At 38.2% G+C, this 72,089-nt stretch overlaps 3 protein-coding genes across 8 annotated transcripts; 2 read left to right on the top strand and 1 right to left on the bottom strand.

Annotated features, from left to right (window-relative positions):
• Positions 1–15,205: 15,205 nt before the first annotated feature.
• On the top strand, positions 15,206–17,008 carry LOC120110467. The gene has a single exon (XM_039125520.1). The coding sequence runs from the start codon at positions 15,618–15,620 to the stop codon at positions 16,569–16,571; it is 954 nt and encodes a 317-aa protein (XP_038981448.1). The 5' UTR covers positions 15,206–15,617; the 3' UTR covers positions 16,572–17,008.
• Positions 17,009–20,459: 3,451 nt separating this feature from the next.
• On the top strand, positions 20,460–23,512 carry LOC103707378 (basic leucine zipper 61-like). Its single transcript, XM_008791836.3, has 4 exons — positions 20,460–21,465; positions 21,567–21,657; positions 21,836–21,962; positions 23,224–23,512. Exons 1-4 carry the CDS (start codon positions 20,921–20,923, stop codon positions 23,349–23,351), a joined length of 891 nt encoding a protein of 296 aa, XP_008790058.2. The 5' UTR covers positions 20,460–20,920; the 3' UTR covers positions 23,352–23,512.
• A 1,971-nt stretch (positions 23,513–25,483) lies between these two features.
• On the bottom strand, positions 25,484–66,691 carry LOC103707377 (tRNA (cytosine(72)-C(5))-methyltransferase NSUN6). Of its 6 annotated transcripts, none has more exons than XR_005511465.1 (14): positions 66,551–66,691; positions 66,323–66,459; positions 63,901–64,315; positions 61,193–61,340; positions 60,039–60,176; positions 55,504–55,566; positions 42,293–42,414; positions 39,798–40,047; positions 35,664–35,875; positions 34,837–34,937; positions 31,219–31,300; positions 30,871–30,934; positions 29,404–29,525; positions 25,484–25,664 (listed from the first exon to the last, which is right to left on the bottom strand). XR_005511465.1 is itself a non-coding variant. In XM_039125519.1 (14 exons), the coding sequence occupies exons 1-13, from the start codon at positions 66,629–66,631 to the stop codon at positions 29,411–29,413; spliced, it is 1,950 nt and encodes a 649-aa protein (XP_038981447.1). In that variant the 5' UTR covers positions 66,632–66,691; the 3' UTR covers positions 27,546–27,979; positions 29,404–29,410. The 6 variants fall into 6 exon arrangements, 1 of the variants encoding a protein (XP_038981447.1); XR_005511464.1 differs by lacking the exon at positions 25,484–25,664 and adding an exon at positions 27,546–27,979; XR_005511466.1 differs by lacking the exon at positions 25,484–25,664 and adding an exon at positions 27,546–27,979 and having other exon boundaries at positions 39,807–40,047.
• Between the last annotated feature and the right edge of the window lie 5,398 nt (positions 66,692–72,089).

Raw genomic sequence — 72,089 nt, 5'->3', positions numbered from 1 at the left:
TGCCACTTACTCATTATTTTCCTTTTTTTCTTCTTTTCGTTTCTTCTTTTTCTTTCCTTTTTTCTTTTTTTTCTTTTTCTTTCCTAACCTAATTAAATATGTGCCATACTATATTACATATGTACCAAGCTTACTAACCTAACTGCCACTCACTGTTTTCTTTTTCTTCTTTTTCTTTCTTTTTCTTCCTTTTTCTTTTAAGTCTTCTCTGCACACACTTAAATATTCTCTCAACACAGTAAAGTATTCTATACATCACACAGTTAAGTTAAATATTCTCTATACACAATTAAGTCTTATATGCACACATTTAAATTTTCTCTGCATACAGTTAAGTGTTCTATGCATCACACAGTTAAATGTCTGCAGAGAAGACGTAATTGTATACAGAGAACACTTAACTGTGTGCATCACACAGTTAAGTATTCTCTGTACACAATTATGTCTTCTCTGCACATACTTAAATCTTCTTTTTCTTTTCTTTTCTTCTGTTTTTTTTCTTTTCTTTTCTCTTTTTTTCTTCTTTTCTTTTCTATTTTTCTTTCCTTTTCTTCTTTTTTCTTTTTTTTCTTTTTCTTTCCTTCTCTTCTTTTTCTTGCCTTTTTCTTCTTCTTTTTTTCTTTTCTTTTTTCCTTTTCTTTCCTTTTCTTCTCTTTCTTTCCTTTTCTTCCCTTTTCTTTTCTTTTTTTTGTTTTTTTTCCTTTTCTTCTTTTTCTTTTTCTTCTTTCCTTTTCTTTCTTTTCTTTTCTTTTCTTCTTTTTCTTTCCCTCTCTTCTTTCTCTTTCCTTTTTTCTCTTCTTTTTCTTTTTTTTTTCTCTTCTTCTTTTCTTCTTCTTTCTTCTCCTCCCGCGAGCCGACAGCGCCAGAAGGAGGCCGGGGGAGAGGGCCCGGCCGCCAAGGGGGCCGCAGGAGAGGGCCCGGCCGTGGCAGATTTATTTATTTATTTATAATTATTTTATTTTATTAGAATATATTATTTATTTATTTATTTATTTATGCATTTATTTTTCTTTTCTTTCTTCTTTTTCTTTTCTTTTCTTCTTTTTCTTTCCTTTTCTTTTTTTTTCTTTTCTTTTTCTTCTCTTCTTCCCTTCTTCTTCTTTCTTCTTTCTTCTCCTCCCACGAGCCGGCGGCGCCGGAGGGGGGCCGGGCCGTGGCGGCTGTTGGAGGGGGCCGCGGGAGGGGGTGGGGCCGCCGTCGGTGGCGGCGGAGAACACCTCTCCTCCCGCGAGGCCGGCGGTTCCAGAAAGAGGCTAGGCCGCAGCAGATGCGGGAGGAGGGTGGGCCTTGGCCGGCGACGGCCGCAGGAGGGGGCTTGTGAAGGGGCTGGATCAGGGGTGGGGGCATTCCTGGCTGCGCGATCGTGGGAGGGGGCTCGGGAGGCGGCGAGCCGAGGCCTGCGGCGGCCGCGGGAGGGAGCTCGGGTGGGGGCGGGCCGTGGGAGGAGGCTCGGGAGAGGGCGAGGCCGCGGGAGGGGCCGAGCAGGGGCCGGCGGCGGCCGCGGGAGGGAGCTCGGGCGGGGGCGAGCTGTGGTCGGCGGCGGCCGGGACTTTTTCTTCTTCTTTTTCTTCTAAGAACGGGAGATTAGGAGGGGAAGGGGCACGGGAGGGGGCGGGCCGCGGGACGGGGCTCGGGAGGGAGCGAGATGGGGCCGGTGGCGGCCGCAGGAGGGAGCTCGGGCGGGGTCGGGCGGTGGTCGGTGGCGGCTGCCCCTTTTTCTTCTTCTTCTTCTGGGAATGGGAGATCAAAAGGGGCAGGGGCATTTTAATATTTTTAGGGGGCGTTTTCGTCTCATAATAAAGTATTGAAATATGGCTGGACTGATTATTAAACAACCAGTCAACAGGAATTAAACGTTAGAGACCGGTCAATAAATGTACCGGTGATTAATTACCCCATTTTAATAGGCACAGCCTTAAGCCCAATTAAAATTGAATCAAGTTCAGGCTTAAGACCCGGCCCATAATCAGCTCGAGTCATTAGTAATAAACTAGTTAACACCTATGCAATTTATGTTTTCTGATTTTAATTATCACACCAAAGAAAATGCTGAAGGTCAAGCTTCTCGTTAGTGTAATGATCCTATATGGTAGTATATGACTGGGGTGAGGGCTCGATTCACAAATAAGGTAGGCCTAAACTGCAGTTGGCTCACATAATTATGTAGCAACTCGAGGTCTCTTTGAGAAGTAACTTGTTTAAGTAGCCACAAAAACGAAGTTTGAGCTTTAACCACATGTTTAAGCTCACCTCAGTTTTAATCTAAACATGAACAACCTGCTTATATGATTCCAAACATCAACGCGCCTTGTAACATGAGATCATCTTATATGTCAACTTGTCAAGCAGTGATCTGTGCTAACCAAATCCTAATATCGGTAGAGTTTCTTTTAATTCTAATTGGCCCAACTGAATATTTTTTTTGTTTAAAACTAACCAGCTTTGTTAGTTGTTATTACATACATCAGATATGATACATGTTGCACAGTCAATAAAAATTTACAATATTATTTTAAAATACCATAAAATTTTGCCACATATTATGATTGTATTAATTTTCTACAATCATGCGTGGAAGTTTTGCATATGGTTAGGTTGGATGCTTGGTTTCTTTTCTTAAGCAGTACCTTAAACAGCAACTTTAGTGCATCCAGGAGTCAACTAGAGGATGCACAATAAGAAAATAAAATACGTAAAAATCATAGCTGTCCACAATGTAGTTCGGATATAATTAGCCACATATATTACCGTGCAATCACCAGCGTTATTAGCTTTTGGAAAAATATACACTACCTCTGTGAGAACCCGTGCGGGCGTGTGTTTAGTCCCACATCAGTTATTCACTGGGTAGATCTTGGGTACTTATACAGGATCAAGGAACCCAAATAATAACTTTCGGCTAGCCATTTTGGGTGAGGTCCTGGGTTGTTACAAATGGTATTAGAGCGGACCCGACCTATAACCTATGTGGACTAGGGGACACTGCAGCACAGATCCATTGGGACTGACCATGGGCCAATCATGATGTTTGTGATTAGATTTGAACCTTTAGCTTGACGAGGACGTCAGGGCTTGAACGGAGGGAGTATGTGAGGACCCGTGTGGGCGTGTGTTTAGTCCCACATCGATTATTCGCTGGGTAAATCTTGGATACTTATATAAGATCAAGGAATCCAAATAATAACTTCCGGCTAGCCATTTTGGGTGAGATTCTGGGTTGTTACAAATGGTATTAGAGCGGACCCGGCCTATAACCTATGTGGACTAGGGGACACTGCAGCACGGATCCATTGGGGCTGACCACGGGCCAATCGTGATGTTTGTAATTAGATTTGAACTTTTAGCCTGACGAGGATGTCAGGGCATGAACGGGGAGAGTATGTGAGGACCCGTGTGGGCGTGTGTTTAGTCCCACATCGGTTATTCGCTGGGTAGATCTTGGGTACTTATACAGGATCAAGGAACCCAAATAATAACTTCCGGCTAGCCATTTTGGGTGAGGTCCTGAGTTGTTACAACCTCATAAGCAAGTAGAGTAAAATCCATTCTCCAATAGTCATATATAGATGGAAAGTTTCAGAATTTAGTGAATTTGATGACCACCTAATCATTATCAACGAATCCCTTGAGGAATATAATATGAAATGTCTTAACATGCCTCATCGCATATATCCGCACTTCCAAAGCAACATCCAATTTTGCCATAGATACTATTATGTCAAAATGTTTAATTTCACCTGCTGCCACGACTACAATGCTTGAATTCTTAATAACAAAATTAGTTCCTCCGCAATCACCTTTATTTAATATAGTACCATCGAAATTGATCCTGAGAAAATAGGAGGTGATGGCTTTCAAATAAAAAAAATGATAAGCAGAAAAATTAGGGTTTCTTCTTATTATTTTTTTAAAAAAAATAGTTGTGCAAAAAAATTTCTACACTAGAGACGCACTTTTTATCAAAATAAATCTAGAACTGCAATGAATATTCTGAAAATTACGCTAATTCCATGCCAGCCAAATCTTGTGACTCTGTTGTTCCTAAAAGTTCTCTCTTCAATGTTTTATCTTTTTTAATAAAAATAAGAAAATAACGGTCGCATGGGCAAGAGAAAGGAGCCGGCTTTTAAACCTGTGCGGTCATCATGCAAGTCAAAATAGTACGAGCGATAGAATCTTCAACACCCTAACAAATGTCAGGATGATGCCGAATATGAAGCACGGTCAGAGGCATTTCAAATGGGAACAGAGCGGGTTTCTCCCCTTCTTCGCCCGCCCGCCCTTCCTCCATTAAACGCCTTCACTTCCCATGCCCAAGAAAAGAACCACCACCACTAGAACAACAGCAAGAAAAAAGAAGAACCCAAACCCCCATGGACTCCTTTTCCCCTCCTTACATTCCCCTCCCTTCGCAAAAACCCTCGCCAATATGCGCAAGAATGATCCTACCTTCGTCCCACAAAGCCCCGCGACCTCCGCCCCGTCTCCTTGTCCTCCACCAAATACCTCGCCGTCCACTCCCCCTCACCGCGCCATCCTGGCCGTCCTCATGGCCCAATACGACGCCCCTCACCCGCCGCAGCCTCGCCCTTAACGCCCGCGTCGCGCTCGTCCGCGCCCTGGTTCTCCATTTAGTGAGAGAAACAGAGTTCAATGCCGATATCTTCTCCAGCCGTTGCGGCCGTCATGGATTTCTTGATCAACTGGATGGTGTTTCTATGATGATGCTTGCGTCCCGCCGGAGGAGGTCGTCGCGGCGGCTCGGCCGGTCAAGGAGGGGCGGCCGCATAAGGTGGACTAGGCTGGGTGGGTGTGGATCATAGTGGAAAGGGAGATCTTGGAGGTGTCGAGGACCGGCCGGTGCTACCCTCCCTCGCACCTTCAGTGTTCGATGAAGCGTCAGCGGCCCCGCTTTACGAAGAGGAGTGCGAGCCGGAGATAAGCACGGAGTCGGAGCCATCAATTGACGATGAAGATGATGCTGGCAATGGCGATCGGGAGTTGGGTTCGGAGAATTGTGGTCTCTCCTCGAGTTTGCGGCCCGGCAAGGACGTGGATGCTGGGGTTGGTATCAGAGAGGAGCCTTTGAATTCGGTAGGGAAGGATGTGAGCGACGATGATGTGGGCATCGAGCGTGAAAATTTGACAAGTTGGAGGAGAATTCTTAGCTATGAGGACCGTTGGTCTACGTAAGAAAGTGATCTTAGATGATGGACCAAGAGGGTTTTCTTCTTTGGAAATGACTGTAGGAGAATAGCTGAATGTGAAAATATTTCCACAAGAAAAGAAAAACAAAAAATAATAATGTTATTTTTCTATTTCATTATATTCGGCATATTTTACGAGTTATATATATTCATATACAGAGTTCATATAAGAAAAATAATATAGGCTGATATAGAATCGGATTAGTAAAAAAATATATTATGGGTGATGTATACTGTTACGTAATTCCTAAAATTATGCTAACACTGGAGAGAGTAATTATGATAATGATGTCGGTGATGATGGTGTTTGTCTTTGGTTGTATGGTTAAGCAGAAAGGATGCATAGTAATTAGTCTCGGTAAACATACAAAATCAGCTGTTGATGCTACTTCCATGGAAGAAGTGTAGAATTGGATGGCTAAGACTGAGGTGATGTATTTAGATAAGAAGCAGGAGTACATGAAGGTCCAATTGGAGGTGCAGCGTTAATTTGAATCAGATGCTGCATCAGAAGGACCGGATCATCCGGTCATTCGAGAAGAAGCGGGTAGAAGAGTTAAGGAAGAGGAACTTGGAGGCTTCCCAGTTTGAATATGAGCTCAGAGTTGTTGGCCGTTTAGTTCATGATGGTAAGAAGGCTTTGAAGGAGAAAAACAGTGCTTTTGCTGAGTATGGAAAACAGTTTCCAAAGGGTCACAAGCCTCATTAGAGGGATGCTGGCAGAACTGGATGTGTTATTGTGAGTACAAGGGAGCAGGAGATGCAGAGTACGTATGAAGAAAGAGGAGTAAATGCGTCATATGGCAACAAAGATGATCAATGATTTTCAGAAAAATTGGTGTGTAAGCTTTAGTGGATATGGTAAGTGGGCTACAAAGTTGGCCACAGAGTTGGTAAATCTTGATGGAGAAACTAAGATCAACCAAGGATTTGGAAACTAGGCCTCAGCAAGTCTTTAAGATGCTTGCACACTTGACTAGCACATATATAGGACCCTTATTTTCCTCATCCTGATAATTAGATGGAAATTTAAGCGGTGTCGCAACAGTTTGATGCTAAGAAAGAATATTTTCATGCTTCAACGTATGACAACGTTATATGGTTTGGGCCTCAGCTGTTGTATAAATTTTTCACAGATATGAACAAGATTGTTGTTTATGAGGCATGCAAAAATTTTTACTTCTTGAATATCATGTTGTGCGTATATTCTTAGGAGATCCTGTATTTAACATGCAATGCTAATTATGGTTTGCTGCATTGACCCATACCACTGGGTAATGGAGATACTGAACTATACCAGTAAAGTACAGTATCGGTACAATATTAGGATTCAATATGGCCAAGAGCGGTTCAATGTATTTGGGAGCTTAAGGCTGTTCTGTCTTAAGGCTGTTCTGTCTTTGAGGCCTTCCCTGCAGTGAATCAGCCTAAGACAAACTCACAAGAAGATTTTTTTTCTTTCGATTTTGTCTTTGACGTCTTTCTTGTGGTGGGTCTTTTTTGGATCGGGGCCTTAGACGGCCGTCTCAATCGCCTAAAAATTGGACCAATCTTGGATTTGGTATTGTGTTGATAGATGATACATCTGCTGTTGCACCTCCAACAGCATATCTTGTTTTAACAGTTGTACCATGTCATGCATATCTTATCCTACGATACTAGTGACGTACTGATATTGTACCTGATATTGGTACAGAAAATTCTGGAAATAACCATGTTTTTATGCATTTTTACAGAGAATATTATGCTGCGATATGTGGAGACATGACTGCTGTTATTAATAGAAATGACTATTATGTTCCTTTTTAATTGTGCAAGACGGTTGCTCTTTAACTTAATATGAAAGATTGTTGACTGATTCATAAAGATTTTGATAAGTTTAGTTCCAGGAAGTCTAGCAATTATGAAGCTTGGGACAGAGCATTGGAGGAATGCACGTACTGTCAGGTTGCATTTAAGAATGTGTTTGTTTGATATATATGAATCTTTTCAAGTCAGGCGCAGGCTAGGCCCATTATATATATAATTCTTATGTTACTTATCTGTACATGAAAAAGTACTAAATATCATCTTAAGAAAAACACTCAGGAAAAAGAGGATGATAAAAATTCTCAAAAACAAAATTTGAAAGAAAAATAATTTCTATTTAACTCACACTATACAAATGAATGCTTACAATTTTTTATATAGATTTTATGTGATTCTAAAAATTCCTACATATAACTTATAACTCTTGACCTTTAATATTCTTAACTCATGACTTGATATACCTATGATCCATGACTCTTAAATCTCATATAACTCATGACCCTTCACATTCTACAACTTATGACTCTTAACCTTCTATAACTCGTAATGACTCTTGTGACCCTGGACCTTTCACCTTCTTAACCTTGACTTGACTTTGACTCTCCAACTAGGATGCTAGTTAGATGCCACATCACCATAGGAATCAAGTTTATTATCCAACACACCTATTTAAACTTGATTCTTCTCCTCTATCAATTATTCCAAGCATGAATTTTAATCTCTAGAAGGTGTCAACTTTTAGAGGCTTGGTGAATATATCCGCCACTTGATCTTGAGATTTGATATGTACAAGCTCGATCTTCTTGTCCTTCACATGCTCTCTTATAAAATGATATAAAGTATCAATGTGCTTGCTTCTTTCATGATAGATGAGGTTTTTGGCTTCTTCAAAATCTATAGGCACACAATTGACAAGAAGATAAACAAGAGTTAGATTATTTTGATTCTCTGTTACCTCCTATATTTCATTTAGCCTTCTCATTTTTCTTCGCCTTGAACTTGGTTCTGCTAAGAATGAAGATAAAGATGAAGATGGTGCAAGTGCTTGTAACTCTTCATTCCTTGGTTGCTCTTCTTTAATAAATATGTCGGATTGCTTTTTCTCTTCTTGAGAACTTCAATCCCATGTGCCTTCTTCATCAAATTCAACATCTCTACTAACAACAATTTTTCCATTACATGGATTATATAATTTATACCCCTTTGAGCAAGCATCATAACCAATGAAAATATATTTAGTACTTCTTACCGGACCATGCTTCTTGTGGTGTGACATTCCACGAGCCTTTTGTGAGGCATCAATTCAAGATGTAGATGGCACAATTTACTGCTTCGGCTCAAAATTGCTTTGGCATATCTTTGCTTTTTAACATGCATCTCATCATAGAATAGTTCTATTTCTTCTCTTTACAATTTTATTTTGTTGTGGAGAGTATGGAACCGTCAAAGATCTACAAATTTCATTCTCTTCACAATAAGCTTCAAATTCTTTAGAAGTAAATTTTTTACCTCTATCGGATCTCAAGGATTTAATAGTATAACCACTTTCTTTCTCAACATATATCTTGAATCTTTTGAAAGTACTAAAAGCTTCGGATTTATTTCTTGAAAAATAAATCCATATCTTTCTACTAAAATCATCAGTAAAAGTGAAAAAATATCTGTGCTCACCGAAAGAAGTAGGAACAATTGGCCACAAACATCTGTGTGCCCAAATTTTAGTAGCTCTCGTGCTCGATATGTTGCTTCATTAAAAAGCTCTTTCTGCGATGTTTGCCGAGAAGATAACTTTCACAAAGCTGCTATGGATCTTCAATGAATGGCAATCCGTTCACCAAATCATGCTTAGATAAAAACTTTAAAGCGCCAAAGTTAAGACGGTCATATTCCAAATGCTAAAGCCATGATGAATCTTTAAAACAAGCCTTCAAACACATAGCAACTTCACTTTGAATGTTTAGAAGAAACATTCGATTCTGTCATTTTAACATTTGCAATCAATCTATTTCTTAAATTTCTTATAGCAAGAGTACGATTTTGCATTTGAATATTATAACCTTTCTCCAAAAGTTGTCCCAAGCTCAAAATATTATTCTTCAAATTTGGCACATAGTAAATATTGGAAATAAATGTATGAGTGCCATTCTTCAAATAAATCAAAATAGCGCCTTTGCCCCTTATCAAAATTTTATAAGAATCTCCAAAACTAAGTTGACCACCAACCGATTCATCAAACTCCGCAAACATACTCCTTTTGCCACACATATGATTGCTCACTCCAGTATCAAGATACCATTCTTCCTCTTTGTTGCCTTGTTCTCCTTTATATGCTAATAATAGAAATGGCTCTTTTTCTTCATTTTTCTTTTCACCATAATTAACCTTCTTATCAATTTGATTAGTACCACTCCAACAATTTGAGGAGTAGTACCCAAACTTCTTGCAATTATAATATTGAATATTAGATCTATCATATCACCTTCTTTTATATGGCCTTCCTCTACCACGTTCTTTTCCTCTTATAGGATTTGAAACTTGCTTCTTCTCTTTATTGCTTGATCGGCCACGATTGATGCTTCCTCTTCCTCGTTCTCTACCACGGCCTCGAGCTCGTCCTCGAGCTCTTTCTTGAGTTCTCCCATGATCTTCTTTTGTAGTAAGCTTCATTTGTAGAACTTGCTCCAATGGCTTTTCTTCCTTTCTTTTGTTAAGCTTTTTCTCATGAACTTGCAAAGAGCCTATGATTTCTTCAATTGTCACTTCCTCCAAATCTTTAGATTCTTCTATGGTTGTAACAACAAAATCAAATTTCGGGTCCAAAGATCGCAACACCTTTTCCACCACTCAAATATTGGTTAGAGTTTTACCATTCCTCCTTAATTGATTAACAATCACCATAACTCTGATAAAATAATCAGCAATAGATTATGAAACTTTCATTTGTAAAGACTCAAAATCACTTATAAGGCTTTGAAGACAAATCTTCTTTACCTTATCAATACCCTTGTATGCTTTTTGAAGAAATTCCCAAGCTTGTCTTGACGTTGTAGCAACTGCAACAATCTCAAAGATGGTTTCATCCAACCCTTGATAAATCAAGAAAAGAGTTTTCTTGTCTTTCTTCCTTGACTTTCTTAGCGATTGTCTTTGATTCTCCGTCAAAGTCGCCTCATCTATAGGCTCCACATAGCTTTTTTCAACTATTTTCCATGCATCTTGCGAGCCGAGCAGTGCCTTCATTTAGATGCACCAATTATCGTAGTTCTCTTTGGTGAGTTGAGGAGCCAAAAATGCCATCGTATTGTTGGCTATTGGATCAGTCTAGCTCTGATACCACTTTGTTAGAAAAAATGAGAAAGAACACTCAAGAAGAAGGTGGTAGAAACTCTCAAAAACAAAGTTTGGTAGAAGGATAATTTTCATTCAACTCACACCATACAAATGGATACTTACAACCCTTTATATAGACTTCATGTGCCTCTAGAAATTCCTACATATAACTCATGACTCTTGACCTTTAATATTTCTAACTCATGACTTGATATATTCACGGCCCATGACTCTTAAATCTCATATAACTCATGACTTTTCACATACAACAACTTATGACTCTTAACTTTCTATAACTCATGATGATTCTTGTGACCCATGGCATTTCACCTTCTTAACATTGACTTCACTTTGACTCTCCACCTAGAATGCTAGTTGGATGCCATATCACTATAGAAATCAAGTTTATTATCCAATAACATATAGGGCTGGTGCTTCGGTTCAGCTTTTTGGCCTTTAATGTTGCCTTCAGATGAATGCAGTTATTTTTCGCTGTTACCTTTTGTCTCAACTTTAATGGGCCTGGATTGTTGCTGCCTTGTTTCACAAAGTGAACTGGATGACCCTTATATGTCTTCATACTCGCCAACTGCATTTTAAGCTTCTTGGCGAGCATTTCCATGTTCAACATGGTATTGTTCATGAGTTTGGCACCTAATATAAGGATTAACATCACTTTTGAGAGTGATCGGCCAACCTATATTTGTGCATATATATGGACCTGATGAATTGAGTTTCTCCACTGCATCATTGTTTACGAATACTGTAAAGCATATTAAACATCCTCTTAGCTTGAATTCTAGTATCCTGCCGGGTGGCTTTATCAAAAAAAAAAAAAAAAGGATTTCTAGTATTCCTGGATTTACAGTGAACTGAATTATGCAACTTAGTTTCAGTTCATTTACCTTGTTATATGATTTTGAGGGACATCTTTTTCCTAACCAACTCTGTTGGGTCAGTTTCAGATAAATTGTTTGTGCAATCAATTAGATAGTTCCTTTCCTATTCTCTGATGTCCTATTGAATGCTATCTTCCTGTCTATGGACATGGAACTGCAATATTTTTCCAAATTTGCCGCACGCTCTCTCTCATTGAAGACACCCAATAAATTGCTGTACCTCCTGGACATGAAAATGGCTATCTCTCGAAATAATGTGTATTCACATAAATAGTTCTTCCATTATCCCGAGTTCTCTCTATCTCTCTCTGATCGAACCTTATTAGTAGCCTCCATGTCAAGTTCCTTTGTCACGATTTCTGTTGTCCTTGAAATATGCCAATTTCACTTGTCTCATAAAACAAGCATCCATATTCAGATATTGGTTCAGACTGATGTCAATAGTATTTTAATTTATAGTGAGAAAATTGTCACTAATTAGATTCTACTAGTTTGCTTCTAAGAAACCTTAGTGCAAGAAGCTCCTCGTCCTGCTCTATGATGATACATTGTTTTCTTTTAACAGGATAATCAAATTATAATGCTTTTGAATAGTCTGTTTGTTTGAGGTAAAAACTCCAAAGCGCCTCACATGTTCTTCAATCGATGATTTATTTCCTGTCTTCATTTGAAGTTTTGCTTAGTTTGGGACTAGGGCTCTAATGCTTGGCTCTCTTTCTTGCTCCTCCAGTGATGTGGCTGCATCTTCAGCTTATACCCATTGGTTAGTGTGAGTGCTTATCAGAGAATTGGAGAGGGTGAGAAGCAAGGAACAAGTAAAACAGAAGATATGTAGATACTACATTGTACATACACTTGTGAAGATTCAAAAGAGGTCAGTACTGAATGCAAATTAAGGGTTATGCCAAGCTTGGCTTTCTATGCAGCCTCTGGCTGAAGTTACAGGTCCTGTAGGAAGACAACAAGGTAGTGCGACATCTCTAAACCCAAGAATATCAGCATACAAGCATCTTGTTTTTGGCTCAAAAAATTTGCATTTCCTGTTGAGAAATGTCTGATATGCTGTAGGCTCCATTGCTGTCATATGGAAACTTTTATCTTTGGTTGTCCATTACTTCTCTTTCGCATGGCTTTCAATAACCATGTGCACACATCCTTTTGGCTGCCACTTGGAGATGTGTTTAGAAGTCTCCTAGCCTGACTTTGTTCACTATAATATGTAAAGTAAACGGCATACTCAACGATGCCTCGTCACATGCTATGAACTTAGCAAGACACACAGATCTGAGCCGACCTGCTTCAGAGCACCGTACCCTCGTGAAATTTTAGACTTCTGTGAACAGCTGGAGTGGCGACAATCCGTAGCATTTGCAGCTGAAACCCAGAACCCGCGTCCTAACTTTGCAAGCTGTCACTGGTGTTGTCGGCGCTGACTGCCTCTTTCACCCTTTGTTAATTAAGCACAGCATTTATAATATGACATTTGTGTGAGTTGCAGTAAATCTATGTTTATTTTGCACCCGATCCGTGGAAGCTGCTGTCCTTGTCGGATATCTTACAGAGAGAATGTCTTACCTAAAGATGATACGAATTGTGAACCCATATCGTTGACAGAAAAGGCATGTCATATTATCAAATGATGCATTTTAGCAGGGGATTAGATGCTGAACTGTGATAGCTGCAGGATATTCCATGGAATGGTAAGTCAATGTGGTTTCCTATATGGTTCTGAGTTAAGCCTCATGCACATTAAAATTAATACCATGGATATAGATCGTTTGTAAAATAATCTGTTAACGTCTGGAACTTGCACAGGTTTCAGCATCGGCCTTCCATATCCTCCTGTCGCTCTCCTAGTATTTATCGAGATTTCTCACTGTTTTCTCCCTTTCTCCTCTTTTCAGCCTGGTGGTGGTGATGGGGAGGTATGCATGTACCCATGCATGTGAAATATTACGGAGAGCCTGGTAATTGGCTCCATTCTAGCGGAGATTAGATCAAAGAAAATTATGTGATTTAAAGTCTACTGTACCATTGGGTGAAATGGAAGTGAATGGCGCGGGGGACCGCAATGGTGCGTCTGACACCATCATGTTCGTGGTGCTTGGAAGTTGGAATGCGACCAAGATCATCATGCTGCTACGACAGACTCCTGGGTTAGTAGCAGTTTGATGAATTTTTTAGCTGTTATTTGCCGAGTACAGCTTTTGACCGATTGAACTCTAGGAATGAAAGCCATTATAACAGGAAAAAGGATATAGTAAAACTGACAAATAGTCATGCTGTTTGAAATGAGAACAGTGTTCATAGGTTATAATATTATCTCTTTAACTAGAATACTTCATTATGTAAGCGGTGATAAAATCAAATAATAGCGGTCCTTTAATGCCCGTTATGCATATATAACAGTAACCGGAGCACTATGTTATAAGGGCCGTTATTTTAGAGCAAACTTAGTTTTGCCAACTGAGTTTGATTTTAATGTGGCATGAGATGTTAGAGTTTTAATTTGAAAAAAATATATTTTATAAGAAAAATAAACTAACCCTATCTCCTAAATTTTATAACACTTTTAGCTTATGCTTCTTTCTGAAGATATGGTATTTCCGAAACACCACATTTTTTGAACCATTGTGTCTCCTCGGTCTCTCGGATAGAGTCTATAAAAAAAACTCCGAGTCCAACGCTCTCGGATATATCCGAACACACCATATCCGCTCCCTTTTCTTGTGATACTCTATCTCTCATGGTGCACTGCTTTCGAAATTGAGATGCAGCATTTTTTTTAAGTACTTGTTTTCCGAGTTTCTATTTTTCTTTCTTTCTTTTCTAGGCGGTCGACGGAAGTCATTCGAGTCAAACCTCCTAGTGATAGTGTTCATTAGAGAATGATAGAACTGAGCTAGGTTGTCACATTTTGGGGATGAGATAGCCGTAGACTCAGACGTAAGGAACGAACTGCATTCTTTGACATTTGACATTCACAAGCTTTTTGAAACCTTCTACAACCATACAACAGATATTTCAGGGATTAACTATGCATTCATGACTCTTATACCTATAAAACAAGAGAGTATGAAAGTAAGTGCCTATAGACCGATTTGTTTGATTATGAAATTGTTAAGATCATCTCGAAAACACTATTCAACAGATTATCAAGGCAAATGGATCAACTGATATCACAATCACAAATGGCTTTCATAAAGGGCAGACAGATTAATGACAGCTTCCTGATGGCATCAGAAATTCTTGCTCCTTGCAAAAAGTCCAATCGTCATGGGATGATGGTAAAATTGGACTTTGAAAAAGCTTTCGACCATGTTAGCTGGAAATTTCTGCTGTCGTTGCTAAGGGAAGAGGACTACTTAGCAATAAATGGTGCTCTTGGATCGAAAGTTTGCTCAACTCCAACAAGTTACCACCACTTATCAACGGTGAACCAGCAAGGTGGATCACAACGAAAAGGGGACTTAAACAAGGAGATCCAATGTCCCCACTTCTCTTCATCCTAGCCTCCGATGTTCTCAACCGGATTCTGGAAATCACCTCAAGCAACAATGTTGTAAAAGGGATAGGTCAATCAGACATCACTGGGGAGTCCCTTTGTCTGCAGTTTGCAGGCGACACATTAATCTCTAGCAATGCATCAACACAGCATGTAAGCAACCTGAAGTTCACCATTTACTCATACGAGCTCTTAACCGGACTCAAGGTGAATTTCGAAAAAAGGTCTCTTATTGGAATCGGTCTAGATGATAGCACAAGTCAATACTTTGCAATATTACCAGGCTGCAACAACACGAACCTACCAATTAGATATTTGAAATTTCATAACAACTTAGAACCTCACTCAAAATGGCTAGCCAGAAAGTATATTTTTTGGGTTTCTTAGTTCTATATAAATACCAAAGATCTCCTTGGCGAATAATTGATGTGGGACTAAACACATGGTTGCACAGATCCTCACATACTCCCTCGTCAAGTTAAAGGTTCAAATCTATTCAAATCTAATCAGAAGCATCACGATCGACCTGTGGTCAGACTCCATGAATTTGTGCCATAGTGTCCCCTAGTCCACATAAGCTATGTGTCAAGTTTGCTCTGATACTATTTATAACAATCCAAGACCTCAACCAAAATAGCTGGCCGGAAGGTATATTTTTTGAGTTCCTTAGTCCTATATAAGTACACAAGATCTCCTCGATGAATAACTGATGAGAGACTAAATATACGTTTGTACAGGTTCTCTTAATTTCTCCTACACTTTAGAAAGCCTAGGAGAAGAGATGGGCCATTCCTTGAGGAAAAAATTGAAAAGAGATTATCATCATGGAAAGAAAAATTGCTCAACTTCACCATCCCGATCTACTTGATGACATCGTTGCAGCTGCCCGCAGGCGTTATAGATAGAATTGATAGAAAAAGAAGAAGCTCCCTTTGGAGGAGGGACAGCACATGCGGCGGAGGACACTCTTTGGCAGAATGGGATAATATCTGCCGGCAGAAAAGACTGAGAGGACTTGGAGTACTTAACCTACGACTAATGAAGCACTGCGTGCTCACAAAATGGTGGTGGAGATTTTATACTGAAACAGAACGACCTTGGAGGAAGCTCATCAACCGTTTATATTTCACCCACAAAACTCCTAGCCAAGCATCTAAAACCTCAATCAGGAAGGCATCCCCAGTATGGAAAAGTGTGGTGAACACTCAATCGTGGTTCTTCGCAAGCATCTTCTTATCACTAGGAAACGGTAATCAGATAGCTTTCTGGCACGATCCTTGGTTAACGAGAGAACCATTGAAGGTGGTCTTCCCTATCACGTTTGCTTTGACTAGAAAACCAGACGTCTCGGTGGCCTCATATCTACGACAGTCTGATGTTTGGAACTCAATGTCGCCAACGACAAATGGACGAGGAAGAGAGGAACACCCTCTTATGAGGAAGACAAAGCTGAATGGAAATGGAATGCTGACGGAATCTTCACAGTTCGAAGATGTTATCAGTTTCTCATACATGGTGGGATTTCTTCCCATTTTGCAAAAATCAACTGGAAACTCCCACAACATTCTACTGGCTAAGTTACCACAACAACATTTTGACGGCAGAGAATCTCCAAAAGAGAAATTGGACTGCACCGGCTACATGCCCATTGTGCGGAACAGAAGAAGAACCCGTCAGCCACCTATTTCTAAACTGCAGGTATGCAAATTCAATTTGGCAGAAGTTCAGCATGAAAAATTCCATGTCCCCTTTGCCACTTACGAGCAAGGAAAGGTGGACAAGGAGGAGAAATACAGATCAAAGGGAAAGGAAGGCTGCTGACATGGGATTACGCAATAACCTGCTGGTGTCTATGGAAGGAAAGAAATCTAAGGATATTCGAGTTTGAAGCTACGTCCACCGGGTTCGTCATGCAGAAGATTTTATTCCTACTTCAAGACTGGACGTCAGTTACTGATCGAGGCATTGGAAACGACATAAAGGAAGTCTGCAACAACATGTAACTGGAGATATACATAAATGCAGGACAACAAAGCACTGAACAGATGAGAGTGGGAAGGAAGAAGAGTCACTTAATAAGCACTGAGATGGAAAGCAATACACACAAAATACGCAGTAGCAGCTGATCATATTATGTTTTGAACTCCAAACTAATAGCAGACGACATTCGGTTCCCCTCTTCTGCTTCTTTTTTTCTCTCCGCACTCAATGATCATGAACCCATCTTGTAAATAACTTCACATCCAATAAAATAAAGGGTGGTAATTTCTTAGCATATTCCTCCAATATGAGAAGAGACTTGGCAGTACAATGAATGGGCTATCGATGGGGATGGTTCAAGCGCATGCAGTGAGTGTGGGCTAGGCATCTCATGTACATGTCTCGTCTCCCCTTGGCTTCTTGTGATGGCCACATGACATGCGTGTCCTTTTGCTGGAGCTATCCCCACATGTCACATGCTTTGCACTGGGACGTCCCTCCTTTTCTCAATTCACTTGGTTTTGTATGCATGGTGGCGGTACGAACTAAAGAATCGTGTGGGAAATTTCCACGTCCTCCATTAGCTCTTTTGGCGTAGGGTGGGATGGGGTCGAGGCATCTTGAGACATTTTGTTGGTCTCATGTTGTCACCTTGCTTAAGATCCAAATATTAAATCATCGCCATGTTCTCGATCCGTTGTAGTACAATCGATGGCCACTATCTTTCTTTTGTTTTTTGATGGTGAGGAATACGTACATACATGCATACGCGCTATGTATTTGTTTATGTATGCATGTATATATGTATGGGTGGGGGAGTTGGCTGGTAACAAGTAAAAATATAATAAAATTCGTGGTCGCTAGCTGAAGGCAAAATTTACACCAAATATATATGGCTGCAACATGTCTAATGCACATATATATCCATGTATGCGAGGAGAAAATATTTAATGAATATTCTGATCCCATCCAACAGAGAATGGTGGATTAAAAAGTGGGGACTATATATTCTGGCACTTCATGGTTTTGAAAAGAGATGACCACGATGTGGGGGCACAAGTTTTCTTTTTTTTTCCAACATTTGAGTGTTGTGAAAGAATTTACCTTTAAGAGCCATTGAAATCTAAAGATATAGAGGTGGCCGGACAAAAAGTCACTAATAAGGTTATTTACATGTTAATTTGTCGTCATAAAATAGTAAAATTAGGGAAGAGAGTGATTTGGAAAAATGTTAAACTAGTGAGGGTCCCTTACAAGAAACATTATTTCATGAAAGAAGGATTAACCGATGGTTATCATTTCCCACTATTATAAAATACAAATATTTCTTCGTTAATGGATAATGGAATCTGCATGAAGCTGAACCTGTACAAGGTTAGTCTTTGCCAAATACTTCTTCATGCCTATGTGTGTAGTGTTATCGTTTGATGCTTAAGCATGATTCCGCATCAACAGAATGTGTAATTTTCTATGAGAGATTAGAAAAAGAACATGGGATGTCCATGCATTATTTTTTTATATTTTGAAAAATATGGTGGAGAATGGAGATGGCATCGTTAGTGTTTGAAACTTGGCTCTTCCAAATGAAGAGGGATATATAGCAATCAGCTGACCTAAGTCTGATCGGCATAAGTTTTTGCAATTTAAGTCTGAAGAAGAGCCTCGTTTCTCTGTATCTTTCTTTCCCAAACTTTGCCATAACGGTCATGTAAGCAAGCAACAATATATGTACAAAGGAGATATATAAATAAATGATTTTTTTTTGATGTATTCGTACCCATGATGTATGAAATGCCCGTTGCAGCAAAAAAAAAAGAAAATTTTTTTTACAAAGATCTAATTCTATTTTTATCTTCCAATTAAATAGTGCTCCGAATTCTCTTCACACTTTAATGCCTCCCACGTTCCTACCACCCCCCAAGATTCTATTAAACTAGCAAGTTGCAGGCCATGACTCTTCCACTTGTAGAGCTAAACATGACTTCTCATGGCCAGCGAGATGGTCTGGAACTGTCAAGAAACCTCAAAGACGAGGTACGTAGGAAGATTATTGGTAGAAAAGAAGAGGAATATATATTAGAAAAGGAAATAGGACAAGGAAAAGAAGAGGCACAAGGTGTGCATGTGAGAGGGCATAGTTTATTTGGCGACAAAGCAAGGAGGGGGCGTGCCAACAGTGCACATGGGATGGAATGATTCATCCCATTCTTAAGCATCTCCTGCCGTTCCCCATTCTTAAAATTCCCATCACACATCTCTATCCATCTCATGATTTCCATCGACCTACAGAAGAATTACAGCAAAAGGATATATCTATTCCATGGGTGTAACAACTCAAGACCTCATCCAAAATGGCTAGCTGGAAGGTATTATTTGGGTTCTTTGATCCTGTATAAGTACCCAAGATCTATCTAGCAAATAACCGATGTGGGACTAAACACACGCCCGCATGGGTTCTCACATACTCCCCCCGTTCAAGCCCCGACATCCTCGTTAGGCTAAGGGTTCATATCTATTCAAATCTAATCACAAACACTACGATTGACCCGTGGTCAACCCCAATGGATCCATGCCTAGTCCACATAGGTTATGGGCCGGGTCCGCTCTGATATCATTTGTAACAACCTAGGACCTCACCCAAAATGGCTAGCCGGAAGTTATTATTTGGGTTCCTTAATTTTGTATAAGTACCCAAGATCTACTAGCAAATAACCGATGTGGGACTAAACACACGCCCGCATGGGTTCTCACAATGGGTATCCTTACATCTATCAATATATTGCCTTCACATGTAGCTTTTATTGCCCATGGATGTCGATATATGCAGCCACGTACTGGGTAGCTGATGAGACAAGTTACAACTTTGGCTTAGCTCTTGTAAGGCCACAACAATATTAGAGTATCAAGTTTTGATTTTTCTTTTTTTCTTTTTTCCCTCATCTCTTGGTGTCTCGATCTACATGATTATACTTAGCTTTAGAGTAAATTAACAAATATTATGATAGCTAGTGAGACAATATCTAATTAAAATGATGTATAAAAATGACCATATTTTTTTTTATGATAAGATATGTTATTCAAGAAGCATCAGTGCCGCATGTACAAGTTCATCTAGTATGATCATTCTGCCAATTATGTTGGACTCTGATTGTGTTTCACTTTATTAGTAGTACCCACTTATTAGAAAGAAAACAAGATCTTAATTAAGCCAAAGACCATATCTTTAAAAAAACAAATGTCTCGCTCATTATATATATGAACGATAACTATATTTGGCATAAATATTAAAACTAAACTTGAACTGAGCTGAGACACCAAAATCAACCTAAGCTCTCTTAGTTATGCCTTGATGACAACCACTCAGCTCAAATCATATAACCATATTTTCAACAGCAACAATATTAAGAACGAGCAACACTCTAGACATCCTATATAACTCATTTGCATAAATAATTTTCTGCGCATCCCGTGCGTTAATGTTAATTATTTTCTTCAAATCTTCCAAACTCGCGACGATGATGAGAAGGGCTAGCACCGCATCAGTTGTTAACATATTTTGTTTCATGAGATTGCTTTGGTACGTAGCAACCTCAAGCTCATTCTAGTAGTGGAATCATGTTTGGAGTTTGCATCCAAATTAAACCCAACGGCATGCATATGTGCTCTTCCGAATCAACGAAGGACACTAGCAACAATCTCTCTCTTCTAGTATATGCATCTTGGAAGCCAAACCACAAGGCACGGTCACATGAGCATGTGGTGGCCGATTCCTTCGCTTCATTAAACTTAAGCTACGGCTTTCGGCCTGTAATACCGTTGAAGCCTCGACACCCCCCCTTCCTTCCTTCCTCGCACCTCTCTCTCTATCTCTTTCTCCAGCTGTTGCTAGCTGTCTCCCTCTTCCCTTGTCATGTGAACCCCTCTTCTCCTGCCCCTACAGCAAAAGAAAATTCAACTGCCACCCCTACCGCGTCAACCATAATAACGAGAGAGAGAGAGAGAGAGAGAGGGAGAGAAGCACAAACAAGCGACTGCTATTCGAATTCGAATTGAAAGGCCTCTAATCCTTATTTCCATCAGGTTTCAGCTCTCGGCTACCATTGCCTGGCCGCCGGTCTAAGACCAAGCTTTTGGAGAGAGAGAGAGAGAGAGAGAGAGAGAGAGAGAGAGAGAGAGAGAGAGAGAGAGCGATGGCTCAGCTCCCTCCTAAGATCCCCACCAGCATGCCCCCCACCTGGCCCAACTTCGGCCACCACCGTCTCCCCTCCTCCTCGATCCCCACCCCCACGCAGCCGGCACCCAGCTCCCAGCCCTCATGGGTCGACGAATTCCTCGACTTCTCCTCCGCCAAGCGCGGCTCCCACCGCCGCTCCGTCAGCGACTCCATCGCCTTCCTTGAGGCCCCGCCGGCGGACGACGCCGCTGCTGCCCGTGAATACGACCGCCTTGACGAGGACCGGCTCATAGAGTCCATGTTCTCCGACGACGTCCCGCTCCCGTCATCCTCCTCCGCCGGTGCTGCGCTCCCCGTCACGTCTTCCAACCCGTCCACGCCGTCCGACCACAACAGCGTCAACGACGACTTAAAGCCTGCCGCATCGTCCGACCGCCAGACTGCACCGAGCAACGAGTTGGCTGCGGAGGCGCAGAGCGCTTGCAAGGCCGAGCCGCAGGCGCCGGCTGCTGCCACGCAAGCTGAACCGGAGCCCATCGTCGACCCCAAGAGAGTTAAGAGGTGAGGCCGATTTCCGCCATTTTGCGACAATGTAGCTCGCTTTAGCTCCGGCATTGGCCTCAACCGCGACCATCTTCTAATCAAGTTGCGGACTCGAGCAGGATATTAGCCAACCGGCAGTCGGCGCAGAGGTCGCGAGTGAGGAAGCTCCAGTACATATCGGAGCTCGAGCGCACCGTCACCACGTTGCAGGTAGTCATATATATATGCTGTGGAATTTTGGATACCATGATGGAAACGTTTAAATTGATTTCTAATAGGAAAAATTAGCTTCCGTGGGACAACGTAACAGTGTAAATATGTAGAGATTTCATAAGTTGGCCAACATTCTCTAATGGTTTGGTTGGTTATGTCTGTCTTTTGGATGAAGACCGAGGTGTCGGCGTTGTCGCCTCGGGTTGCATTCCTCGATCACCAGCGCTCGATTCTCACAATGGGGAACAGCCATCTGAAGCAGCGGATTGCAGCTTTGGCCCAGGACAAAATCTTTAAAGATGGTGAGTTTCTTAGAGTGATATCACTAGGCACTAGCTATAATTTGGCTTAACTAATTTCCAAGTATTTTTAAAACAAACACCGGCTATTTTCGGATTTTTCCCGGAATTTTTGCTTGATGATGCAGCATTTCCCGTTGCATATAATTCTTAAGTCCGGAATATTTCTTTCGCGCAGCCCGACCTTTCATGTATTCGTTGTCTTCTTTTATGAACAAATGAAATAAATGTAAGAGGGCCAAGCGACGTAGCCACAGCAACATGATAGGTAGAGCATAAACGACGCTGCGTGTAAATAATTTTTTTGCTCCAATTTTTTTACATGTATTCGGTAAATGAGTTACATTGGAGTTGCTCGATATTCTCCAATTCACTAATCAAAATTCTCTGGATGTTCATCATTATTTCATCGGCCAAATGATTTTTGAAATTTTTTACGACTTAAAAAAAATTATTTGATAGTCCATAATACATTTACATGATTAATGTATGAGATAATTATTTTTCTAAATAATTGACGTTCTTTTTCGTGAGTGCAATCTTGCATAGACGATAATAATACTCTTTAGTTCCATAAAACTTCTTTAGTTAGCTAGCAAATTCTTAACCCCCGCTCCCGGCCCCCACCCAAAAAAAAAAAAAGTCTCATATATCTTTGTTTACTGAACTAGTTTTGAATGTCAACACTTAACAATATACTATATGCTTAATCGCACCCCCACACTGCCATTTGAAATATAAGTATCTTAATAATATTGTGCCTCTTCATATAATATTATGCTCTTCTCTTGCTCAAGAAATAAAAGAAGAAGAAGGCACCTTTATGTCGAAATGTATTATGTATAATCTAAGTCTCAGATCCAAACCATTCACAATAGTATATAACATCAGAACTACCTATGAATTAAAAAAAAAAAAAAAGAAGTTAAACCACAGTACATAATTTGCGCAAACATAATTCATGGTTAAAAGTAGATAACAAAAAAAGTTTAAACTATGGTCCAACATGTTTTGCTTCCCATGGACATTATGTGGAATATTTTCAATTGAACCATAGGCCAGTCTCATGCATTATTCATGAATGGATTAAAAATGTATGGGCAATAGCAAGAACCATGCTTCTTGTAACACAAATAGATCCACTAAAAATCTCAATCAGCAGTTGAGACGTGCATTTCTGAAGCTGATGATGGCTTCATAATTACTATCATGCATGGAGTTCCTTGTAATGGATTGGGTGGTGGTTCCGTGTGCAAAATTGCAGCCCACCAAGAAGCATTAAAGAAGGAGATCGAGAGGCTAAGGCAAGTCTACCACCAGCAGAATATAAAGAAAATATCTGCTCCCACCTCTGAACCCGCCATGCGCACAGAAAAAGAGCTGGTCAGCTGACGCTCAGAAACAAAATGCTGCAGAGGTGACAGTAATTCGTTGATTAGGGGTTGAGGTGATGGTGTTCATCAAGCAGGAGAATTGAGCTTGCGGTGATGGTGGTAAATGTATTATTGTATTCTTTGTGTATTTCCATTTCATCTATCACTTTTCTCTTTTTTTTTAAAAAAAAATATTAACCGTCACAGTCCAAGGTCTAGTAACATGAAGGCGACTGTCACAGGGCATTGTGTATTATTTTGATGCGTGTTTTTCCATTTTAACGCAAATATTCCATGCATTTTTTTTTCTCTCGAAATGGGGGATTGCGGTTTCTCAAATCTCAAAAGAAAAGTGAACTCATAATGTGCGCAAACCACATGTATCATCTATTGTTTACACCATTCAATTCCTAATCAAAATTTTCCCTTCTTCAGTGGGTTTCTAACAAGTTGCAGAATTAGCTAATTTATTGATATATTTATGTATGTATTTATTTGTGTTTTCACTTCTTTGATAAAGTTCCCATTCCTGACATATAAAGGAGAAAGAGAAGAATATGAGCAGTTTATAATATTTATACCCTCCTGAATTTTTTACTTTCTGTGCCATTTCCTTCAACAAGTGACAGTATCCTATCCTAAGATATTATATATATACATATATATACATTAAGAGGGTGTTCTGGATACCGGAGGATCTCATCAATCAGGAATCTAGGTTTACTCCATGAGAGGTGGAGAGATTTAAGGAAACAGGACAACCGACAAGCAAAGATTGTTTCCATTTTCCAAGGATAACATATTTTAGAAATGGAATGAATGCTCTCTAGGAGATAGGGATTAAGCTGTGTTTGCTGGCTCTAACATCTCTTTAAACTCTTTTGCATCCCAAGTAAATTTTGAAGAGTTCTCGCCTGGAAGACATAAGATTTTCTGGCATCCAAACATCCCCTAATGAAAACATATAACTTGCAACCCATAGTCCATCTGAATACGGAAGTAAAAAATGCAAAAATAAAATGGAATGCCAGTCTTTAGATAAATTATTATATGCTCTATATGGATGTTTCTGTTAAAGGCTCTCCTTACAGGAATTAATTTGCAACAATGACATTCAACAAAGTATTCCAAGTCCATCTCCTGTATATGTACGAATAATTCCAAAGATATATGATTGGACATCCTAGTATCTCCTAACTTAATTACCACGTATCTGGATTGTCCTAAAATCATGGCATTTTTTTCTCTCTTTTTTTGATATTTTTTACTTTCTTTACGTCGTATAACTTTTAATGATAGTTTATGACTAGGAAAATACTGGATAAAACATTCTAGCTTGAATTTGTTTTAAACAATTCTGCAATTTTCTAGAAATTTGATTTTAGAAGATTGTAACGAGCCCTCTTTCATGTCCACCATACAAGCATCTGCTTGCTCTGTTTCCAATTGCTACACTTATATTTTTGGGTGTAACATTGATGATTGTTTTCAGATTGTATGAATATTGAGGATACAAGAACCGGGTTTCCTTTGTAGCAGCACCTCTTGGCCTAGCAATGAAAGATTCTGAGTCCGGTTATTTGATGGTAAATCCACATTTGTATTGTATGCCGGATCCTTATTACTTTCTCCATAACCAATTAAATGATCATGAAAAGAACTTCCTCATCAAAAGTGCATTAGAAAAACAAAAAAAAGAGAGCAGCAGTTATATCTCCATAACTGCTAGGTTTCACTGAGAAGAGTTATGTATAGCATTACCTAATTCTGTATTTCACTCAGCTCCAACTAGATAGTTCGAGCTAGTTCTATAACTTCCTCAAACCAATCAAGCGTGGCATATCTGCCATTTTGGGTCAGGTAGCTTACCTTATTCCTCGTTCGATTAGGCCAACCATAAAAATTTTTTAAAAAAAAGATTCAGGCACATGCAGATGCGTGCATGGATGGTGTAGACTGAATTATAGTGCCTTTTATAATTGTATCACGAGAATTATAAACACCTTCTTCTTATTGAATTCAACTATGTACCTTTTTTTTTTTTTTTGGTAAAGATGGCATTTCATATAGTTTTAACGTGAGTACATCCAGTCATATCGAAAGAAAGTAAAGAGTACATAGTAGAAGGTATCTCTCCTACAGATATCCAAATGATCTTTCCAGAATGCCGAGCAACAAATGAAGCAACCCAGTCTGCTATGCTGTTCGCCTTCCTAAACCAACTACATACTTTACAGTTCTCTCTTGATAGAGAAAATGACCAGCATCTCATAAAACCAAGGGCAAATTTCCTAGCCTCAAAAGAAGAGCTGGATATAGTAGTCATCAGCACCTGCTTAGTTTCACCACAGATGTTAATATTAGAGAGGAAATTGCCGTAACAAAAAGATGAAAAATGAAAACTGCCACTTGAAAGCAATAAAAAACCAGGCGCCAACCATAATTAACCAAAGTGCAAGGTAGTAGATAAAAAGATCCTTATTTTATTATCCCCCACACCCATCCTATTAAACTGCAAGCTCGATGCCTTTGGCAGGTTCCATATACTCATAACACCCCCCTTCCCGTTCGGTGTCCCCACAAAATAATATCGCAAATTGCAAGTATAATATTACCTCCACCACGTGCACAGCATGTGCTTCCGTATAAAGCAACATGGATGGATCTCCTTAGCTGGCTGCACTTGAGAGGCACGGTACATAGAATTTCTTCTTTAATCCATCCATCCTTCTTGGTCCAAAAAGAGTAGATAAAACAAGCAAACAGGCGAATCCGCCAATGCTGGGATCCTCAAGCATGCAATAAGTTTAAAAATTTGGAGATTTGATACCTCGGCACGCAGCCTTGCCTTTTTAGTTCAGCTCAACTGTTCGTGTTGTGTGAGCCACAATAATAATAATAATAATAATAATAATAATAATAAACTACGCCACAATTATTCCTTTCCTCGCCTTCTCACCTTCTTCCCCTCCCCTTCCTCCCTCATGGAAATTCTTATAAATATGACAGAGAAGTGGAAGTCGTCGCCTTAATAGCTAAAGACCTTTTAATGGAGTGGCCCAAGTGCATGCATGTATGGTCCTAGAGGTGCAGAGCTGCGCTACACGTGCATGGGTCCTCGTGTGAGGGAGGAAATCGTGATGCGAGTGGGACCAGCTATCATGCAGCACACTTGGTGGAGGGCATGCCTCGAACACAAGAAGACTTCTTTTTTTCCCACTAACCATGTGGTATTGGGATTTATGGCCCATCCGTTGCATTGCCATCATATTCAGCCTTTTAGCATGCATGCATCTGTTGGCACGTGTGCTGTTGCTGGGTCTCTCCTGTTGGAAGCAAGCATAATTCGAACCGTCCCCTCCACTGTTCACGCGTACTAGACCATATGCTAAGGAAATGGGGCCGATTAATAAATCGAACGGCAGATGGTGCCTATTGGAACTGAAAGTTTCTTCCTGAAGGATTCGATAGCGATTATTGGGTACATGAATGATTTTTAGGCTTTTAGCCCTTGCTCGGACAGCCATGAGGTGGGAGAGAATTGAAGTAAGGAGGGTCACAATTCGTAAGTTTGGTATTGATTCTGCCAATGCTCCATAGCAAACCTTTCCTTGCTTGTCCGTCCAATATTAGATGAAAACTAGTAAATGAATAATTTGGGCTCGGATCCGTGACAGGATTCATCAAGCTTATTCCCTGGAGAGGAGGAAACCATAAACATCATGAGCCATGCAACAGGATTCATCAAGCTTGTTCGCTGGAGAGGAGGAAACCTTAAACATCATGAGCCATGCCCGAACACCTGCTTGCCTAAAATAACTAGAAGCCTGAACTTGGCATGGTAATAGGCTCCTTTAGTTAATAAGCCAAGCTTGAATAGTTTTTTGATATTTGGCTAGCTCAGCTCATATACCCCTTTCATTTGAAATAAGCCGGAGCAGCCTGGTACACACTAGGCTGCTTTGCACTCGTAACAAGTGCTGGGTTCGACAACAACGGGTAGAAGCTTATCAAAAACAAGTTCTTTCTCATACAATGACTGCAAAATTATCAGAAGCAAGGTATGGTCTTCTTTTCAACAAGTTGGGTATAGTTCCTGTATTCTTAGCACAAATCAATGAAATACTCGATTTGTCAAGTTAACAAGTTGGTCTTCTTTTCAATGAAACGGCAAAAAATAGAAACATCAATCATAAAAGGAATGTGTACCATCTCAATTTAAATTCAGCTCCAATGAATATATTATTAACAATATATTTTTACAGAACATTTAGTTAAAAAAAAAGGCTTGTCAGAACGTATGAATTGAGCTAACGAGAAAAATGGAAGTGCCTCTTAACATCAGGATCATGTTCAATTTACTTGTTATGATCAGTTACCATGATAGACAGATTTTAAAACTAAAAGTTACACTGATGCTGCAGTAATGTGGGGCCAGACTCCGTTTCTCTGCATAGACCTGATCGTCTCGTACGAGTTTTGGAGCCTCTTTTTAAGTAAATACGAGTTGTCTCAAGGTACCCAAAACATGCTGGATCGATTGCATGCTGCTTTCCATCCAGTTCAGTTAGGATGGCAATCTGAACAAGGACTAATGGAACTTGCTCAGATGGACCATGGTTTTAGTTGTTACCAGTAAGTTCAATGCTACAAGACAAGAATAAAATAATCTTAGGGAATAGAACAAACTCAGCATGAAATCAGTATCAGCTATCAACTTACATATTTCATGCTGAAGAAGTAAATGTAAAATACATAGACAAACAATTTTTTTCCCATTACTTTATAGAAAGCTACATAGATTCCCATATTTACCAATGATTTCTAATTAGGTCCTCTAGGATTGGAAATTACATATCTAGTCCATACCAACCTATATTGTATCGTACCGGTAAGGCACTGATATAGTACCAAGGTTCGGTTCAGTATAAGAACTAAACCGGTTCGTACCAATCCAAACCAAGCGAAACTCCCCCCCTCCCCTCCCATGTTGCCCGGTACCAACCTGTCCCACCTAGTTTCAGGAGGTACCATGGCTGGAGTAAGAAGAAAATGTTGGAAACCTATCTCGGTAAGGGATGCATACCATACCATTCCGACTATACCGTACCAAATCGATAACATACTCATTCCCTGCACCAGTTTTGCAGACTTTGATCCAAATACTTTGGAGTTCCAACCTGCTTATGGACCCACTTACAATTAGAACCCCTCCTTGCCAAGGCTAACACTGGGCTATGCTGCAGCTAAAAATGTCCAAGCCATCTCAAACTTATTGCTCATTTATTCTTGACATTCCTCTGATTTTTTTTTTTCCTAAACCTGTTTCTTGTTAACCATATGTCAATCTCAAAATCCTCATCCTTGCAATGCTCATTTTACACTCCTGAGCTATCTTAACTGAAAGATGCAGCTGATTTAAGTAATCTTAAGATATTGCCCTGTGTCTGAATGACCCTTGCAAGTCGCATAGCATCCTGGTGGATGAATCACCCTGTTTTAAGACATGGTTGCTATTTCTTCATCACTGTGTATAATGGAAGAAAAAAATGCAACAGATTTGTTCAGGGCATGTCTATATATATATATATATATATATATATTGAACTGTATATACTAAAATCACTATCTAAATTTCTACTATAGTTGAAATTCCATGTACTTTGTTTTATCCAAGTTAATTTTCAATCCTTTATCCTGTGCTGCTACCTTCCAGTTTGATGTACACAGCTAATTCATCAACTAAAAATGTATCATCGGCAAGTAACATGAACATGGAGGTCTCCTATCGCATATCAGAAAGTCCTTTCACAACTAGTAATTCGTTTACCAAGAGAATTTGTAGCATTATAAATAAAAGATGGACTCTTTGTCGTCAAGCAATTGAATCTAGCTTTCTTTCAAAAATTGGACAGACAATCTGTATCTTTGATCTCTTTTAAAATAGGTGGTTGTTTTCTGTAATAAAGACAGCACTTATGGCAAATAATAAATAATGTTCACGTAAATTAAACAACAGAGTAAAAGAAACATTGTTCCTAAAAAGTGTGCATGAAATATGAAAATGTCACCTTGCACTCATAAATCTTTCTGACCAACGTGGAACTTTGAAATGAAGAAACCAATCGTATCGAGCGAAGATGATGGGTCAAACCTTTGAACAAGTTCTGCTTCACTTTGGGTTAGCCATTCCCTAGCAGAGCAAAATAACAAAAGGCAATACTAGTTAATAGTTGCAAGATGGAAGCAGAACATTCTTAGTATATATCAGTGGAAACTCTTCAAACTGTATCTTTTCATTCCAGAGTTGGGTGCAACAGAGAGACAATATTACAAAAAAGTTGTTTATAAGCTTTCCCCGACATCATATAATTTTCAAAATTGACAATGGCAATCATTAATCTCATCACAGCTAATAAGGAAAAAACAGCCAAAATAATGTAACATGGAGGAGAACTAACACTGACCCTGGATGAGGGATGGCAACAGGTCGGGTTAGGTCAAGTAAAAAACCTTTCCTGTTTCAACCATCTGCATGCTTATGCTCTAATTATTTTCCAACAAGGAGGCAGCAATAAAGCATGCTTCATTCATGCAGAAATAATTTAAAAAACTTGGATTTCACATATAAGGCACATCAATTTCAATTTTGCAAACTATGGTTATTTTGTTTCTAATAAATGTCTAACTGCCTTCACCACCTTGTTTTCAATTTGCTTCGCCAATAATATGTCTATCAATCTACATCAGCATAACATGTTTTCACAAAGGATGACCACTTTGTTTCTTAAATTTATATTTTAGCTATAAAACAAGCTTACTAATTACGAGGAACATACTACTCAGAAATAAACAGCTTTTTCATAATGTCCTTTACTTTGACCCTGAAATTGTTCCAATATTGATGCTAAGTTTTCATTTTTGAAAAATTTAACTACAATTGATTCCTCCAAATGAGTTTACAGCACACTTTTATCATCGACAGTGATGATGGTGGTGGCGGCGGCGGCAATGATAGTAAGAAACCTTATTATGGCTATCTAATAGTAATATGTAACAAGAAAGGTTGATGTTCTGGATAAATCAGTGTAATCTGGAATGTTTTTATGGTTGATCCATGCATCTATTCAATGACTCAGTTTAACATTCTTTTCTTTTTTCTGCATTAATCATCATCAGTTAAGTCCTACAGTTTCAGGTAACAAGAGACTAGGACAAGATGTTATACAAAACTCACTTCAGCTTTGATGTAAATGAAGATAGCGGCAGAGGTGATGAGTAAAAAGAGAAGCATATCTACACGGGGAGGTCTGATGATGTTTTTCAGCTTAAGCATATATTAACAGAATTAACTTATTTAAAATCATCTTCCAATCAGAGCACGCTGGAAGTAGCTGATAGAGTTTGTGCTGCAATGCAAACCAGACAGAGTGTGGTGCACAGAACACATATTACAATAACCCTAATGCCTCAAAATCTGCATGTATTGGGGCATTAAAATGCGCTCCCATTGCAAAAGAAAAATGAAAGCGACTTACTCCACATATTCCCCACCAAACAGCTCGCAACGGCCAGTTATACCAGGTCCTCCAATTTTGGGTGCTGAGATTTTACAACCATATGAATAGAATGAGAAGAAGAAATTGTATGTAGTTAGAAACTCAAAAGTGTAGGTATGACGTAAATCATAAATGTTCTGACATTCAAGAAGCTTCATGCTATACATGTAAAAAAACTTCATGGTCATTACATGTTACCAACTCATTGTACTGCAAATACATAACTAAGTCTGAGTATGCCACCAAGAAACTTATTAAATGCTAAAGCTAGAGATAGAAAGTACGCAATTTTCCCATTATGGAACTGAGCTGCTTAAGTAAATTTACCTGCGATGCCAATGACAGAAATTTGTATGTATCCAAAGCATACCGAACTAAGGCCTCATTCTCTCCTGGGTTTATCGTACATCTAAAAGAACAAACATCAATAGTGGCACTCCTTCACTTGTTTATTGAATACAATAGATGTACAGCAACTAAATTTAGAGTGTAAAAAGAGCAAAACAGAAAAGACACATAGGAACACATAAGTACATATGCTTAAAGAACTAGTCTTAAAAAATTGAAGTCCATCTTTTATATCAACCTTAATAACCATGAAGAATGAATAGGGTATTTCTGAGTTGATATTACTTCTATTAGCAAAACCACCAGTAACAAATTTCTCCCCTTTCCCTACAATGACATGTATAATCTTTCCTCATTCTTCAACAACATCTAGGAGTATATTTAAAACTTGTGGCTGTCATATAGGACTTGGGAGAGGAAGACTACTGAAATGATGAGATGTTCTAAAATGAAGTATAATGGTTTTTTGGTTCGAGAAATGCATCAAATACTTAAAGCAGTCCATGCCCTGTATTGGTTGGTGTACAAATACACAATATAAAGAATACCTCATGAATAACGTAAAATGCTACTCCATGCTATGGAAAACATGTTATAAAGTAATGAGACTAAGTGAAAGTAACGCAGGATCTGCGAGATGTTTGCAAGTACTGTGACTACTCTATACCACTTAATAACTGTAATTCTGCTAATACCTATGAAAGTGTATTAAGGGAAAGTTTTAAGTTGGTTGTCCCTTTACTATTTAAGGACATTTATGGTGAAATCTTATGCTTGAGGTATGGAGATGGATTTACAATTACACCATGAAAGATGACAATTGTCACTTGATTGAGAAGCCCAGTGGACATTCAAAGCTGATAATACCTGTAAGGGCCTGTTTGGGAATTTCCATCCAGATCTGGCAGGATTGGTTGGAGATCGATAAGAGGGAGGAAGCGAGTGGGAGAGCAGAAGAGGAAGAACCATGGGGTCATGGGGCCTGATCCTGTGGGATATCCCACATGGGAGTGGGCCGTACCATCCCTATGTTCTCCCTTCCTCCTCTCCTGCTCCTTCACCCGGCAATCCAATCCAGGACTATCCTACCAGATCTAGCCAAACAGGCCTTGAGCAATGATTATGTACAGTTACTCAGGAACTAAAGTATCGGGGTCATTACTTGTCAGCAAAAAGAAAATATCCGCACTGTGATAATGAAACCTTAGACATTAACTTAAGTATCATGGGCATTACATGACAGAACAAAAAATGTTCCCCACTGTAACAACATGCAAATATTAAGCAAAAGACTATCAAGAATTAAGCAAAGCAGGTAGCTGAAATTCAGAAATATTCTTTTGTTTTGAAGTACAGTTGTCAATGACGATGAAATATGGTCATGGCATTGGTACCATACTGGTACTGTACAAATTACAGTGTGTCTTCATGATGGCACAACACTAATGATGTGACGTACCATATGTTGATACAGATCGATGCTGAGGGGAATATCAGTACACTATCGGTATAGTTGGTACAGACTAGAAGCTAATTATTAAATCCTTGATGCATAGGTTTGTCAAAGTACTTCAATCTTCTATCGCATGGTGATATTTATTTAGCCAAAAAAAAAACTATATCATTGCTTCATCTCAGAATGCCTTATCTCATCCATGGGCCCTGTTGCCTCCCTCACCTCACCAGTGCTAGGGCAAGTGGCAGCCTTCCACTAGTAGCTGTTCAACCATCCACCAGGCCACCAAACCAAGCATAGGGTTTCCATCAGCTCATCTAACTGCTGGCAGACATCCAACCAAAAAAAAAGGTGGCCTAGTGCACAAGGCTCCCACATTGCAGGGTCTTGGAAGAGTTAGATGTACACAACCTTACTCCACGTGCAAAGAGGCTATTTCCGGGTTCTCGTAACCTTCAGATCAAAATGGAGCAACCTTACATTGCACCAAGGCTCAATCTCATGCCATCTAACCACACAAGGCCCCCAAAAAACATGCTTTGTGTTTTCCCTCGATGCCCGTTTCTTCCATTCCTCTTTTATCCTCATCTCTTCCTCTTTTCCTCTATTTTCTAACTTCTTCTTCCCCTTCTCTTCTAGAAGATCCTCCCATTATTCTTTTCTCCATCCTCTTCTTCTCCCATTTCTATTGTGAAAGATTCTTCCATTTCTACTCTCCTCTTCTTGGTTTCCCCTTTCTTCTCCTTTTCATCATTTCCCCCTCTATTTTTGTCTTCTTTACCTTGTATTTTAACCTTTGCTCTTATTTCCATATGTTTTCTGCAAATTTCTGTCCTCTTTGTTTCTACTCTTTTTGTTTATATGCTCTTTTTTGTTTTCGTTCTTCTCGTCCTTTGACCTAATGGTTTAATTGGTTAATCTTGAATGCACAATTAGGGTCTTTTGTTAATAATCCTTTGAAATACTGTTCTAGGCTTTGATTCATTTAAGGTCATATAAAAAAAATGTCTATAAACAAAACCTTTGGGTAGTACTTGGAGAATCATGTTCATGAATGTGTACAAGCTATGATCTGTAACAGATTCCTCAAGGTTAAATCTATAGCATTTCTGAGGGCGCATGTGAACTGTTCCACATAGTTATTTTAAAAAAAAAAAATCTGGAGATCGAGGGTATTAGCTCATTGCAAGGCATGTTCTTTGGTAATATCTGTTTTATTGATGATGAAAAAACATAGCATAAATTGTTTGGCTGTTCATTCCATGAGAATCAGGCCACCTTGCAATTATGTTGTTAAAAACTATATTGAATTTCATGAACTTGAAAAGAAGTTAAAAACTAATGTGTCTTGAGCTTAGGAAGGCGCATCAAGAGTAAGCTGAATTTAAAATGACCTAAAAGCTCCGAGAACAGAAAAGAAAGAAGAGAGGTGGGGGCAGGGGGAAGGTGCACTAGCTGAAAAGTTAGAAGTTACAAGAAGATCAAGATGTATACACAAATTGTATTGTTGACCGAGTTTGGAGAAAAAAAGAAACCAGGACCCTCAAATTTCTGGATCTCTGTGTAGCATCAATGGTTGAGGCATGTTGTAAATACTAACCATCAACGATATAAAGGCAAGATGAAGAGTGCACAATAGTAATTAAAAAAGATGAACACAGATCAAGCGAATTCAAGTAAAAAATGGAAACAAATGATGCAAATAATGATCCAAAGATTGACGAGGCAGCAAGCTGTAGACAAGGCAACTGTTCTTCAAATATAAAAGCTAGGGTAAATCAAATGTCACACTATGATCGAAAAATCAAGCATCAATCACAAATAGAGACATGCAAACTACATTGAAAACAATTTATGATGAAATAAATGAAAATCTAAAATATATCAATTACACTAGATTCACATCTCCAAACCAGATAACCATTCATCAAAACTCACACATCATTGAGTATACAAACTCTAGTATCTCAATGATAAAATACTATCTTATAGATGGAACATGTTGGCTTTTCTTATTTGGTGTTATTGAAAAATATCAAAATGCACTATTAAACTACCTACATGTTGAGTGAACTTTTCATAGTTACAATGAACAATCATGGTATTTAACAATTAACAAATCATCCAAGATATATACTTACGTTGAGTACACAATAACTCCTCCTGGACGGACTAGCTGAACAGCTTGGTCAAACATCCTTCTTTGATACTTTGCATGATTTCTCAAGGATTCTACAGTTTCCTACATTGTCAGAAATATCAAAACCTATAAAGAAATGAAATTAATAGAAGTGGAAACCAATGTAACATCTTACAAAATGAGAACATAAAGTATTAGAGAAATTGTGTATCCATAATTTAAACATTGCTGATATCCTTATTTTTTCCCTTTTTTACATAATTAATATTATGAAGAAAGAATATTACACTATAATGTGAAAATAAATTAAGGCCAATATACCAATTCAAATTTGTATATGAACTATGCACAGAAAAAAGGCCATTGAGATCATCAAAACCAAGAAACCACTGTATAACACATGCATCGTTCATTGGTCGATCTAGAATATTACTTCCTTGGACTCTTCATTTTTATGGCTGAAAAGATGTGACTCAAAGTTGGTAGTTATGACCAAATGCATCCTGAAATGAACCATGCTCATTGCATGTTTTATGACGAAAAAAGACAAATCAGTACACAAGATACAACTATCATCAATGAAGATAAACTCAGGACACTCTCTTGCTGTAAGTTGCCTTAAAAAGGATTGGCACCAATCTAAAGACAATAGGAACCAGGTCGAGATCCAACTGTAAAAAGTTCCCAAAACTTTCATGGATCAAATTGCAACCCATAGATCGAACCAAATAGACTTGGATAAGAGGCTTGTCTATCAAGATAAGATTTTGTATACATATAACCAACACTTTTTTGTTACCAAAGTATGTCAGGTAGATTAAATCATACCTGCCCAGCAAATAGTCGAGGTCTCAAGCCAAGAGCGGAACATGGAGCATCAAGAAGAACACGATCAAAACTATTAGGTAGAAAGCCTTTTGAATTTTCAACCCTAGCACCCATGCAATGATTTCTTCCTGGTCCATTTCTCATTCGTCGAGCATTCTTCCTTAGGTCAGCTTTGCTGACATACCTTCTTAAATCTGCTTTTCCATTGTTGACTGTACAATGACTTTGTTAGAATTTAAACGACTTTAGATGATGATGATGAAGATCATCATAAAGTCTTCAAAATATGAACCAAGAAATATATTTATTTGTTAATTATGTTATGACAGAAAAGCTTGCCGACAATAAGCAATGTTTTAGCCTTTATGTGAACGGCGAATTAAAACTGGTTGTGAAGATTAATCATGAGTTACAGTTTCACAGAGTGCTAAAACATGTTTTGAAATTAAATAACATGAACTCGATGGTAAAAGTGGCATAAGTGGCCCCACCAAATTATGATACCTCATGTGGAAAATCACTATTGAACATATTCTTTTGCAATCTAAACAGCACTTTTTCTAGAAGATAAAGTAGTGAAGAGGTGCAAATCTGAATAGCCACATATTACAGGCAGTGGCGAAATAAACACACAATTAGTCTCATGACAATGAAACTATACATTTTTCCACTTGGTTTCTTGGAGATGAGAACCCTGATAAAGATGTAAAAGCTATAATGAGCTCTATAATGAACAATTTACCTGAATAGACAGCATAAACCTTTCTGAACCATGGATTAAGGTGTTCTCCATGCCAAGCAGCATGGACCGGCACGTCCCACATCAATGCCTTATTGACATGTACCATGTGGCATTGACATGGTGCTAGTTGTGTGCCAGTCCTAGGCACACTGCACAGCATGACACTGTAATATGCTATTGCCAGGGACCAGCATCTGTTGCCCAGTAGATACAACCCAAGAGGGGGGGTGAATTGGGTAATTTAAAACTTTTCAATAACTTCTAGACTTTTCAATTAATTAAGCTAAGTTGAACAGATTTACAGTGGAATTTAAACTTAGCAACAGTTTGATTCTAATCTGATCAAGTTTAAAACTATTAAGCAGCGGACTCAATAAACAATTAGTCTAGATTTTCCCAAGCAAGCATTTCAATACAATGAATCTTAATGCAGTTTATTAAATGAAACTTGGTTAAACAATTTGATTATGCTTGCAACTAAAGGATGCGAGGATAAGAGTTAAGCAAGCAATTCAATTAGATATTTAACTATGTAAGTGAGGAAATTAAACAATGAAAGAAAGCATCACAAACACAAAGATGTATAGTGGTTCGGTGCACCCCAGCACCTACATCCACTCCCCAAGACCTCTTGGGAATTTCACTATAATCCCTCCGATTACAGCCGGTTGTTTTACAAGCTCACAACCCAACTTGTTGTTTTCGCGAGATTACAACGAACTCGGTCGGTTTTCATAGGCTCACCGACTAGAACCACCCGATTGTTTTTCCGGGTTCACAATCAAACCCAGTTGGTTTTTTCTGGTTCACCAACCACAACCTTACACCGTTGGTTTTTCCTTTGGCTCACCAACAAACCTTAACCCCTTGATTCAATCTGTTGATTGAATCAAGTTACAAGATATTAGAACAAGAATTTGAAGCAAATACAAGCTTCTTAAACAAGCAGATATAGCAATATAAACAAAATAGAGTAAAGAGAAGCTCTCAAACAAGTTTTGTAGATGAAGGAACTCGGCTTCTTCTTTACTTAACCCTCTTCTGATTTCGCACGAGGTAAAGGATCACCGAGGCAGCACATAGTTGGAGAGGAAGCCTTGGGATTCACTCGGATGCTCTTCTTCTCTCACTTTTGCTTTGAACGGCCCTTTGATGCTTTTGGAAGATTTTCTCTTGAAATCTCTTCTCTATATGTTCTCTCCCATTTTCCTACCTTCTTCCCTAGCTCTTTCTTTGATTTTATAGCTTTGGATGGCTTGGGAACAAAGATCTAGCCGTTAGAGACAAAAATAAAGCCGTTGGAGTTGAGAAAAAACTAGCCGTTATACCTCCCAGCATGCTCGAGTCGACTCGGCTGGAACAGGAGTCGACTTGTGAATAGTAGTCTACCGGCACTGTAGCTGGGAGTCGACTAGAGCACTGTAGTGCTGAAGTAGGAGTCGACTCGAGCACTGTAGCGCTGAAAATCAACTCTCTGTCTTTTCGTCTGTTCTCAGTCGGAGTCGACTCGCAGAGTCCCGGAGTCGACTCGAGCACTGTTCCTTGAAACTCTAGAGTGCCAGAGTCGACTCTGAACTTCCAGGAGTCGACTCGAGAACAGTTCTTTTGAGTTTTTCTTTAGAATTATCCCTCCAACTTGAATCCTTTGAACTTGAAACTTAGGCCAATGAAGTGTAGCTTTCTTCCAACTTTTCTTAAGAGCTTTTGAGACCTTCTTGTATTTTTCCAACTTGCTATGTTCCTTGCAAAACAAATTATCTTTCTTCTTGCAACACAAACATTAGTAATTATACTTCAAGATTTTGTGATTATCAAAATCAATCTTTAAATCTCATCAGCATCCAAAACTTTAATCGCCCAACAAGATTTATCACAACCATTGGAGCTGGATCTGTGAATCCTTATTGATTATCCATTTCCTGAAAGAGAAATCTCTGGAAGCAAGCTTCACAAATCCTTCCTAATAACTTTACCATCGTAACCAGTTCCTTGTGACTTAATCTACAACTGGTGCAATTCTAATATTTCCTCCAATGCGCATGTTATCCATACTTGTTATTACAAAATTTACCACAATCTATTTAAACAACCTCATTTCTAATGATGTTTCTCTTATGTAATCAGACCCTCCAATAGAGCAACATCAAATCATGCATGTCGAGAATATCTAATAAATTAAAGAAAGCAAGCCTTTCCCATATTCATAAATCTAATGCAAAGGAATTAGAATGTAGCCGATTAAACCTTTCCTTCGAAATCATGGTTGATAAAGGGAGAGGCAATATTGATCCTGAAGAATTCAACAACTTGTAGACTTAATTAGAACATCTTTCCTTTCCCCATGACTTAATCTACAACTAGCACAATTCTCATAATTCCTCCAATGCATGTTATCTGAAACTTGTTATACAAAATTTACCACAATCTATATAAACATTTTCATGATGTTTCTCTTATGTAATCTGACCCTCCAATAGAGCAACATCAAAACATATATGCCCAGAATATCCTGGAATTGTAAAATAAAAGAAAACAAGCTTGTCAAATGTTGTGCAAAGGATTAGCATGTAGCTGATCAACCCCCCCCCCCCCCCTCCTTTCAAATTCATAATCAAAAAGGGGATAGAAAATGGTGTTAGAAAAGCAAATTATTGAACCAGAAGAATTCAACAACTTGGAGCCTTAATTAGAACATCTTTCCAGCAGAAAATGGGAAAGTATCAATCAAGTGATCTCAAATTGTCAATATAATATGCTCGCACAGGATAAACAAGTCGAATCCACTCCAACCATCGCAATGTATGATGTTAATATTCTGAGGCAACTAGCAGAAAACTGTATGGCGACGATAAGAATGATAATGTACTTAGTACAAACATGTGGTAAGGTACAACACAAGGGCTCCAGTACAAGGACGTGCCAGCACATGGCACAGCTGTTGTGCCGACTCCAGCAGCATACCACATGTTAATATAGGGGTGTACCATACCAACCTGAACCATACCAGTAAGTTACTGGTATGGGGACTGGTACCTACTTTATAACAACATATACATTACCAAGTGATGAAGAATATAGCTGATTCAACCACTCAAATATATATTAGCAACCACTTGTAAAAAATACAAAGAAAACAAAAGAAAAGAAAAAAAGAAAAGGGAAAAAACTTGAGTAATTCCAATAGACTACTAGTAATTTTATGGATTGTCCAGAGGACTTTCTTACGTAGCATAGTTCGTAACAATATAGTTCAAAGGTCACAAATTTCTTCCTCCAAACCAAACAAATGTATGATGGCGAACACATAACCATTCGTATACTTGATAACTTGTGCAGTTGACAAGGAAAAAGAAAATAAGAATTTTTTAAAAAAAAAACAAAAGCTGACATACTTCTCTTACCAGTTTGCATGGATGTCACATCAATGCCGGATGTTTCTGTATTACTGCTAACAACGTCACCATTTGTAACTCTAAATGATTTTGAATCTTTAACAGTCATATCTAATTCTCTAATGATATGATCTGTTACATCAGTATTTTCTCCCTCATTAGTTCGACGTACAGATTTAAGAGCATCAAGCTTATATGCATTTATACAAGTCAAGTCCATCTCTGCAGCCAACTTCATAATTTCCATCACCTGAAAGCAATATACATGTTATAATTGAAAAGTCAAATAAGATAAATGTTCAGAACAAGGTTTTAAGTGCCCGTCTGTATCATACCATGATACAAGCCGGTGCTAACATGGGGCATACACGTGCCGCATTGCCCTGCATATCACAAGGCATCAACTTATGCTAGTTTAGCATCGGAGGATAGGACTTGGAATGGAGAGGGGAAGGGAGATATGGAGAGGGGGGAGGGAGGGGGGATGGGGGGGGAGGGCTGTGGGTAACGAGGATGGCAGGACATACATGGTGCAGCCACTGGCCACCATGCGCTGTACCATAGGCACTTAAATCCTTAGTTCAAAATAAATTCCATTACAACATCAGAAGTTATTCCATTATTATAACTATTATTTCATGGGGACAATGGCTGTTATCTCATAGTTAAACTGATTCAAATAAAATACTATTTTCTCTTTAAATTTTGATGTCAGCTTTAAGGTAATATTTTGTTCTGTGATCAGTGAGATTATAAAATAAGGCCTTTATTTCTCCAAATTCTCCGCCCATTCCCGATATAATGGCTAACAGCAGCTGCTATAACAACCATTATTTTATATTCAAAAGAGTCAAGTCAAAGGCTTAATTTTAACTAGGTAATTAACAGCCTTTTTCCATCAGAATGGTACATCATTGTTTTGGAGGGGATATGTAGACATATTATTAGGGGATATCGGCACTATTGAAGTCTTCGATCAGCTCTAAATGTCAAATCAGTAACCTAAATTCATGGCTCAACCCAAAACCAACTCAACCGGCTAACACGAGGGTTCTTCTGCAGTTAGACCTCTTCAACATGAGGATTGCCTGACGTAAGCAACAGTTGGACCTCTTGCATCTTGACCTGACCAAGCCCACTTAAGCCACTTTCACCTTGGCGGGGCTTTCTTCCTAAAATCTAGCTCTGAACCTTGATCCAGTAATATCAAAGAGAGAAAAGAAAGAAAAATAAAATCCTTCTACCAACGGCAACCTTTAAACCTCAATTTCAAGTCTGACTAACGTTTGGTTCCATTCTTTAGCTCACATGAGTTATGAACTAAATGTACAGTTATTGGAGATGCCAGAAATAAGAGATGGGTTGTTAGGGTGAGAGAGGAGATCTTTTGATCAATATCAGTGGCCATGATAACCTCCTCAAGCAACTAAACCTGGCTACATGTGTGATAGACCCAACCCTATCCACAATGACCAGACTCTACCAAGCCAAGTTGATATCTGCAGCAATAATCTAGAGCAGATGAAGGCACTAACTTCATCGTGACGCATCAAGACAGAAGGCAAGATCCCCAACTCAAAACCTATACAAGTTCTAACTTGGATGACTAATCTTGGCTAAAAGAAAGGTCAGGTGAGCCACATTACCTGACAGGTTTGCATCTGCCACCTCTATTATAACAAGGCACTGTTGCAATATTCAAATAAAAATCTCATGCTGCCCTTTCAAGACAATCTCTTAGGTGATCACATGTCAAAGGGAAGGTGATGATAACAAAATTCTTTTCAGAAAATGCCCTTAATTTGTGTCTACATGAAAGGAGACTAATCAAGCATTAAAAAAATAAGGGGCATATATTTTCCAAAGCTAAAACACCTACAGATCTGATGAAAAGCCTAGCCAATCTTATAAATCCTTTTACAAACTTAAAACCTATTTGAGCATATCAACATGTTAAATTTTTAATTGAAAAAGCAAGGATGTCACAGTTGTTGGCCAACTACTTAGATTCTTCTTATATAAAAGGCTCTAAAGGGTCAGGTTTATATCTTTAACAAGGATTTACATCTTGGTGCTGGTACCTATACCAATATGTTACCAGTTGGAATTGGCATCATACCAACACATGGTAAAGGTGCTAAGGCAGCAAAACACTCATACCATGTGTCGGTACAGTACCTTATCAAGTTACTATATTGTACTCTACCGGTACGGTACAATATGCCGGCATGGACCAATAAGGCTCAGTACGTAAAACCTTGGTTTTGAAATCAAATATATGTAAGGATTTTGTCAACAGAATCTCCATGTGACATGACACCATAGGCCACCAATTAGTTCGGCCGCGATATGCACTTGCTAATCAAGAAATAGCGATACTGGAGAAATAATAGCATTTAAAATCCCACTTCATATGCCACAACACAGCAAACTTAATCTCTTAGCAAAATTAAGTCGAATAAGTATAGTCAAATAACGAAATATGAAGGTTTTACCTTATTGTGAGATCTATCAATGGCAACAACTTCTCCTCTGTCCTTCAGAAGGATAGCAATTGCAGTCGTTTTCCCTCCTGGAGCAGCACACATGTCCAAAATCCGTTCTCCTTGTTGGGGATCTAAGAACAAAATTAAATGAGGAACATGAATAACTTGATGAACCAAGAAAGCATTACAGCATAAAATAAATTATATGTTCCACTAAATCCTTCATAAAGAAATAGCATGAAACTTAGAATTCAACAGATTGAAAGAAGATCAAAGACAGGTTCTCCATACTAAAGTTGCACCTTAAAACCTTTATCATCCATTTACATAGCAAGTAAAACAGCGATAACAAAGTAGCTGATATATTAATAATTGGTATTTCGTCAAATTTTCTCTTTTAATGGAATTGTTTTAGGAAAGTATAAGTCAATATCAGTTTGGTTGAATGCATGCAATATGGTAAGGGAAAGATGCATCAAAATTTTTAAAGAAGTTGCATGGTATTAACTATTAGCTTTGATAAAGGCGCTTTTTTTGTTTTTGCTACAATAAGCATTTGTACCACCAAACTACATGTACAAGAACCAAAATGCCCTTTTGAACTAGTGCGTAGCATTTTATAAGCAAGAGGATGTTGAAGCAGCAGTGTATGGCACTGCACTAATACTATGTACCACCTCTTAGGATACATAAAAGCTAGAAGCATTGCATAATTACTAGATGAGATCATTTCATATATGGAGACCGATTATTTAAAAAAAAAATCCTTTAAAGCCAAAAAATATCATTTTTATAAACCAGACAATCATGGATCGGTACAGTTATTGAACATAAACACCACCATGATATCATCATTATCAAGAATAGGACCACCATTGCAGATAAGTCACCATTAAGTATATGTCCACCCTAATCTTCATTAATAGCAAAATCTCATTGTGGTCAAGGTTAAAGTTCAAGTACATCACCACAAACAAAGTAGGGGGAAACCGCTAGAAGCTATTTTCGAGGCTGTTGCCCAAGGTGACAATCCAAGAGGGGGGGTGAATTGGTTTCTTCTAAATTTTGGTGTTTTAAAAGTTTTCTTAATTAAGTGCGGTGGATGCTTTCTTAAATTATTTGAATGAGTTAAACTAGAACAAAGATGGAAGATATTGCAAGAATAAACGTAAGCACATGCACAACACAAACACAACAATATATAGTGGTTCGGTGCTCTCCTTAGCACCTACGTCCACTCCCCAAGCGACCCCTTGGGAATTCACTATAATCCCGTGGATTACAGTTGGATTGTTTTCCGGGCTCACAATCCAAAAACCTTTGTTGGTTTTACGGGCTCACCAACGAACCTATACACTTTGGTTTTCCGGGTTCACCAAAAACCTTTGTTGGTTTTGCGGGCTCACCAACGAACCTTTACACTTTGGTTTTCCGGGTTCACCAAAAACCTTTGTTGGTTTTACGGGTTCACCAACGAACCTTTACACTTTGGTTTTCCGGGTTCACCAAAAACCTTTGTTGGTTTTACGGGTTCACCAACGAACCTTTACAAATTGTTCGACAAACAAAAGGAAAGATTCAAACTCCTAAATGAGCATATGAAACAATATTAACTACAAAGAAGAGTTAGAAAGTATTTATCGCTTTGAAGTGGCTTTGCTCTTCTTTGTCAAGGATGCTTCACTCTTCAAGGGAGGATGGAGCTCTTGATGACTCTTTGAATTTGCTCAATCCCTTTCTTTGATTCTTGAATGAAGCTCTTGATGAAGAAGATTAGGGCACTTTTGTTTTCTTGTGTACTCTTTGATATTCCTTTCAAAAGTTATTCTATCTGATGAATAGTGCCCCTTTAAATAGCTTCCCACATCCTTTGGACAAGCCCCAATGGTCAGAGTTCAAAAACTAGCCGTTACTCACCTTGGGAAGGACAAAAAGTACATCTGCAGAACTAGCCGTTATGCTTCAGCCCGTGTTTAGGTCGGCTCAACCTGTCCTTGGGTCGACCCAACTTTCACTTGGGTCGACTCAAACATTCCTTGGGTCGACCCTCTCAGAAAACACAGAACCTTGAAATTCAGCCTTCTTTCCCTTGGGTCGACCCAACCTTTCTTTGGGTCGACTCAAATTTTGGGTCAGCTCAAACTTTTCTTGGGTCGACTCAAACCTTGGGTCAGCTCAAATTTTTCTTGGGTCGACCCAACTTTCAGAAAATTCAGAATCTTGAATTTCAGCCTTTCTTCACTTGGGTCGACTCAACCTTTCTTTGGGTCAACTCAAAGTTTACTTGGGTCGACTCAACTTCTTCTTGGGTCGACCCTCTCAGTAAATCCAGAGAACCATTTTCTGAGTTGTTTGAGGATCTTGATGTTTGGGTCGACTCATGCTTTCCTTGGGTCGACCCAACTCACTGTTCATCTGTGCCATTTTTGCAGAAGTGTGCCAAATGATTTCTTGATGTGCCGGGGTCGACCTAATCATCCTTTGGGTCGACTCAATCCACACTTTGCTGCATCTCAAGGTTAGATTCATTCATATAAACAATGAAATGTATCTATATCAATTTATACAAATATACTGAGAGTAATGAACTTATAAATGAAGTATCGATTTAACTTATAACATACTCTTGTTAAATGCTTGTTAATCATCAAAATAACACTATCATTCTCAATCTCCCCCTTTTTGATGATTACAAAATAAAGAGTATGAGCCTATTGATACTTATCTTAAAATCAGTTTTTGAAAAGGGCTTAACTTGCTGAATTTCAGCTTTTCATATATAAGAGTGAAGTCTCCCCCTATATCATTTAAATGTTGCCAATTTGACTTTTTGAGTTACTCCCCCTTTCATTTATAATTCATTAAAGATGAAACTTCAAAATTTTGAGATAAAACATGAGTTTCAGATTATGTATCGAGGTGTGAAAGGTGCGTGCCAAATTCTGAAATTATGTGTGCCAAATTCTGAAATTTGATATAAATTTTTGAGTTGATCATTTTCATTGTTGCAAATTGCTCCCCCTTGGATGTATATGCTTTCCTATATGATTTTCTATTTGTTTTACAAATTATTTCTCTTTCTTTCTTTACTTCTCCTCTTATTACTCTTTCTTTACTTCTCCCCCTTTTTGTTACTCTATTTACTCTAAAGATATCTTTACTTCTCCCCTATTACTCTTTCTTTACTTCTCCCCCTTTTTGTTATCATCAAATAGGTACATGGGAAAAGATGCAATAAATACCAAACTTCAAACTTCATTGATCAAAATAGGAACATTTTAGTATATCAAAAGCAAAAGCAAATACAATATTCCTCAATCAAAGTTTAAAGATGCATGATAACCACCAAATACATATGAGAACTAGATACATATCCTAATCTCTAAACAAGATCGTGAGACTCTCCCGGATCGCTTGGCTACGGCTCTCTCGGATCCCATTTCTCCAAGATCTTGAGGTAATCTACTGTTTGGAGATGATTGGAGAAGATTTGAGAGTGGAAAATAAGGTTTTCGGAAGAGGACAAAGGGTAAACAGTGCCCTAGATAGCTCACGGGTCCCCCTTTTAACAGTGGGATCCCGACGTTGGGTCGACTCAAGAAACTTCTTGGGTCGACTCAACGTTGGGTCGACCCTATTCTGGGTTGGGTTGACCCAAGTGCAGAATTTTTCTTTTCTCTTCCTTTTTGCTTCTAAAAATTTTCCTTGCTTCCAATCCTTATAAATTCTTTCTGGGACAATGATACATGAGTAAGGAATCTATAGATAACAAGTTTGACTCATGTTTCATGGATTTTTAGAAATTGGAGGAATGTATCATGAGACTACTTGCTCCCTTTTATATTTCTTCAATAAAAAGGATCACATATACCTAATTCTCTCCTTAGCGTGCAGAATCTATCTTCACTCAAGGGTTTTGTGAATATGTCGGCTAATTGTTTTTCAGTGCATATATGCTCAATACATATGTTTCCATTTTGCACATGATCCCTAGTAAAATCATATCTTATTTCTATGTGTTTGGCTTTAGGAATGAGATATTTAGGATATAAGCCAGAAGTGATCTCTAAATGTAGATTCCAAAGATAGTTTTGAAATCAAGTGTAGATGGAATTTTTTTCAAGTTATTTCAAGGAGTATCAAGAATAATATTCAAAGAAAGCACGAATGAAAATCCAATACCTTTTTTTTAATATACTAAGTATATAGCAACATGAGAGCAATCTAATTAATTTTTAGAGTATAGTATAAGAGCAGATAAAGATCAAAACTTATATACTCGAAAAACATAAGATTATGTTGAATCCTTAATTCTTAATGACTTCAAAGTTCTTTCATGATATAAAAGTATTGGAGCATAGATACCAAAATATGAATTTATGCAATGTAGGATACATAAAATTCAGGGCTTTGAAAGTTCTTTTAAAGCTCTCTTAAAGACTTTCTTTTACTCCTTTAAAGATCATATCATCAAAATCAATTAAAATGAATTGGCTCATGATTGAAACACTAAAGTGCAAGCCAATAAGAGCTCATTAGTAGATTCCAAAGTAAATTTCTAATACTAAGACAAATGGAATCCTTTTCACTTAGTTTTCAAAACAAGTGATTTACCAATTAAGTACAGATGAAAATCCAACTTTCAAAAGATATTCAATGAGGCACAAAGTTTAATACCACTTTACATTTAGTATTCTTTCTCTCATCTTTAGTTGTGAATTTACATGATTAAGTTCTATATGATCTCTCCCTCTGAAATTTTCTTTCTCCCCCTTAATTAATCATTCCATTTGAGAGTTTTAGAATTTGTTCAATAAAATTGTCAATCTCGAAAATATATTTTATTTTCATAAGACTCAAGGTTTGAGATAAGACAACCTTTATAGAACTCATCTCAAGGTATAAACTTATTATATAATTAAAGCAAGTCTTGCAGTATAAGGAGGTTCATCAAAATCAATCCATAAAATTCAAGGTATGCATCAAATTAAAGTAACTTTAGGATAAGATACTGAATATCTAAAGCTCCCCCTTAAGAGATGCATTCTTCTTTAATTATTCTTATCTTTTGTTGAATTTCAGATTTTAATGATAAACGTGAATAAAACTGAAACTTTATGATATCAAGAATGTAGAGTGATCTAGAATTATTCAAAATTTATAGCAATCACTCTTTTTAATCTTTTAAGAACAAGTTATGCTTCCTCTTAATCTTTGAGAAAATGTACTGAAATATTAATCAGAAAATAATTCATTTGAAACTCAAATTCTTTCAAAAGCATTTACATTTTCTTTCTTTTAAGAATCATTTGAGTGAGCTGAAATATTTCTAAACTTAAGATCATTCACTCTTTTAATAATATATATATACATATATATTTTGATAGAAGTCTTTAATAATGTAGGAGAGGAAAAAAAACATATAGATGATCATTGAAGTATATATATTTATAGAACTCAATTTCTTAATCAAAGTTTTTCAGCAATGTATATATGAAGCACAATAAATCTTTTCAATATCAAAATAAAATCACATATTTAAAAATATTTGTTTGCAATCAAGATCATCGAAAGACACATCATTCAGACCAATATTAGTACACTTTGAAGATAAGAAATGATATGTTTCAGATGCGTATCGGGGCAAGCAATCAAGGCATCAGAATTATTCTATTTTTCTTAAGCTGTAGTTTTATCTAGAAATTCATATTGAGTTTAAGCTTTTATACAAAATCAGATTCTGAATTTCATAAAGATTCTCAAGGAGGCTTTCAAAGTTGTAATTTGAGATATGTATCTTCACATTGTAGCTCATCTTAAATCATTACGATTGAAAACACATATTTCAAACATATAAGAGCATATTCAGAATATTTGTATTTATGTTGAGTTTTGGTATGAATTTGAACATTATATACCAAAGTTAGGCAAGTTGAAGGATAAAACAAAATCAATTCATTTTGCCTAAATAGAGATATCCTTCTCTTCTCCTTTTTACAAATTTATTCAACTTTCAGATTTTAAAGATGATTGTGAACGACAATTCTGAAATTTCTTTTCAATAATACCAAATAAGAATTTTATGTAGTATTTCAAACATTCAATCAAATTGTCCAAGCATGGAGCATTACAAAATATTGAGAACCCATAATTCAAGACATCATGCCATATGCAAAATATATTATATGTTAAGTCATGTATTAAAATATTAAGAGCAAGCATGTCAATGATCAAAATCAATTCTTTTCAAATAAACTCCTCCTATTTAAATATAATCTTGCACTGATTTCATCCTTAAAGTGTGTTTTCAAGTGATTAAAAATTTGACTTGATTCTTCTTATATACTTTCATTTTTACCTTCTTATGCTCTATACTCTATTTGCTCCATTTCCGGTGGAGTTGGAAGGGGCACGAGGTACTACCACTAGCCTCCCTCTTGTGCCGTCCCTAATATACCCTACACCGAATAGTTGAGTCAAATAGTGCCGGGTACTACCACTAGCCTCCCCATTGGCACCATCCCTATGATGAGCAATATAGAAATGTTAAAATGTTCACTTCAAACTCTCCCTGTTTAAGTGTATTTTATTACGGATTTTATCTCTTCCAAAGGAATGTTCATATTAGTCTCATAAATGTGCCAAATATATTATGCTTGTTTTGCTTTTCCTAAAGATTGGAGTATTTGCCTTTACTTAGATTTTACTTCCCTTGAATAATTGTTCATTTTCTTTTCTTTATCTCCCTCTTTTTGTTATTCTCAAGTAATTTACATGAAAGAGCAGAATAAAGAATTAATCTAATATGCTGCATATAAATGTATATCATGCAAACAGCATTTTCATTATGCCCAATGATTCATAGCTTATCACAAGTTATTTTGAATTAGAGATTTGAGGCATAAACTTGTGTATTTCATGGTTATGCATTATATAGGAAAAAGTAAACTTCAATTTAATCACACCATGAAACAATTATCATTAGTATGAGAATGAAGCATGATATCAAGAAGATTAGCAATTAAATGTTTAATCATGCTACCATATAATTTCAGACTATTAATTTTGCTCAACTAACTCACAAGAGAAGGGTTTAGATTACCAATGCATTTAGCATTCTTCAAGCCAAATATCTTTTAAATTCTTTACATCCTTGGCTGAAGAAAATCTCTCTTTTTTTTTTGTTTGCAAGGGGATGTTTATTGTATCTTTCATCGAGGTGTCCTTCAAGTTGAAATTTCTTGCTCATAAGTCCTGTATCATTAGCTAAATCTTTTTCTTTTCTTGAAGACAATTCATTAGGTTCTCTATGATACAAAAACATTCATACAACATATTTCTTAACTAGATGACTCAACATGAGACATGATAATAATTGAATTTGAGTCACTTTACTCAAGAGATTGCCTAAATATAAGCAAGCACAAGTCACTTGAACTAAAGAGATAACTTCATTAAGTAAAATGGTTCAAGGACAAGCATGTGAGGCAATAGAAGGATTCATCAAGGTCAAATCAAATTTTTTTTATTTTCAGAATTAATTTAGCTTAGATTCTATTTGCTTAAGATAATTATCAATAAGATATACAAGTTGAGTTTTAATCAAATTATCTTAAACAGTTGTTTCTATCAAAAATTTTGATTATGATTTAGTTTTCAACACTAATAATCATGTTTCAGGGAGTTGAGCAATCTTCTTTTAGAGCAATTAGGATTTTATTTTGACTTATGAGTGATAGTTTAAAAAAATTAATATTCATGCTTTAAAAGATTTTTATGATCAAGTTAAGCATGACATGTTACAATTAATCAGTAGAATTTGAGATAATTTTAGAGAAAGATATTAATCATGGATACAATGATTATGCTCAATGAAGTTTTAACATGAAGGCATGAAATCAGCATCAATCATTTATACTAGAGAGAATTTAGATTTTGAAAACTTGAAGGAGAAAGTTATACATATTCATTCATTGTTTTCTTATCATCATGCAAGCACTAGAAAATTTCATGCTAAGATCGTGTAGATAAGATTTGTCATACATACAAGGCATTTAATAAATATTCAATAGCCTAACTGAATTTATAAAGTTAAGCATATCAAGACATAAAATGACAATTTAAATTACATTCACAAATGATGAAATAAAATTTATTTATAAGTCACGTGCCATGGCACCCAATTAAGAGTTTCACATGAGCTTCAAGGGCTGCTTTGACACATTTGCAAGATAATCTCAGTTTTTCATTTTAGGTACCCAAGCTTGCTTGGGTCTTTGGGAGTTAGTGCATATGGTTCCTTTTGGAATCCAAATCTGTTTAATTGTAATAATTTTATCATTTGATTTGCTTGTATTGAAACAATAGGTAAAGTTTTTATGCCTATTCTTTTCATATTTGAAACAAGTTATCTTATTTGATGGTTTGCTTGGTGAATTAATTACCATTTTATTTAGGGGTTTATTGTTAAGTAAGGAAGTCCAGTCAAGTTTTGATTTATCAAAATCAGCATGTTGGCTTTCAAACATTGTTTTTAATCTTTCTGAACTTACAGTGAATTTGTTAATAAAAGATTTCAGTTGGTTAACCTTTTTACTTAAGTTTTGATTTTCTTTAATTAAATTCTGATTTTTCTGAATTAATTCTTCTGAATTTAACCTTAAATGTTCATTCTCAAAATTTAATTTGTCTTTCATTTCAACGGTAGAATTTCTTTCTTCTGACATTTTCAGATTTAGCTTTTTATTCTTTAAACTAAGCTTCTTATTTTTTAAATTAAGCTTCTTGTATTCTAAGTATAAATCAGAAAAAGCATCATGAAGTTCATCAAATGTAAAATCAGATTGAGCTTCAGTATGTACTTGATTTTTGAATGAGAAATCACTTTGTGTTCGAGTACATACCTCATCTTCATGTGCTACAAAGCATAGATTTTCAGTTTCAGTTTGATACTCTTCTTCTTCGGAACTAGTTTCAAATTCACTAGAAACGTTAGTGCATTCATATTTAACTTCAAGCATATTCCATATTTCCTTAGCAGTTATGCAAAAAGATATGCTATTAAGTTCACTATCATCCAATGCATAATATAGAATATTCATGGCTTTTGCATTTTGCTGAGCCCTTTCTTTATCATGATTAGTGTTTGTGTGTAGCCCATTGACTATGATACTCCATAAATCGTAGTCATGTGCTTGAATAAAAATGCGCATGCGTGCTTTCCAATATGTGTAGTTTATACCATCAAATAGTGGAGGTCTATCAATTAATTGTCCCTCACTCATAGAACATCCCACTTGGGTTGTCATGATCTTTAACTCTTGATTGTGAGATCAATGAGTACTATTAGAGCACCTTGCTCTGATACCACTTGTTGCCCAAGGTGACAATCCAAGAGGGGGGGTGAATTGGTTTCTTCTAAATTTTGGTGTTTTAAAAGTTTTCTTAATTAAGTGCGGTGGATGCTTTCTTAAATTATTTGAATGAGTTAAACTAGAACAAAGATGGAAGATATTGCAAGAATAAACGTAAGCACATGCACAACACAAACACAACAATATATAGTGGTTCGGTGCTCTCCTTAGCACCTACGTCCACTCCCCAAGCGACCCCTTGGGAATTCACTATAATCCCGCGGATTACAGTTGGATTGTTTTCCGGGCTCACAATCCAAAAACCTTTGTTGGTTTTACGGGCTCACCAACGAACCTATACACTTTGGTTTTCCGGGTTCACCAAAAACCTTTGTTGGTTTTGCGGGCTCACCAACGAACCTTTACACTTTGGTTTTCCGGGTTCACCAAAAACCTTTGTTGGTTTTACGGGCTCACCAACGAACCTTTACACTTTGATTTTCCGGGTTCACCAAAAACCTTTGTTGGTTTTACGGGTTCACCAACGAACCTTTACAAATTGTTCGACAAACAAAAGAAAAGATTCAAACTCCTAAATGAGCATATGAAAATAATGAAACAATATTAACTACAAAGAAGAGTTAGAAAGTATTTATCGCTTTGAAGTGGCTTTGCTCTTCTTTGTCAAGGATGCTTCACTCTTCAAGGGAGGATGGAGCTCTTGATGACTCTTTGAATCTGCTCAATCCCTTTCTTTGATTCTTGAATGAAGCTCTTGATGAAGAAGATTAGGGCACTTTTGTTTTCTTGTGTACTCTTTGATATTCCTTTCAAAAGTTATTCTATCTGATGAATAGTGCCCCTTTAAATAGCTTCCCACATCCTTTGGACAAGCCCCAATGGTCAGAGTTCAAAAACTAGCCGTTACTCACCTTGAGAAGGACAAAAAGTACATCTGCAGAACTAGCCGTTATGCTTCAGCCCGTGTTTGGGTCGGCTCAACCTGTCCTTGGGTCGACCCAACTTTCACTTGGGTTGACTCAAACATTCCTTGGGTCGACCCTCTCAGAAAACACAGAACCTCGAAATTCAGCCTTCCTTCCCTTGGGTCGACCCAACCTTTCTTTGGGTCGACTCAAATTTTGGGTCAGCTCAAACTTTTCTTGGGTCGACTCAAACCTTGAGTCAGCTCAAATTTTTCTTGGGTCGACCCAACTTTCAGAAAATTCAGAATCTTGAATTTCAGCCTTTCTTCACTTGGGTCGACTCAACCTTTCTTTGGGTCAACTCAAGGTTTACTTGGGTCGACTCAACTTCTTCTTGGGTCGACCCTCTCAGTAAATCCAGAGAACCATTTTCTGAGTTGTTTGAGGATCTTGATGTTTGGGTCGACTCATGCTTTCCTTGGGTCGACCCAACTCACTGTTCATCTGTGCCATTTTTGCAGAAGTGTGCCAAATGATTTCTTGATGTGCCGGGGTCGACCTAATCATCCTTTGGGTCGACTCAATCCACACTATGCTGCATCTCAAGGTTAGATTCATTCATATAAACAATGAAATGTATCTATATCAATTTATACAAATATACTGAGAGTAATGAACTTATAAATGAAGTATCGATTTAACTTATAACATACTCTTGTTAAATGCTTGTTAATCATCAAAATAACACTATCATTCTCAGAGGCCAATATGATTTGATCCAGACCATGATATGTGTTGAGAATTGTAAACAGAGAAAAAGAAGAAATATAAGAAGATAAGTGAATTCTTTGTAAACCTAATAGAATTATACTTGTCTTATATTATTTGACATATTCCAAAGAAATCTTTTAACAACTTTCAAATAAAAATATGGATCCTAGTCCAAGATGGACTTAATGCTTACATTAAATCTGGCCACGACTTGAAACTACTTATTGGCTATTTTCCTACACCGCAAAAATATTAGCAGATCTTTAAAGGAATTTTGATTGTGCCAAATCTAGATTCAGTAAACTCAATATGTTAAGGTACAAATATGGAAACTTCCCTGCCATTTGGATCAGAGAATTTATGGAGGAAATTGGGTTTTAAATTTTCAGAAACCACACGATCATATAGCCAAAGGGAATACGCCGCACCTAAAATCATCCCATTGAGAGAAACCATATTGTTTTATTAGCAAACTTTGATGACCTACATGCTCCATTCTTATTCTTTGAGGCTTAAAAATTGCTCTTGTATCAATCATCTCGAAAGATGGAGCTTCACCTTGATTGAAACTCAAGAAGTATTCACCAAAAACTCATAATTCATCGAATCCAAACTTTCTTAAAAATTCATGACTTTTTTCTTACAGTTACCCGATCACTTAATTGAGAATACCCAACACCGATGTATCTGACTCGATATAAAGCTGATCAGGAACCTTAAGAAAGGTCTAAGCACAAGGTTATGATTTTATAAGAAATTTTCGTAGGAACTTTCATCTGAGTTTAAAGTGGCAACCAAGGTTCGCCGTCTCAGTACTGAACCCATACCGGTGCCACACTAGCACTATATCGGTTCAGTACAGGATCTTTTCAGCGTATCGAGGATCGGTACGTCTGCCATACCGGATACCAGTACTGAATCTATACGGTATGCCCCGTACCATCCGATTTAGGCCGGTACGGCGAACCATGATGGCAACTCTAGAAAACCTCTTATTAAAGAATGATATATTTAGCGCCTTATTGTTAACCATGGCAATATGTCATGCATAGGCCAATGTTTTTCTATTCATTGCTTGATTTGTAGGAATCATATTCATGATTACATGTCACTGTGGCAACGATGGAAAAGGCTTCATCATCTCACTTGATCAAAATTTGATGATAAGGGAGAAAGATCTAGCATCTCTAGTTCATTAATTCATTCACCATAGATACATTATTGGATGTCTGTTCAATACAAAACAACCCACTAGGCAATTCTGAAACTAAATCCTTGAAACTCACCAATTTTACCATCAATTTTGACGAACATCCCCTGTAGTTCTCCTAATCTGCTTTCACCTAATTGCCTAAAAGAAATCTGCTTTCACCTTTTTCTACATTTTAGCATGTTTTAATAATAACAAAATTCTTTCCTTTTCACAAAATAGCAGGCTTGAGAATATCTTACTAGCATGAAACTTCTACATAGAATGTAGAACCTGCTTCGGAATCTCAAGAAACCCTCTCCCATGTGCGCTTCCTATGTGTTTCTATTCTAATTAGATGTGGTTCCCCATTACTGTACCCAAATCTGCTCCAGCACCAGCTCCTAAGCACTGCTAAGCTTAAACAAATCTTCGAGTCTTTCAATTCAGTTGCTGAAGTCACTTGTGAAATGAGGCTCTCACCATGCACAGGCATCAAATGTCTCCATAGGACTTCACATGAAAAGCACTTTTTCTAAATCTTCTGTGGACTACATCAAACTCATTATTTTCCATTAAAAAAGAAAATCTCCAGACATATATATCCATAGTACATGGGTAAAGCTTGCACATGCCTATATGCATGTGCAAGGTTCATTGATAAGTAGATGCATGTTTCTGAGCCTGCCACCAATGAGTATTCAGTTAATAACTATCCCTTCCTTTTGCTTGCTATATTAACAGCAACAAGATGTATGTACGAAAAAAGAACAGCATACTATCCCAGAGAATAAGGACTGAGTTATACAATAAATATTTGAGCTATCAAAAGATGGGGAAAATTGACAGCACAGAAAACTAATATTGAAAATAAGGATCCTAACTGGCAGCTGTTCAGGTTCTACAGAAATAATAACAAAATGCATCCAACAAAATAAAGTGCATTGGAGGCATGAACAAATCCTCATTCTGCAACCATACCTAAGACATGAGCAGTGATGATGCTGGGCAAATTTTGAAGAAATATTTCTCCTTCAAGCACATCTAGATAAAAAAGGGCAAAAATCAAGTTACTGAACAATGTATGTGCTTCATACATGGGCTTTAAGCAAAGAGTTTACAAATAGAATCGCAGGGTTCAGCTGAGCAAGTCATAGATTTTCATAGAATTTAATCACGTGAGACGATTAGTAGACATTGTAAAAAAATGGCAGATGAAACCAATTATCCTTTTTCATCAAATAAAAAAACCAAACCAATTATCCTGAAGATAGAAAATTATTATACAAACTCATAGTCATCATATCTTACAAAATCATTAAAACTTTTTCTTCATGTTTTTTCATTAAAACCAACGATTCCAAATTGAGTTATTATCTACCTCAGGCAGTTAGCAAGGACTAATAAAATGACATCTGGTCATGGTATGCCGTACCATACCAACCCGGACGATACCGAGCATACCATACCAGTTCAGTATCGATACCGGTGGCATACTGACCCTCAGTATGCCAAAAAAATTTCATATCGTGTCGTACCGATACTATCCTAGCGTGACACCAGTACGGGGTCTGGTACCGATACGGCGAACATTGCACCTAGCCAACCCCCTTATATTTGGTCCATTGGATGGAGATGAGTCGTGAGACAACCAAAATGGCCAAGATCATAATTGCAGAAATTCCTTCTCCACGTGTTTCAGATTGTAAATGCCTGGAGTTTTTATCTCCTTTAAAGTCCCAATATGATTATCAAGACCTGCATATTTATATGTATAAGGATTCTTATTGGCCATTAGGATGTTTTTAGCAACAATAAAGTAGGTTCAGTTTGCTCATTTTAGAGCTCCCTTGACACTTGAAGGGAATAAAACAAACAAGATACAAGGACAATCGGGCAACCAGGCCTATTTTAGCAACAAATAATTTTTCAAAGGAATATTGTAATATTGATGTAGCACAAGATGCAAACAACAGATACTATGACCAACTAGACTATGCAAGCATCGGAGGAGCCAATGGATCCACGGGCCAAGACTGCAGTAAGCAAATATTTAATTTATCGGTGGATGTTTTTATAAAAGTTCTATTAAGGACCGTATCAAATTTTAGCTAGGTTTCCATATTAGTAACAGAATAATTTTGGTATGTTTTCTTATTATCAAGTCCTATTTTAAGCATGATTCTATATAGGATTTAATGCCCGAATTAGGGTTAAGGTATCATGTCCTATAAATATGCGCATAATACACTATAAGTTTGTAAGGACAACTTTTGAGACATTAATAAAATTCTTTTTGAAAGAATTTCTTCACCTAGTGAAAGATTCTTCAATCCAGTTTTCTTCTATTTGCATGTTGATCTTCGAAGCATAACCTCGTCGATCAAATCGAAACATAAAGCAACTGGACTTTAAGGCTTCTGGAATCTTATCTCAAGCCATTGTTTTAAGACCTTGGATGTTTCCAAGTATTAGAAAGGATCAACAAACATGACCACCAGAAATTGCAAGTTCACAGCATCTTCTCAATTAAAATTCCAATCAAATAAGACAGTTTTTGGCCAGTCGTGCACTATTTTTTAACTATCCAAGCCACCTTGGGCTTGGTAGGTGAAGCCTGTCATTAGCCTAAACTAAGGCTTTGTCTTGAAGGGTGAGTTTCAAGCTAGCCCAAGACCTGTGCATGATTAATAACAACTCCTTTCGAAGATTGGTGTAAAAACTAGTGATTCTCAAGCTAAAAGTCCTAATTGATGCAACTTGGATACTGTATGACACCTAAATGGTGCATAAAAACTCACCGAGGCTTGATGTAAGGTTGTGGGCCTATTGAAAATGATTATTGGTACAACCTATAATCGATTACTACAGAGGTAATGTGAACGCAAAACAGAACATGATAGATATCTTATTAATGAAGCCTAATCAATGAAATATAACTAGTGCAGTAAACTAAAAATAACCACAACAGAATAATTAAAAAAATATTGCCAGTAATCTCGGATTTCGAGGATGTGATAGATGGCAACAATGGTAATGATGATGGGTGGAGATAATGATTGATGGACGAAGAAACGTGGGCTGGGTAAAAGATGGTAATAAAACTTGTCGGATAATTACATTTGCAAGTTTGGTCCCTTCAATCCAATAAGAATCTTCCAGCCGCGCTCCACCAAGGTATCAAGATGAAGGATGATGAGGTCAAGAAGGTGGCTCCAAGAAGAAATAGATCAAGAAGCAGGATGAAAGTGGAAGAAAAAGGGTCTCTCAGGGCTTCGGCCATAGTGGCACTCACCTTTCTAGGGTTTCTTCTTCTTTCTCTTTTTTTTGGATGTTGTTCTCTCTTTTTATAGGCCGGGTTACTGTTTCGTGAACTATAACCGGGTCGGGTTATTGTTCCGGGTCGGTTTACTATTCTGGGTTGGGTTACTGTTCCCGGATTACTGTTCACGTGAACAGTATTTACTTTTTTTTCTTTTCTTTTTTTCTTCTTTTTTTCTTTTCTTTCTTTTTTTTCTTTTTTAACTTTCTTTCCTCCTTCCATACATTCAACATGCACAATTCTATCTCCAAGACTATCATCCATCCTCCTCCGTTCCTAGAGATGAGTGATGGCCGTGGGCATTGAAGAAAGACCAAGGTTCAAGCGATTAAGTGTGGTGGTTTGGAGTTAGGTTAGGCTTCTTATCACACCTAGGTGAACTCTTTTTACTTGGCAGTCCTAGTACATGACTTGCCTGAAAATCCAAGTCTAAATATGGCTTTGGATGGAAAACACAGAAATAACAAAAAAAATATAAACTATGTCCAAGATGGAGCCCTGAGACTACATCAATTATAGACAAAACAACACCAAATGTTCAAGTATTATCATGGCAGTAATAATAAGAAGGAAAACAAATTAACAATTTAGGTCACTATTCACCAATACCTAAATCAAACAGTTTGAATTCACTAATAACCCTTAATCTTGGTAGGGGAGAGCGGACTCTGGTTGTTTCTCTTAGTGATCAATTTTTCTCTCTCTCAAAGACATTTAATTTTCTGTCAGGACTCCTTTTAGAAAGCCAAACCAAAAAATATGTTGTAGAAGTCCTGAACTTTCAAAATAGCAAGCATAAACAATTCATTGAATTCTGAAATTCCTCCAGGGGGAAACTCCAAGCAAATAGAATAAAAATAAAAATACAAGCACAAAGAGGAGATGACTCAATTTAACAGAGACCAATAGTCGATTTGTAATTACACTTGTTACAAATCTGATGTTGGTGACGAGAATCCAACATAGCCCCTTGCTTTGACCCCAAGCAAACTTGAGCAGTGAGCTTGGACTGAATGCAATATATGTTGTGAATGACAGTCAGAGCAAAAGCCTAGCATAAACATTAACTGACAGATCGTAACCTCCAACTTTGTTAGAATGCATATATATGGATTATAACGACTTCTTTAGTGAGCATTTCTGATAGAGCGGCTATATAAATACTCAGAGATATCGAATGGAGAATTTTTTTTCTCAAATAAATACACACCTTTTTCATTTTCAATGTGATGTAAAAGAAACTTCTGTTAGATCTAAAATGCCAAAGAAATACAAGCATGTATTCAATTGAAGAAAAAAATATACATTGAGATGAAATCAAGGTTTTAAATACTGTTTTTGTCCCAGGTATGCACCAAGACTCTCAAAATCAATAAAAGTGAAAAATAACCAATACAGACTGGTGCAGTATCAGTATGGACTGTCGGAACAAACCAGTACAATCGTTATGTACCATTCAATCAGTTCCAATTTCCTAAGGGTGATATCAAAGTTGGTTTCCATCAACAATACGGTGTCAGTGACATTGTCCCATTCCAACAAAATTTTATTCATTGGATGAACTAGATCCAGTTTTGAGAAATGAAAGTTTTCTTAAAGTACTTCAAGCGAAAGAAGAAAAACACCATGGGAATATGAAATTTCTGTCAAATAACCATGACCAATGTTAGTAGGCTTTTCTGTTGACATCAGGTTAGCATAAGCAGCAATGTCTGCAGAAAACCCTACAGCATAAGCTCTTTTAGCAAGTCAAAACTTCAAAATTTGAAACAGGTGGCTGTGAAATGATGGTGGAGACAAGAATGTAATGGAAGGCGGGAGAGAAAGCTTGGAAGAGAACAGTATGGTCGCACAATATAATATAACCAGCTACTGCAGTAAAAATACCAGTACCCTGCATAAATTATTAAAATCAATAGCAGTACCAGTGCAACCAAATATACCCAATACACCCTCAATTCCAAATAATCAAGCAGTCAACTTATATGTGTCTAAAATTAAAAATATGGTGCAATCACAGTCAGTACATTAGATTAGATGCACTAGTGTATCAAAACAGCGACTTAGTAAAATCACAAGCAATTAGTTTACATAATATAGGTCCATGATGCATTATACTGCTAAATAAGTGGATCAGAAATATCCCTTCTCTTAGGATATTGCAGGAGGGCTTTTAAAACAAGAAAAAATATACCATGAAAAGATGGAAGCTTGTATACTCTATTTGTCATTTCCACAGCAATCCCTTCAGGAACACGAAAGATTCCAGCCCTTGACATCAAAGTTTTTCCTTGCCCAATGTACATGCCATTTCTTCCATGATATTGAGGATCTGTCAATATTATTGTTTGCATCAAATAAGATCACATATCATGTGCAAAATGGCATCTTGAAGGATTAGCTATATAATTAAATGTAGCTACCTAGAACCAAATAAAAGAGAAAATTGACAGAACCAAGATCAAGTTAACTAAAAATTATTATCCAATCAATTCCTCCAGTTTATTTAGAAATCAAATTCCAATCTGCTGAAAGAGATTTATACAACTCATTATTTTCACAGCACCTTTCCTTGGCCCTTCCCAGCACCTTTCCCAGGTTTTTTTGTCACAGAAATGTTCAACATGCCCAAAGAAAAAGTATCATCATTTTTAGAAGCTTTTGTTTCTAAGTAGTTCCTGAACTTCCTCGACTTAGCTAACAATCTTCAGCTTTTGAATATTTTGACTTGTTCTTTTAAAAGGTAATTTGAAAAGACAAATCTATATAATCCATGTGCCAACATAAAGTTTTATTGCCTTTTTTTTAAGAGTTTAACCTAAGTTGAGGGATTAGACTGGAAATTCCATGTTATTATGAATAGCCATTTAAATCTATTAAACATGCACATGCCCACGCATATGCACAAATATATTCATGAACACATGCACACAAACCTATAAATGTAATGCTTGCACTAAGTCCAATCCAAATTTGTCCATGAGTTTCCATACTCAAATGACCAGCAGTAAGGCAAGTTCCACATTCATCATCACAATTTTTTGTTAAGAAATAGGTTCTCACTGACCAAAAAGACTAGGTCCCAGAAAAATAGACACCTAGGTGCCATGTTCCCCAAATTACAGAAGAAATAAACTGGCAGCAGTCATTTTGTTGAATTTCAACAAGACGCACCTATTTGCTGAGTATTGTTGTTTTAAGAAGCCAAAATATTAGACAGAAAAAATAATCATCTATTCTAGACCATGATATATTAACAAAGCCGGAGCAGCAAATATATGGAAAATGAATTGATTGAGTTACATGAATATTTGAAATTCTTGGAAAGAAGTCATAGATATTGCTTGCCTGACAGCAACCCCTGGAGAACTGTTCCACGTGTTATACCAACACCCCAACCATTGTCATTAAGAGGTTGTTCCACAGCAACTGAAACTGCAACCATATCCCCCTTTTCAACATGCGAACTGCAAGCCAATACACCAGGAACATATACCTGCAGATCAAGTGTAACTTTGCGATAAAATGATAATCGTGCCAGTTAGAAAGTAACCTCAGATCATTAACATGTTACAGAAATCTAAGTCCATGTGAAATATAAATCAGACCATTTCAGATAGAGAAGGCATGTATATGTTAAAAGAACAATACATCAAAAAATAAGATTGTGAAGTAGTAAAAAATATATTATAAGCAGAAAAAAATCACCCTCCAAACCGAGGATTTTCGTCCCAGTGGGACGGCATGGCGTCTTAGCAACCACAACGTCGGGACAGGGCACTGTCCTGAGTCTTGGGATGGGACCAGGACAAGAGAGGACGGGATATCCACAGTCTGAAGTTTCGGGACACAGCATTTCACCGTCCGCATAACAACTAGGACAGCCTACGAGATTTAAATCCTTGCTCCAAACACACATCATCCAACAGCACGTTTTTAAGTAAAACAGCGAGTAGCATAATTTGTTGGTTTTAGCCTATCAAGTATAAATCAAAAGTTTAGAGAAGGGTTTCGGAGCTCAGAGCTTGCCTAAAATACAGATATCAAGCTAACAGAGTGAGAGACATATTTCAAAGAAAAAAATGACTCCAGAATTTGCCCAATGGAAAACCCTCAACACTTTGGACCAAGCTTGATGATTAGTTGGTGAAAGCTAGGAAGTATCTTGCAGATCAAAGATTTCAGAAAAAAGAAAAAAATTTACACCAAAAAAAAAACAGATTATGCACACATAGATAGAAAATGTTTGAAAGCAAGTAACAATATTATCTAATGTATTGACATGATCTTAAATTATTTTTAGGTTTTAATTGGACAGATGATTCGTCAAATTAATCTTGGTAATCAAATTAGTCAAGAACTATTCGATATTCATTGTTGTTCATGACTAATCAAGGAAACATGTATCAGTTACAAACAGAAGATGCTATATGTAGCTAGCAATGGTGGTGTCAGGTTCATTGTATCAGTACTCAGCATCACACCGGTACTCGATCGATGCAATATGCCTGATACATTACAGTACACTCCCAGTACCAACAGAGGGTCGGGAGATCATTTTCTCATGCCCCAAACATGGTACCACTCATAATTGGGCGGTATGGATTGATACAACACAAAATCAGGTGAACTCGGTCGGTTCCACCTGGTACAAACCAGCTTGCCCCTACATCGTATCAAACCTCGATATTGTATCACTACCTTACTGATAAGGCACAGTACATACCCAGTATAGGGGGTATAGGTCGATACGACTCATCATGTTGTTAAATTTTCTTGTCTATCCCATGCTTGTTTCCTCATGAAAACACACATATATATATGCGTACATTGATTAACTTGAAGTTATTTTTTCCAAGTCTTAGAAATCCTTTCCACATCTTTCACAAATTGTTTTTGGATGTCGTAGAACTTGTGAATATGTTTGAAAGAATATTGTATAATGGTTATAATATCTATAATTAGTCTATGTGTGTACATATATATGATAAATGTCATTTCTTTTATTCTTCAAGAATTGTGATGCATGGTGTGGATTATCTATGAAAGATGATCCATGCACATTTTGGGGTCAAGCAGCATCACGCCCGCAAACTGCCTAATGATAGAAAAGTCCGATAATGTATCCAATAAAGCCGTAGCAATTTGTAAATGAAACTTCAGGAGCAGTAAATTGGCATGTTTAACCATGCATGACTGCCCAAAGGTAGCTGTGCATAGCTATAACTTTTAATATAGGCTTAAGTTTGCATTAACATAATCAAGAATGCAAAATCTTGCTATGTAGCTTACAAATCATTAACAAGTTCCTCCATGGGGTCCTGCTCCTAGAAGTTCCCTATGTATAATCACATAGAATAGAAAGTAACAAACAATGAGAGACTTAATTGATTTTGTATATCCTCAAAGATCATTGTCTATGCCCTTTCAAGTCTGGAATAACCATTTAGGTTGCAACCCTAACAACATGAGCATAAGTCATGTAATCAATTAGTATTCTTGGACCAATAAGGTTTTAGGTTTCATGGCAAGTTCCACACCAAATCTTGTCTCAGACAGGAAGTCAACACCAAACAAATAATATCACGTTGAGAACAGCTCATAAAATACTCACATAATTAATAAATCTGCCATGGTCTATAAAGTTGACCCTGGTTGAACAAGCTTATCAGTTAAGGTGAAAGTTGAGATGGGAAAGAAAATATTGCTGGAATGCAACAAGGCCAATGGCTCAAAGAATTACAAATACTCGAAAAGGGCAGGGTGAGTCCTAAAAAAGAATTTAACAGTACCAGTTATAAAAAATTTGAAGAAGCACGTTATGATGATAATTGTTGCCTTAGATAAGGCAGAATTAGCAAGGTAGAAATACAAAATAAAACCAAATGGATAGGATATTCCATGGCAGATACTAATAGTTTGCCAATCATAGGGCTAGAAAATTAATTTGGAGCAGCAAAAAGCAAGCAGTCATTTTTTTGAGGGATATGCCATATTCAAGCAACCTGAAGTGGGAAAGTTATTAATGCAACCATCTAAATACTGCAAAGATGTACCTGGGCTCCTCGAAGAACTGCCTCAGCACATTTTCGACTCACAATTACTTCCTTCACAGGTTGGCCAGTTTGTCCGTCATACTGAAATGTGTGTGGTCCTGAACCCTTGACAAACACAACATTGTCTAGACCAGGATAGGGACACTTGCAAATGCATGGGCTTCGTACTCTCTCCACAGAAGTATCTCCATCTGTTCCTGTGGCAAGCCTATGATCAGGATTTAAAGTTTCACAGAAGCTATCTGGTTTCATTACTTGATCAACTTCAGCTGCAGCACTCTGTTTGCTAATTGTCATGCCATCAATATCACCAGCAAGCTTTTTATCATCTAGAATGGTTGCTAACTTCTTGATAACAGCATCACTTGAAGATCTGAGAGTATTCACACGAATACAAGAGTAGCAAGATGGATGCCTAGACAAAATAAACAATCAATACCTCATACTTCCTGCCAGATACTTTGAGTAGAAAGAAACAGTATGGAAGTAGAAAACACCTCCACAAGCACCTAGTATGAAAGTATATGTGAATGCCATGCAAGCAAGTTGGACTCTAAGAAATAAGGTGCTTCTAATATGTCTAAAGCCATTACAACAACCAGTAACTTCATATAGCACCTAGTAACGTACATTGTTCTTTCTAGAGACAAAAAAAGGATTAGTTTAACAAGCAACCTATTCTGTACTTGAAAAAGACTTGTTCATTCAATACTGAAGACCATAATCTATTTTTGAGGATTTTCTGCCACATCTCTGAACTGGGTGCTAGAAAGAATGCAAAGATAAAAATCTGTGGTAGAAAGGATACAAAGATCAGAAAACTATGAAATTTGTCATATGACTGTATTACTGTATCAGGTTTCTGTGATTAGGCAATCAAAGGAGGAAGCCCTTTTGTGAATGGCTCATGTTGGCTCAATAGTGGTTTGCTCAGTTAGTAGAACTAGAGGTATGTTTGGCTCACTTGAGCTCGACTCAATTCAATTTGAAATACAAAATAATTAAATAATTTCTATGCATAATATAGTATTATAGTATTTATTTTTTATATAAAAATCCATTTATTTGTTATAGATTAGCATAACTTATGTAAAAAAAATGTATCAACCAGTTGTTTAAAGTCTCAATTTCAGTACCTTACCAGTATGGTATGTCCAATAAGGACCAATATGATATGATGCCTTAATCCATGGCTTCAATGGCAAGATTGAGATACAACTAGAATAAAGTACATATATTAAGGTCTTCAGGGGCCTTAAAACTCTCACCTAATATCTTAGACAAGATGTCCGTCAGCAGCTTGAGTTTGCGTCAAAATTAAATGAGCTCGCTCAAGCCCGGCTTACTGGCACCCCTAGCTTTTGTCTCGTAGGAGGTCAGGAAGCATAGATACTTTAGAATGCATATCATCTCCATATCAAATACCTATCAAATATCAATACTTGTCTGATACTTCTAGGATATAAATCATATACTTATTTTGAGCAGTCTATTTTACAAAATTAAAAAAAAAAGATCCCTGATGTTTCTTAACTACATCCAAGATGCTTCACCAATATCTCCGACTATGAGGAGGAAGGTTCTATTTTTGTTCTTTCTCATCACTTAATTTTGGAGTTTGTGATGTTGATATCATTGTATAAGTTATAATATTGTGGTCTATGGATTTGTTAGATGACTAAATGATGGAGTTTTCAAATATTGATGCTAATTGTATAAAGTATAAATTATGTGATTTCCGACAGCCCAAAATGATTTATGGATGTTCTTTTACATATGTGCAAAAAGATACATATTTATCAGTTGTCACATCCTAGCCGAATCATATCCTACTTTTCAAGATTTTTCATATCCATATCATTTTATATTCATATCTCATATCCATTCCATACTCCATAGGTGGGAGGATTATTTCAAGATTTGATCAGTTCAATTCATGTGAATGTTTTATAGCCCCATTATATCTACATCTGAGAAAAGCTGTCTGGGCCATTTGTGACTTTTGAGATATCACTGGTTACGCCAATTATTTTTGGGCTTAAACGATTCATCCCCTCAAGAAAAATCTTGTACTCTAAGAGTATAAAATTTTATGTGTCCAAGATTTTTCTTTAAAAAAAAAAGAAAAAATAAAAAGATTGCAAGTTTAACGAGTCAAGAAATCAGAGACCAAAAGATGAACAACAGCATTCCCCACTCAAATTGATTTATTGCTAATCTTGAAGTGGAAAGCTAGGGTTTGGCTCTATATCATCGGCTTCTGAGTACAAAAAGATATAGAAATCTCAAATCTATCCAGAGAAGAGCTTAACCAATTCAAAGACAAGAAAATAATTCCAATTTCCAAACTAAGACCTAAATCCAAAACACTGGAACAAGTGGAGAGAGAGAGAGAGAGAGGGAAAAAAAAGAGGAAACGTACGCTAGGGCTTTGGAAATCCGGGCGAAGTGTTCGGCTCCGTAGGCTTTGATGAAATACTCCTCTACCTGTGGATTCCAACGAAGGGCAGGGTTGTAGCTGTATCGCTCCGTCGACGACGACGAACAAGAAGAGTCCATCTTGAGAGATGAAGAGAGAGAGTTTTACAGGAGTTGGGATCAAAGAGACCTAAAGAAGAGGAAGCGAAGAAGAACGAGTAGAGTATTTTACTGCTACTCTGAGGGTGGAAGCAGTGGTGGTGGAGCTGCGGCGGCGAGGGTTTCGGAGCAGGAAGTCCCCCGCTCTCTTCATTCAAAAGGGAGAACGATACGGACGGCTTTCTTGGAGGCAGGAGACGCGAGGAAGTTTGTAACGTTTTTTTTTTTTTTTTTTTTTTTTTTTTTTTTTTTTTTTTTTTTTTTTTTTGCTGAAAACGGATATTTCATACAATACGTGTACGAATACATCCAAGAAAATCAAAATAAAGCAACTCGCGGAGCGCATGTGGCAGCTCCTCCTCCTCCGACCAAAGGGTATACCCTGAGTGATGAGCCGCATGGGCCGCCACCCAATCGGCTGCCCCATTAGCTTCTCTAAATACATGTTGAGCCTGAAAGGCTCGCTCATCTCCCATCATGCTCCCTATGTCGCGGATCAAAGGGTGGTCTGTACCATCACCCGTCGCCCCCCTCCGAATCCATCCGATGACCGTGGTGGAGTCGCCCTCCAAAATGATCGACCTGGCTCGCAGGATCATCCTCGCATGGCGCACGCCCGCCCAGGCTGCTCGAAGCTCTGCCTCCGGAACCGACGTATCGAACAGCTGGCAGCCACCTGCTGCAACTACCCTGGAGTGCGGGCCTCGTATAACAAAGCCCGCACCACCCCGCGCACCGCCGTCCAACACCGACCCGTCAAAATTGACCTTGAGGAAACTCGGGGGTGGGGGCTCCCAGGTGAAAAACACCATATGGTGGGCTGCCGAAGCAGAGGGGGGGCCCCAGGTGTCCCGAGCTGTCAAAGGTCTGTCTGAAGAGGTGGTGGGTACAAACTCAAGGGCCTGAACACGAGCAAGCTCCGCAGCAAACCTCGGTGACACCCTGCGGTCGCCGAGAGTACGAGCATTTCTTGCCAGCCAAATCTGGTGCGCTGTGCAAGTCGCTCTAATAGCCTCCTGACACGTCCCGGAACTGGGTAGCCCCTGTCGTATCATGTGAAGGAACTGTGGCCTGTCACTCCGGGCCTCCTGCGAGATCCCGGCCCACTGCCATGTCAATCTCGCCCATACACACTGAAAGAGCACATGGTCTACCGACTCCACAGCCCCACACGCTCCACACTCTGCAGGGATCCCCCAACCACGCCTACTCAGCGCAGCTCTCGTCGGAAGGCGATCCCAGAACACCTTCCATAAGAAGAGGGCTACCCGCGGGTGGAGACCGTGCCTCCAGATCCATGTGCAATCCGGCCCCCTCTCCCGTTCTGACTGGATGACACGGGAGAGGTCTCCTAGCCTAACACTGGCCTGGCTCGATGTGCCCCATACCCTGACATCCCGCCCCCCACATCCTGGTAACGGAAGAGACCGGATCCTCTGTAATAACCCCAAATTTTTTTTTTTTATATATAAAAAGGGATAGAATAGTCCTTTAAAATTGATATAAGGGGTAAAATTGGAAGGAATCAAAAGATAATGGCATAGTTGTAGATGCATTGAAGTGGTAAGGGTAAAATTGGAAGGAATCAAAAGTTAATGGCATAACGGTAGATATGTTGAAGTGTTAGGGGCAAAATGAGAATTTAATAATATTAAACAAAGGGTGAATAGTGTTTTGATGTGATTTAATTGGAGGGTTTGAGCTGGTGAAACCGAGAGAAAGAGGGAGGGGGTTCTCAGGCGTGAAACAGAGGAAAGAAAGAAAGAAAAAGAGAAGAAGAAGAAGAAGAAAGAAGAAGAGGAAGGGGATTCAAGGAGGAAAGGGATCCCGGTTGCACTTCCAGCTGAAGGGAAAAACGTAGATCTCCTTCCCCTCTACGCAAGGACCTCGATTTCCAAAAAGAAAAAGGTAAATATCCATCCCTATCTAGTCTTTTGATGACATTAGGCTATACAAAGGGTGGATATAGTCTAGAGGGGTCGGATAAGGGTTGTAGAGGTGGTTAAAAGAAGAAGAATCGAATTTTGACAAATTTTTCCGGCACTACGGAAAAACTGTGTCGAAGTCCCAACTTCGGCAAATTATTTAGGGGGTCAAACGGCCTCCGATGATGATGCATGTTATCTCTTTGGAATCCTCTGTGAGTGTAGAATGTTAGGTAAAAATTTCATCAAATTTGGAGTCCTGAAAGTGGATCAAAATCGGGATGAAGTAACCCACTGTCAGTTCGGATTACTGTTCATCCAGGTGGAAAATAGGGGATTTCATGCTATAATAGAGTATTAAGCCTAGATCAAGCTAAAAGGGACCTTGTACTCATGCAAAGGAGTCCCTAATACACATAAATGGTGAGTTAATTAATTAAAAAGGAAAAGAAGAAAGAAAAGAAAAGATTTAGGGAACAAGGGAGTTGAATCAATTAAATTTCCCTATGTTATAATTGGCACGTAGATTATAGCCCTTGATACAAAACTAAATGTATTGTAAATGCATGTCACAGTTGGGCAAGAAGCTAGGGAACAAGAGGAAGAAGTTCCCTGCTGCCTACTGTAAAATTCTAGAGGCGTATCGAGGCCGTGCCGGATTGACAGGTGAGTGGGAGCTTGTACTTTGCACCATGAGCATTCTTAATTCATTTTCATGAATGTCGCCAAGTGTGAATTGATTCCACTTGAGCATATTGATTGATATTGTAGTAGATTCCTCTATAATCTTGATTCTCCATGCTTGATTATTCTGTACATGCATTTGAGGGAACATTGAGAGGAATTACGAGGGGTTGATGAGTAATCAAATTGGTTCCGAATTGTGAAATCACTTCTTTTGTAAATTGATTTCATTTCCTCCATTTCAAAGATTTGTAGAGCCTTCTTAGTGGTATATTGAGTTGTATTGCACTTCCTTGACCCTCACTCCTAACCCTGATGTTAGTTTATGATTGGGTCATGATCGAGTGAGTGGTAGTCTTGATCATACTCCTTTTTAGTAGAGTATTGGGAGGGTGCATTATGACATTTATGCATAGCTTGGCAGTATCTGCAGGACACCTATAGTCGATGGGGGTTGAACATCGGCCTTTGTGCACATAGTAGCCTTCTGGGTGGGCGGAGCCCAGTCCCTTCCTAGGGGGGACACGGCCCTAGGCGTAGGATCGGCCGGTCCTACGACTTATATTCTGCTTGCCGCCGGGCATAGTAAGACCCCGCGAGGTGCAGTATGGCTTTCCGCGGATGTAGAATTCCCGCGAGGTGCCGTTTAGTATGTAGATGTGAGATGGATTTCTGTTCTGGATACTGGCCAGCATTTATATGATCAGTGTGGTGTCTTATCCTGCATATGCATGTGACAGTAGGGAGTTGTTGCTGGTTCGCCTGGGGCGTAAAACCCACCTCCCGATAGCTGTCTAGCATTTACATTATCGATATGGTGTCTTATCCTGCATATGCATGTGACAGTAGGGAGTTGTTGCTGCATATGCATGTGACAGCTGTCTAGTGATGATTTACATATTGGTGTGGTGTCATATTCGATATAAGCATATGGCAGTAGGGAGTTGTTGCTGGTTCGCCTGGGGCGTAAAACCCACCTCCCGATAGCTGTCTTGTTGATGATTCAGCCTATTGACACCTGATTTATATGATTCAGTACTATGACCTGTTGAGCATATTCATGAGTAGCATATATGTTTACTTGATTATTCCATATATGCTTCAGATGAGTTGATATTGATTGTGGTGGTATTGATGACTTACTCCATATTTTCTATGTTGAGATCATGTTCATCTTGTTATTGATCTTGAGATTTCACATCGAGCCATGATTATATTCTGTCTCATGTGCATAGTACTCTCTACTCCACTCACTGAGTATTTATATACTCACTCCCCAGTTTGGTGTTTTTGATTGCAGGGCAGGTATTGTATAGAGAAGAGCAGGATTAGTGGTTGCCTGCTAGCTGTGCCGCTCCATAGTATAGTATAGTATAATGTAAATAGAGGTTTATACCTTTTGGTGTATTATAAACCTTCTATTGTATATAGTGCATAGTTACAGTCATAGATCCTGTTGTGGATATGGGTTTGACCATGGATGGAATGGGAACCAGATTTTTATACAGATGAGTTATATGCCTGAGATAATGTATTGATATATATTGTCCAGGTTCATTATGTGACGGATTATGTGATTGCTGCTCTGACAGGTAGTGTGTTGTATGTATTGAGATAATCCTGACAGGTCACTATAGGAAAAGTGATCATTTTGTGCATGTATCATGCCAAATTTTTCAAGATCTATTGATGATTGATAGGTAGTAGGGTTCTACGCGGTGGCTGGTGGCCTTATGCCTACCCGCACCCTAGGACCGTCGCGGCGGCCCGCCGGGAACGGGGCGGGGGTCGTGACAAAGCTTGGTATCAGAGCAAAGGTTAAACAAGAGTCCTGTCAGAGCAATAGGATGAGTCAGGATTAAGTATAGGATTATACTATGGAGCATAGGATTTTTCTGTATGTTATTTTATGAGTCATTTACAACTCAGTAAAATATATCATGACTCAGTGTGTAACGACCATCCTCTCTTTTTGACTTTTTTAGAGAGATATAAAGAATACCTCCAAGGAGAGGACCTGCTCGTCCTGGAAAGAGGATGGAGCCAGATATAGCATTGGATGCGGGTTCCGCACATGTCGAGCCCTAAAGAGAAAAATCTCCTCCTGCAGACAGGCGGAGAGTTGATGATCAAGGGGAGGTAGGAAATAGAGATGCATTGATGGAACAGTTACTGGCGGAGAATCAGGCTCTGAGGGAGCAGATTGCTCAGGGGAAACCTCCTGCCCCGTCAGTAGTATCTATCCCACCTCCTGTACCTGTGCCAAGAAGTTTGGCCAGGCGGGCTCTAGATAATGAGGGGATTACTGTACAGGAGTTTCTGAGGCTCAGAACCCCGGAGTTTAAGGGGGAAGAAGGTGAAGATCCTCAGAGATTTCTGGAGGAGACTGAAAAGATGATACGGAGACTGCCCTGTTCTGATGCAAGAGCTATAGAACTTGTAGGGCTTACAATGAAGGAAGATGCCTGGGACTGGTACCAGAGGCATATGGAAGATAGATTGTACAGTAGGAATCCTCCAACCTGGAAAGAGTTCAGGCAAGCAGTGATGGATGAGTTCTTGTCTCCGGCTGAGAGGCAGAATTGGGCTCTTCAGTTTGAGAGGCTGAAGCAGATGCCCGGAATGAGCGTATCTGAGTACGCTCGTGAGTTCACTAGATTGGGGAAGTATGCTCCTTACATCATCCCCACTGAAGCTGCCAGGATAGAAAGGTTCAGACGAGGTCTGATTTCCCCGCTTTATAATGCAGTACTGGCAGTAGAGGTCCCCACCTTGTCTAGGCTGATAGATAAAGCAAAACAGTGGGAGACCAGAAATAAAGAGGAAAGAGCTGAAAGAGAACAGAGGAAAATGAGTGTGGGGAAGGAGCAAAACAGTAGAGATAGATCTGAGGGAGTAGATCTCTCGGAGGGCCCGATGGAGCAGTCTGTACGCTTAGCTCCACCTGTCCCACGTAAGAGGAAATGGAGGAAAAGAGGTCAATCACAAGATACTTTTCTACCA

This window comes from Phoenix dactylifera, chromosome 4, assembly GCF_009389715.1.
Source record: "Phoenix dactylifera cultivar Barhee BC4 chromosome 4, palm_55x_up_171113_PBpolish2nd_filt_p, whole genome shotgun sequence".
Taxonomy (NCBI): domain Eukaryota; kingdom Viridiplantae; phylum Streptophyta; class Magnoliopsida; order Arecales; family Arecaceae; genus Phoenix; species Phoenix dactylifera.
Note: the sequence above shows the minus strand (reverse complement) of the source record. Positions and strands in the feature narration are given on the sequence as shown.

Excerpts from the sequence above, each read along its gene's own strand:
- LOC120110467 (XM_039125520.1), top strand. The coding sequence starts at position 15,618 with ATGACATCGTTGCAGCTGCCCGCAGGCGTTATAGATAGAATTGATAGA.
- LOC103707378 (XM_008791836.3), top strand. The coding sequence starts at position 20,921 with ATGGCTCAGCTCCCTCCTAAGATCCCCACCAGCATGCCCCCCACCTGG. Across the intron at positions 21,658-21,835 it reads GCACCGTCACCACGTTGCAG|ACCGAGGTGTCGGCGTTGTC; the intron begins GTAGTCATATAT and ends TTTTGGATGAAG. Across the intron at positions 21,963-23,223 it reads GGACAAAATCTTTAAAGATG|CCCACCAAGAAGCATTAAAG; the intron begins GTGAGTTTCTTA and ends GCAAAATTGCAG.
- LOC103707377 (XM_039125519.1), bottom strand. The coding sequence starts at position 66,631 with ATGAAGAGAGCGGGGGACTTCCTGCTCCGAAACCCTCGCCGCCGCAGC. Across the intron at positions 61,341-63,900 it reads CAGTTCTTCGAGGAGCCCAG|GTATATGTTCCTGGTGTATT; the intron begins GTACATCTTTGC and ends CTTGATCTGCAG. Across the intron at positions 31,301-34,836 it reads GGAGTTATTGTGTACTCAAC|ATGTACGATAAACCCAGGAG; the intron begins GTAAGTATATAT and ends TTGTTCTTTTAG.